Source organism: Magnolia sinica, chromosome 16 (genome assembly GCF_029962835.1).
Source record: "Magnolia sinica isolate HGM2019 chromosome 16, MsV1, whole genome shotgun sequence".
In the NCBI taxonomy this organism is placed as follows: Eukaryota; Viridiplantae; Streptophyta; class Magnoliopsida; order Magnoliales; family Magnoliaceae; genus Magnolia; species Magnolia sinica.
This window is the reverse complement of record NC_080588.1, coordinates 52,290,406-52,362,494: the sequence shown is the minus strand read 5'-3', so window position 1 is coordinate 52,362,494 and position 72,089 is coordinate 52,290,406. Positions and strand designations below refer to the sequence as shown.

The 72,089-nt window shown below is 41.1% G+C and overlaps 1 protein-coding gene and 1 non-coding gene across 6 annotated transcripts; one reads left to right on the top strand and one right to left on the bottom strand.

The window, feature by feature from the left end:
* Positions 1 to 25,063: 25,063 nt before the first annotated feature.
* On the bottom strand, positions 25,064 to 25,170 carry LOC131229939 (small nucleolar RNA R71). Its single transcript, XR_009163674.1, has one exon. It is a non-coding gene; the product is annotated as a small nucleolar RNA R71 (small nucleolar RNA).
* A 19,323-nt stretch (positions 25,171 to 44,493) lies between these two features.
* On the top strand, positions 44,494 to 69,824 carry LOC131229687 (triacylglycerol lipase 1). Of its 5 annotated transcripts, none has more exons than XR_009163542.1 (10): positions 44,494 to 44,749; positions 51,628 to 51,738; positions 58,845 to 58,985; positions 59,102 to 59,212; positions 59,372 to 59,515; positions 59,604 to 59,644; positions 59,814 to 59,890; positions 61,440 to 61,535; positions 67,847 to 68,160; positions 69,503 to 69,824. XR_009163542.1 is itself a non-coding variant. In XM_058225675.1 (9 exons), the coding sequence occupies exons 1-9, from the start codon at positions 44,582 to 44,584 to the stop codon at positions 67,987 to 67,989; spliced, it is 1,032 nt and encodes a 343-aa protein (XP_058081658.1). In that variant the 5' UTR covers positions 44,494 to 44,581; the 3' UTR covers positions 67,990 to 68,354. The 5 variants fall into 5 exon arrangements, 3 of the variants coding, with proteins under 3 accessions (XP_058081658.1, XP_058081657.1, XP_058081656.1); XR_009163541.1 differs by lacking the exon at positions 69,503 to 69,824 and adding an exon at positions 68,361 to 68,882; XM_058225675.1 differs by lacking the exon at positions 69,503 to 69,824 and having other exon boundaries at positions 67,847 to 68,354.
* The last annotated feature ends 2,265 nt before the right edge of the window (positions 69,825 to 72,089 follow it).

The following is a 72,089-nucleotide window of genomic DNA, read 5'->3' as shown; positions in this document are numbered from 1 at the left end:
CTATATAGTCGATTAAATAATGATCGTGTAAAAACGGTTAGAAAATTGATGACAAGAGTAGAAACAATGAAGGCCACGTAGTCTTAAACGGTTACAGCAACAGTCAGAATGTGGAAAGTATCTAGATGGTCGAATTGAGACTATAAATAGTAGAAGAATTTAGCAACAATTTTTTGTTTCAAACCAATCCAATTAAACCCAGACAAACATGTCTTCCAATTATCCATTCACTCATCTGTCATTTATATTCCTTAGTGTGATTACTTTAACTTTTTTGCTAGTCAATTGCATTTCTTAGTGTAATCATTTACTTTTCGAATGTTGTTTAAATTGTATAATGTAATCCATAGTGTTAAAGTTAACAATATTAGCTATAATTTGAATCTATGCTCAAATGTTGGATTCAGTTCTCCATATAAGAAGGTGTTTTGCAGTTGCTCTCTACGACTGACTGTAAGAATTCATTTTTTGATCTTTTATTTCTATTAAAAAAGTTCTTTCATACGAAAGGCAAATGTGTAATACATCATCAAAGAACAATTCCTATTATCTGAATATTACCTGATCGTCTTTACATACTGAGCGAGTAACTGAATAGATAGCCGATCTCATTCGATCTCGATCATATATTATGTGTATGTTTATCTCGACGCTTAGGGTCATAGTTGTTTGATTTGAATTGTGCAGCAAATTCAATTTTGGTATCTCCGTACTTATCACATGACCAAATTGAAAAATCGAACCACAACATATACCCCAATTCAATTCTTAAGGCAAAGGGCCAAGCATGGTAGGGTAGGAGTATGCACCTTAGACGTAATAATCATTTTCTATTAATTATTTTTGTTGATGCAGAAATCTGGTCAATCCTGCCTCACCTCCGGTTAATCAGAGTACCCGTGATTTATTAGAAAACAAGGTACCCTCTGATGCCTAAGTCAAGTAGTTTCACAAGAGGAGTAAAAGAATCGAGATATTTGTTGTGTGTACCTTTACTCATGGCAGCGGGTATATTTATAAGCTTTTGGAATGGTGACATATATAATAATTCTTCTTAAATGATGATTGCATATCACAATCCATGCAAAAATCTACTACCCTGAATTAATTTAGTCTTCGAGTTTGTACATGTGGTCAATTCATTTTTACTCAAAACAGTTTAACGGATTTCATGGGCCTTAAATGAGGCCTATTAATTACAGTTGCTGGACACCAAAAGGATGGTTAAAATCGTTTAACAAGTCTAATTTTCCAATGTTCATTGATGATAGACCCCGTGTTATGCCCCAAACTCGGAAACCGAGCTCACAAAATTTTCGATCGCCGAATCCGACATCGACAGCCTTCATAGTACCCCATTCTCAGAGGCGCCCATTCACCAGGTCCCGATTCTGAGATCCCACAAGGAGGATTTCTATAACATAAGTGTGTTCCTTAAGCAATATAACCAAGATTATAACCACAGAAAATAACTACTGGAATACTATTACAAAATCCACTAAGAATTAAAACTTTTTACAATACAAGGTTCGAAAGAGAAAGATACAAAGGCTAAAAAGAAAAACTCCAAAAGATTCAGGCAACTCCTGCTCCTGCTCCTACTCACTACCTAGAATCACCTGCACGCATCAATTGTACATAAGCTTATAGAAAGCTTAGAGGGCGGTGTAAGTGTGTGTAAGACAGGTGCCATGAATGCAATATCAGAGTATGCGGAATGTGTGGCAAGATCATGAATACCAACAACCATAACAAGGCTATGCAAATGCAAGGCAGGAATACCATCTGCCAACTAAAGGTTATGCAACTCAATGCAAAATACCATCAGCCATCCCAAGACTAAGCAATACGGGCCTATATAGTCAAATGTCATATGCAATATGCAATGAAATCATGACAATCCTCAAATCAAGTCCACATATCAATACAGTTCCTCTCGGTGAAATCACTGGGGTCAAGTACACTCCACATAAACTGCCTCCTCCCTATTCGCACAGCCCAGCGAGTATAAGAGACCTCACTACCCGCCTGTGGACAGCCAATCACCAACAAGGCTTGACGGTAGCTGTAACGTCTCGAAAATATCCATACAAAGACCCAAGTACCACCTTAGGCAGAAATCACTAAGGACTGAATCCTTTAGAAATCAGACGAAAATTAATTAAGTACTAAACCGAATTAGCCGGTAGATTAGTTAAACCGCTTTCTATACGATTTGTAAGACCCAAAACAAGTAGGATCGCTAACTCTACATTACTTAAAAACCTAGGATCAATCTCAAAATCCAGTTGCTCTTGGGAGAATCATGAAACTCCATATCGAACTTGGATCGTGCGTCAAAAGTCCGATTAACGCAAAGCTATACGATTATGACCACCTTACTGGGCTTGACAAGCATCTCGTAAATCAAGTCCTAATAGTATCCAAAAATGCACAACTTGAGCCTGGAGCGAAGTGTGTGAGAAACGCGAATATCTTTGGAAAATGAACTCAAACTTAAGTTAATTGGGCCGTTCGCTTGTAAGCCAAATCTAAGGGTTCAGACCATCAAATTCTGACCCGACTACACCCTTAGATCAGGGAAAATTTTCAACACATGTCAGTGTACTTGTGGCCCTAATCGAGTGTCGATGGCCGTTGAACTGAAACAAGTCCTCCGTGGTCGATCCATAAATTCGATTGGACTGAAAACTTAACTTGACCTAGATCCAATGTCAAGAAATTTTCTCTGGATCGTATGCAGAAAATGGGCCTCCAGATGAGCTCCGTTGGACCGAAACGGCCGCTCTTTGGCTATAACCTAAGTATACCATGGCCCTGGGGCCATTGAGTCCAATTTTAGGCCTATATAAGGACCTTTACCCACCCCTCTCTCATTCCATCCAAATTTCAAATCCTAGGAGAGAGAAGAGAGAAGAAAGAGAAGGAAAAAGAGAGAAAGTGAGAGAGAGAGTGAGGGATCGTTGCTGGGATTCAATCCCACCGCTCCACGTGCCGAATCATCCTTCCCATATCGCTATTCCGGCGATTTCGATTCCGTTCTTTGGTAAGAAATCCTAATCCTAATCTATTTTAGGGATCCAAATAGATAAAGTGATGAAATAGCTAACCTATTTCATGACTATAGGTTGTCGTTGTGCCTTAGATGAAGGCGTAGTGTTCGAACTGAGTTCGATACGAGTCTACCGGCAAAAGGTGCAGACTATAAATGTTTAGGTTACAAGTTGGTATCAGAGCATGATTTGGATTAAAATGGACCTAGATTATGGACACATGATGCACACTAACATACTTTGACTTAGGAGGGGCCGATGAAATGTAGAAATGATCATAGGATTCCAAGTTTCACCCGTCTGTGGTCATATGACCGTTAAAGCAAAACTAACCATTGAATTTCACCCCGGAGGCATATAAGATCATGTAAAATGATCCCAACCCCTTCCTAGACCGTCAACTGATGGGTTTGGGCGATGACTCAGTGAACCTCACACTCAAAACATGTCAAAAAGCGTGAATATGTTCGAGTTTGAGTCCGAAAGCACCTCAAACCATTGTGGGGGCTACACCGTAAGTTACGGAGGGACCTAAGGGAGGTCCCACGTGTTTTCGGCACCCCGGGGAGGGGTGGACACAACCCCCAAGCGGAGCCACCACGGTCGGACTAGAGTCCAGGTGGCATACAGCTTGGCTCCACTGCGCCCAGGCGACGGCACAACCCGGTCGGCGGCGCGCCACCCACCGCCCGGTCAGGTAGGCCATGTCACATGTGTGGGGCCTCTATTTGACCCCCCTCACCTACCCTTTTGTCATTTCACACATTCTTAGCCCTCTAAACCCTCCAAAAACTTCCATTTCCTCTCAAACCCCCTCCCATACATTCAAGACACCACCTTCTTTTACTTTTCACATCAATCTTCCATCTTCTTCCATACTTTACATCATCTCTACCATTTCCCTCAAAAACCCATCTATTTCCACCTTCCATCTCCCTTGTTTCACTTTCAATGGCTTTCTTTGAGGTTGTCGCTGCCATCTTCTCAATCTCTACGGTCTTTTCCCTCATGGGAAAGAAGAGAACGGCCCCGGATGAGGTTGGGCTCAGCCAACCACGCTGTACAACAAGGAGGGCAGATGCAGAAGCTAGTACGAGTACCGAGCGTGAACGGAGGTCCAAGCGGGACCTCGATCCTCAGATTCCGTTGGACAAATCGTTACTGCCGAACGTCAAACTTGGTAAGTTCCGCAACCGCAAGGTCGTATTTAAGGCACATGTCGATGAGAAGATGTTTGGGATGTATCCAGCCATCAATTTTCTCCTGGATAATGGGTGGGGTCCCATATTTGAAGGGAACACTCATGCGAGTGAACACACCGTGCACACCTTCTATGCCCTCATTCAGAATCCACTATTGAAGCCTCTTCAGTTTACTATCCCTCTGGGAAGGTAGGAGATCATAGTTGGTGTGGACGAGATTGCTCGCATTATGGGAGTCAGAAGAGGTGTACAAAAAACTTATTCACTCCCCAAGTATAGGGTTGTGATGTAATAATAAACTCGATGAGACTGAGGTCGAATCTCAAGGAACTGAAACCTGTACGTAATCTGAAAGTAACCAGAACTAGAAGTAGAATAAGAAGAAATCTAAATCAAGTGAGTATGAGGGAAAAATGGTGAGAATATTAATCTAAAACTTAAAGAATTCAGAGGTAGGAAACTAAGGTGCCAAGGATCCACTTGTAGCAATTGGGAAGTTATCTTGCACTGATTCAGGGACACAACTGGAATCAGAGTCCTATCTTATCCAGTTGGTAAGAAGAGATTTGTCAGATCTCTAAACTTCTCATGAATCTAATCATCAACAGATAAGATTGGTGAAGAATTGGAAGTGATTCCTTCATCTAACCATGCCCAGGCGACTATGGCAAACAACAACAATTTACCAATCCCACAGACAATCATGAGAGAATTGTGAAAGTTAGGAAGGGTTCCATCACCTAATCATGCCCATGAGACGATGACAAACAACAGGGTCTCCTAAGTTCACAATCTCATAATGAAAAGAACATACTCAAAGCTATTGCAGATCTACTGTAATTTGAGTCACAATAAACCATTAAAAACTAAAAGTATTCCTTAATAATCAAACTAGAATCCATAAGAGTTCAATAACCATGAATCAAAGCAAAACTAACACCCCAATCATACTACAAGCTTCACCTCTTAGCCCTAGCTAAGAGGTTTAGCCTAGCAACATGATTAGGCTAAATCCCTTAAATAAAAATAAAATAAACAAAAGAAAAATAAAAAGAAAAGGAAAAAAACAACTCTACTCTCTGTTCCTCTTTTGTGCTTCACCTCCAGCCCACGCCGAGAGATTGAATGCCCCTTCTCTCCTCTCTTTATAGCAGCTGTGAAAGGGCAGTGGAGAGGAGTGTGTAGAGACGTCAGTGCGGAGAGATCCAGAAGATGGAGACAACTGGAGGTATTTACGCACCCTCAGTTTGGTGCGGCAGCAACATAAAAATCACTTGCATCCGATTGAATTTACAGCCATGAATAAAAAATCTAAGACGTTCAATCGTCTTCGCCTTGGTCGGTCCTTCTTTGGAGAGATTTTTAACGGCCAAGATCGTCGGACCGATCCTGGCCATGAGTGAAAACGGACCCGGATCATTGGGTCTCGGACGCGCTATAACAGGGTCTGTGCATTTCGTGCGCTGATGATATGTGAAGCCCATAATTGGAATTTTCAGCGAAATCCACACCATCCATCAATTTCTCCTCGAAAATCCTGTCAGATATGGTCAGTTTTGGATTTCCGTTGATGCGGCCCACCTGCTTGATCTTGCAGTGAAGATTCTGCCATCTAGCACATTTTTAACCTCTTTTTGGCATTCTTCAGACCAAGAACTACCATATCTTGATTAGGACCTTCGTATGATTCGAATGGACGGCTCGGATTGAGCTGATGGGTCCATATGGTGGCCCACTGAGATCACCTGCAACTCCCTGTTGTGAACAGAGAAAACAGAGATTTCCTTTTTAAGAAATAAGGTCGGTCAAACCGACTTTGACCCATTTGGTTGGTCCGGTGCACAACGGGTGTACACCCGCTGTGTACACCCGCCACATGAAGTGGGGTCTACCTTGATGTTTGCGGGAAATCTGATCCATTTCCCTTTTCTCATCTCATTTAATGGATAGAGCCCAAGTTTGAAGCATATCTGAATATCAGGTGGGCCTCAGATCAGTAATTCATGGGCTGATCTGACTGTTGGACCACTTCCACAGGGATCCAATTATTGAAATTTTACGTGTATGGTTTATTTAGGGTCTTCAGGCCATATATGAAGTTTTGAGCCGATCAGATGGTGGGAACCCTATGATCTTGCATTCTGGACATCTTTTAGGCCTGTTTAAGATGAGTGGCTGGAATTTCTCTGATCTCCGATGTGTAAATCCTCGATCTTGGTCCCATGGAGCCCCGTCCAATGCCTTGGTGATGCATGAGCGTTAAATCCATGCTTTTAGCATCCTTTCCAGTCCATGCTCCTCGATTCACCTTGCATCACAAACACGATTAAAATAAACTGTTAAGCAGTGTCATGTTCGTAAATCTAGGTAGTAATTGGGGTCTAATATGCAATATTCGACCCTCAACACACGCTAGTGAGAAGAACCTCACTAATGAGCGAGAGAAGAGACTCCCCACATGTTTCCTATGCGGCTGACTCGAGCGTTGGAGGCGGGAAAATAGTCTCGCTTCATCCAAGATGACGGCCGACTTCCGCCTACTCCACCACATATGCACGTATAATGTGTATCCTAGGTGGAGTAACCATACCGAATGCACAAGATTCATGGTGAATTTCTTATTCAGAGTTGGGCAAGGAGAGAAAGTGTGCCTGCCTACGCTTGTCATATCCCAGATAATCCGCACTGCGTGGTCTGAGAGAGAAAGCTCCTCGCTACCTTTTGGTCGATTGATTTACAAAATTGCTCGCCACTATTGTTTTCGACTCCAAATAGAGGACATCACCCCGATCCACATTATTAGCGAAAACACGCTTGACAACATGGGCATTGGATAAAGGCGACGTCAAGTCCGCCTTAAGGAGTAGAGTGATGATACAGAAGAAGAAAGTGATGATGTCGAGGAAAGTGAAGGTGGGGAAGGAAGTGGCGATGAAGAAGAAGAAAGTGGTGAGGAAGTGTAAGACCCGTATCCTAACCGTACCATCCGTAAGCCTTCGCGGTCCTCTCAGTCAAATTCTGGCTACCCACGATCTGTTATCGGCGTTTACGCACGATCATGAGTCGTATCTCATATATCAGAGTCGGATTGACTCGAAACTTATACCCTTGCAACCGCGCCGTCACCGCGGTTCTGACGCCGCATATTACGTGCCAAGGTGAAACCCGGTCCAGGAGATGTGGGCTCGCGTTCTGTTCGAGAAAAATGTCGTGCGTTGCAATATTGAGAGAATCTCTACAATATGTCAAATCAATCAAGTACATGTCACATTACCCAAAAAGTAACCCAAAGTCAACTCTCCCTCTCTCCACCCATCCCTTTTTAAGTACACCCATCACTCACCCATCACTCACCCATCCCTCTCTTTCTTACATCCTCTCTCTCTCATCTCTCTCTCATTTCTCTCGCAAGCACCGTGAGAGCACCTAACGTCCATGACTTCCATGGAGATGCATGTGTGGCCCACCTTCTTACCTCCCATCCTCACCCTTCAAAGATAATCTCGACCGTTGAATCGCATCCCTTGGAGCTCGGGGAGACCAAAGAGGCTAGAAGATTTGTAACGGTGGGTGATTTTATTGTCTAATTTCATGATTTAAGGGCCCACATATGGTGGGACCTATCTTGGTGTATCCGCTATAAAGGGAGGGCCCATAGTGGCGGGGTCCCTCCCATTCATCTCTCTCTCTCTATGTGTGGCCCACCCGATGTTGAATGTGTTTATCCATGCCGTACACTACATGGGGTGGTGGGACCCATCAGATGTATCCAGCCGTCCATTAGGTTGGCGCATGTGGCAGCCCACCGTGATGCTTGCATTTCATCCATGCTGCCCACCGTCCAGACCTTGGACAATGGGGCTAGACGTGATGTAAGTGTTTTGTCCACCGTCCACGTGGACGTGTGGACCCTTGCAGCTACTGGCTGTTGTATTGCTGTTAGCAAGTGGGCCACCATGACAAATGTGTTCCTCCATTCATTTGTTGTTGGGCCAGCAACCCACGATCCATTCAGCTTTTGGATGGACACTTGCAAGTTCCCTGGGTCTGATCACGAGGTTTGTATCAATCTGGACCGTCCAGATCATGTGGACCCACCTTGATGTATTTATTCTAAACCCTCTCCATCCATCTGATTGTATGGGCAGCATAACCGCTGTAAGCGACGTCAGCCAGTTCTGATGGCTACCATGAAGCATGTATAATACATATACACCATCCATTTGTGCTGGATATGGATGGAGGGTGCTGAGTACCACCTAATGCATGTATCTTGTCCAGTCATCCATTGACTGGTATGGTGGACCCCACCATGAGGTATGTTTAAATCCAGGCCGTCCATCAGTAACATCTATGGCTGGAAGTTAATGTTTATAATATAAATAATAATATAATATATATGGATGTATATGTTTTATATCTCCACCGTTCATCTATGGACAGGTGGAAGTCCTCCTGTGGAGTGCTGTCCATGTGGACACCACAGGATGTATCTTAAATGCACATTGTCCAGCTCTGAGAGGACAGTGGAATCCACCGTAAATATATTTGTGTTATCCGTGATGTCCACATGTGGACCCAGCAGTGACATATTTGTTTTCAATCCACGCCATCCATCCGTGAGATGCACGTGGGACCCACTTCCATGATGCATGGGTTTGATCCTCACCGTCCAGCACTTTGGACGGTGGGACACCTTCTTGATGTATGTGTTTCAAATCCTCACCGTTTAGAAGCTGAACGTGTGGGGCCTACCATGATCGATGTATTGTATCCTCACCATCCAATCTCTGGACGGTGGGAAGTTGATTGGCTGGAGTGACTCGTACCAGCTATATGTAGCTATCATGGGTCCCACACAGATATTATATCCAGACCATCCATCAATGGACATTTAGAGGCTGGAGGTTTGAGAAATATTATAATTATATTAAAGCAATACAATATAATATATATACATATTGATATATATCTGGTGGGCCACACGTGGGACCCACCAGATGTATGTGTTTCATCCACCATCCATCATCTAGACGGTGGAGCTTCCTGTGATGCATGGGGTTCACCTACACCGTCCATCTGGTGGGAATCCACCTGGGTCTCACCTGCACCGTCCAGTAGGTCTGGATGGTGGGTACCCACCATGAGATATGTGTTTTATCCTTCCACTGACTAGACAGTGGTGTTCAACATGATGTATGTGTTTTCATCCATGCCGTCCATCTGATTTCTGGATGGGTGGGGGCCCACCTAGATATATGTATTTTGTATTCGCACCATCCATTCACGTGGCCCCACATGATGTGTGTTTTATCCAAGTTGTCCATTGATGGGCCCATTTGGAATGAGTAGGGCCCAACCCATTGAGATGTATTCGAGGCCCACTATGTATGTGTGAGGCCCATTGGTGCAGCCCATTGACGCGACCCACTTGTTGTATCTGAGGCCCATGGGTCATGGCCCATTGATATGTATTAATGGCCCATGTGCAAGGCCCACCTATGATGTTTATTTGCAGCCCATAGTGACGTGTATTAGACCCGTGACGCGTGGCCCATTTGGTGTGTATGAGACCCATGTGTAGGGCTCACCTTATGTGTATTCGAGGCCCATGGGTTGTGGCCCATTGCGATGTATTTGAGGCACATGGGCGAGGCTCGATGTGATGTATGTGTGGCCGTTACGTTGTGTATAAATTCCTTATATGGGCTACTCCTTGGGAGCAATGTTGGTTAGATGTCCACATTGATGGCAATGATGGTTAAATGTCCTCATTGTGACATTCCCTTAGGCTTTGTTAAGCCCATTCTTACCGATTCAGATCGACATGACCGATTTTGATTATCGATCGATTCTAATCATCGTGAGCGATTGTCGATTCCAATTAATGTGACAGATTTACCGATTCTGATTATCGATCGATCCCGATCGTCATGACCGATTGTCGATTCCGATTGACATGACCGATTTGTCGATTCTGATTGTCGATCGATCCCGATTGTCGTGACCAATTTGTCGATTCTGATTATCGATTGATCCCGATTGTCGTGGCTCCGATTGTCATGACCGATTTGTCGATTCTAATTATCAATCGATCCCGATTGTCATAGTCGATTGCTGATTCCGATTGACATGACCGATTTATCGATTCTGATTATCGATCGATCCCGATTGTCGTGGCTCTGATTGTCGTGACCGATTTGTCGATACTGATTATCGATCGATCCCGATTGTTGTAGCTGATTGCCAATCCCGATTGTCATGACCGATTTACCAACTCTAATTATCGATAGATCTCGATTATCATGACCGATTTATCGATTCTGATTATCTATTGATCTCGATTGTCGTGACCGATTGTCGATTCCGATTGACATGACCGATTTGCCGATTCTGATTATCGATCGATCCCGATTGTCGTAGCCGATTGCCAATTCTGATTAACGTGACTGATTTGCAGATTCTGATTATCTATCGATTCCAATCGTCGTGACTGATTGCCGATTTCGATTGACGTGACCGATTTGCCGAATCTGATTGACGTGACCGATTTGCTGATTCCGATTATCGATCGATTCCGATTGTCGAGGCCAAGTATCAAGGTCGATTTCGATTGTCGAGGCCAAGTATCAGGTCAATTCCGATTGTCGAGGCCGATTGTATAGGCCGATTCCAATTGTCGAGGCTGATTGTATAGGTCGATTCCGATTATTGAGGCCGATTTTGATTGCTGGTGCCGATTGTCGAGACCTATATGAGGCCCATTGTGATGTGTATTAGGCCCTTGTGTGAGGTCATGGGTCCACTATATGATAGGCTCTATGTGGGCCACTCCTTGGGGGCAATGTTGGTTAAATGTCCACATTGTCAAGGCCAATTGTCACTGCCGATTGTTGGTGCCGGTTATTGATGCCGCTTATGAATATGTGACAGCATAGCATCACGATACATGCCCATACGCATCATCTATATGTTTGTTATGAGATGTGGTTGATCATTGCATATGTCATTGGGCATGTTGTTATGAGACTCCCTGATAGGCGTAGATTGTCTCACATGAGTACACGGTATGCACAGGATTAATGCATGACTGATTTGTATGACTCATGCATCTTGCATTGTGTGTTGTGATTATTGTACGCCCTAGCGATATCAGGGTCGTACCCTCCACAGGTATTTCGTGGATGGTTAGATGGGACATCGAAAATCTGTTCTACATGGGGTGCTATAAATATCCCTAGGTGAAAGTCCCTAAACCCTCTTGGTTCCAGAGGTTGCTCTAACGTCTAGACCGAGTGGATGCATGAGCGCATGAGGGCCGTATACCGTTAGGCCGCGTCTCCCATTGTGTCGTGGTCGGTTGGAAGAGGGTACGGCCTTACCTACCTGAGAGGAGGGGGCAATGCTATGCTAAGTCTGACCAGCTCGAGGAATGGGTCCGCTATCAATGAGTCGGGCCCAATATTGGCAGGCGGATAGTGAGGTCTTTTCCACTCACCTTGTTGCGCGCAATGGGGTGGCAATCTGGTTTGGAGTGTAATAGACCCCGATGATTTCCCAAAAAGGAACCGTACTGATATGTGGACTTATTGAGTAGGAGTTGTATACTCATACATTCATTTCATTCACTATCTACTTGGGCTGGTGGTACACAACTAATTGTTGTGTACTTTCGCATGGCCTTGATTTCGGTTGGACGCATGACTAACCTGAGATCAGGAGTCTACCACATTGGGTCTGACTATCTAAATTTAGGTATGAGACTGGTTTGGATAGAAGCCCTTTGTGATAAACCCTGTAGCTTGCGATACTACGTACTACCATCCCGACTTCACAGTTCAGCTTGGTCATTTCATTCGTATTGTATATTGCATTGCATCCTCAACACATAGTATTTAGCTTACTGCCTCCGCATTGCATAGCTGATTTACATTTCTTCATCAATATATGATATTGGTTTATTATATTTTTACATCACATAGCCTGGATAAGGCAGATGGTATTTATGGGCCTATTAGCATGTCTTCGCATTACTCTGATATCGCATGATTTATGAACTTGCTAGTATTTCGGATATTGTATGATTTATGGGCTTGTTAGTATTTCCGCTTACTCTAATTACTCTGATGTTGGTTACTGGGCACTTACCTTGTGCACACACTTTCACCACCCACTAAGCTTTTTATAAGCTTATGCACAATAGATGCGTGCAGGTGGCGTTAGGTTACCGTAGCGTTGAGCTCGGAGCGTGCAGTAGACTTCTGGAGCTTTGATTTTTGACATATGTATTTCCCTTTCAGCATTGTGTTCAAATGTTTATATTAGTGGATATGTGATGATGATATTGTTCTTGTGATTTGGGTATACTTGTGGTTATGCTTCTTATGAGACAAATGCACATTGAAAAATCCTCCTTGTAGGATCCCATGATCGGAATCTGGCGCATGCGCGCTGGGAGCTGAGAATGGGGTACTACGGAGGCTGTCGGCACCGGATTCGGCGATCGAGAATTTTGTGAGCCCGGTTTCCGAGTTTGGGGCGTGACAGGAAACCTTCGTGAGGTCCACCATGATGTTTATTTGAGATCCAACCTCTTCATAATTTAACGCAGACATGAAAGAAGGGAAAACACAAATATTAGCTTGATCGAAAACTTTTGTGGCCCTTAGAACCCGCTTGGTGCAGCTTGAAGAGGGCCTGGTCGCCCTGCGACAAGAGGTCAGTGAGACCCGGGGCTTCATGAAACAGAAATTCAAGAAGGTGTCTCGCACCTTGAAGGCTATCCTATGTTGTGTACAGGACAAGGGTGCCCCTCCTCCATCTCTAGATTTGGATGACTAGTCTCATGTGTAGTCGTCTCTTAGTTTGCTTTGCTGTTAGTCTTCCTTTATACTAGCCTTAGAAGACTTGTTTGGTTGTTAGTACGTTTAGTGTTTAAAGCTTTGGTAAATTAGCTCACATGCATCTTCTGTTATGACTCATGTGAAACTATATCTCATGTATTGTGACGATTTTGGTAAATGAAATGTATGAAATTTCTTCTGATTTGGAATGTGAATGAGTGTATGTTCTTATGTTGAATCTGACACGGGTCGCACCCTATGTTGTATATAGGGGATGCCACTTAAGGCCACACGGAGTACGGCACGTCTTACACTTGGCGACTCGATTGACGGGGCCCCTCCCCTAAGCGATAGCCAAACGAACCCCAGTTTGGGCCTGGATCATGAGACTATGCCGGATTCTCAGCCTGCCACTGGCCCCACTAATGGGCCAACACCTGTTGCACCACCGGTTCCTGACCAGAACCATGCGTCTACTTCGACGCCTCATGTGCCTCAGTTGGCTCCTCCTCCTGATAGGTTAGAGTAGATGATGCTCTTGATGCAGCAGCAGCAGCAGTTTTTGGCCACCATTGCGGGGGCCATTGCCTAGAACATACACGCGGTCCCATTTACACCACCAGTGTAGCCTGCTGAAAATATGAGCGTTAGCGGCTTATTCAAGCGATTCTAGCGCTTCCGACCTCCTACTTTTGTGGGTACTCACAGACCCGAGGAGGACGAGTATTGGTTTGACCGCATCTCTAAGATGCTAAAGCCGCTGCACTACACTGAGGCAGAATAGGTGGAGTTAGTCACCTACTTTTGTGGGTACTCACAGACCCGAGGAGGCCGATTATTGGCTTGACCGCATTTCTAAGATGCTAAAGCCGCTGCACTGTACTGAGGAAGAACAGGCGGAGTTGGTCACCTACATGTTTGAGAAGGAGGCCAGCCTCTGATGGGACAGCGTCCTTCAGACCGTGGCTACTGGCTATGTATGGACGTGGGAAACTTTTGAGACACGCTTCCATGAGAAGTACTTTTCCCTCACGTATCGTAATGAGAAGGAGAGTGAGTTTCTTCACCTCCACAAGGGAGGGATAACAGTGACAGAGTACAAGAACAGGTTCACGGAGCTGGCCAGATATGCTCCCCTGATATTAGCAGACCAGTCGATGCGAATGCAGCGATTTTTCGAGGGTCTGCGACCCGAGATATGCTCGAAGAAGTGTTGCGCTAGCATGCTGAGCTAGTGGGCATATCTTTGCGAGCTGAGTAGGATAGGAACAGGCTGTCCCATACACGTGTGCCTATGATTACTAGGCCTCGACCGGATTTGCCAAGCAGACCGTTTCTCGGTAAGAGGCCCCATGTAGACTCGCCTCCCAGACTTACGGCTCCACCAACCCCGATGAGGCGAGCAGACTTGTGGTGCACTTACTGCAAGAGGTCGAGCCACATTGACACTTACTGCTTCACCAAGATGAGGGACAACGGTTTTGCGCCTCCTTAGAGGATCAACCGTTAGTTACCTCAGGTCATCACAGCTCCACCTCTACGTTCTGTTCTACCTATACAACCCTCTTTCAAGCCACCTGTACCTCGATTTAGGCAACCTCAACGGCCTACAGCATCGTAACCGAACTGTTCTTAGCAGGCACAAGTACATGCGCTTGCAGCTGAAACGTCTAATTCAGCAGCTACAGTGCCTTTAGCCTTCGAGGTCACTGCCCACGTCCAAGGTACACCCGTATTTCTGTTGATGGACATCGGTCCACTATTTCGGTGATATCATGTTCTACGGTCAAGCGCTTAGGGCTGAATACGACCCCTATGGTTAGGGTGAGAGTTATCGCAGTAGTAGGAACTTTTACAGATGCCACTAAGTTGTGTCAGGGTTGCTTGATTGATTTAGGGAGCAGGACAATATGCATTGACCTGATTGTCACCTCGAAATACCATTTTGACATCATCCTCGGTATGGATTGACTTACTGAAATGAGGGTCGAGATCGACTGCGAGACCTGACTGATGACAGTACATGAACCCGAAAACGTGACCTTCACTTTCCCCGTTTTGGTCAGTTGCCCCTTCCGGGTTCTTTGTTATGCCGCCTTATTGAAAGTTCATAATGGTCCGACGCTTAAAAACACGCCCGTAGTCCAGGACTTCTGAGAAGTGTTTGAGACGATACCTGGATTGCCTCCCCGACGCAAGATCGACTTTACTATCAACCTTGTGCCTGGTGCGACACCCATTTCATTACCCACCTATTACATGCCTCCATGTGAAATGGAAGAATTGAGGAGACAGATTGATGACCTTTTGGAGTCAGGTTTCATATGGCCTAGCGTGTCTCCTTGGGGAGCACCAGTGCTGTTTGTGAAGAAGAAAGATGGTTCGCTGCGATTATGTATTGATTATCGTAGGTTGAACTAGGTGACAGTGAAGAACAAGTATCCTTTGCCCAAGATAGATGAACTGTTTGACCAGTTGAAGGGGACACAATATTTCTCAAAGATTGACTTACAGTCAGGGTATCACCAGTTGTGCGTCAGGGATGAGGACGTGCAGAAGACAACATTCAGAACCAGTTTTGGGCACTACAAGTTCCTGGTGATGTCATTTGGACTCACGAATGTACCGGCTATATTCATGGACCTGATAAACTGGGTGTTTTGGACATATCTATACCGATTCGTCATCGTATTCATAGATGACATCCTCATATACTCTAAGAGTCGGGAGGATCACGAGGAACACCTGCGAACAGTCTTTGATACTCTAAAGAAGAACCAGTTGTTTACGTAGTACAAGAAGTGCAACTTCTGGAAAGAAGAAGTCAAGTTCTTAGGACATGTGGTGTCCAAGGAAGGGATAGCAGTGGACCTCGCCAAGGTGGCACCGGTTCAGGACTGGGAGCAGCCCGGTTCGGTTACAGAGGTGAGGAGTTTCCTGGGACTCGTTGGCTACTATCGCCGATTCATTAGGAATTTTTCCAAGATAGTCAGACCGTTGTCTCAGCTAACTCGGAAGGATCTTAAGTTTGCCTGGAATGAGAAGGCGGAAGTAGTTTTTTAGGAATTGAAGGACAAGTTGACGTCCGCCCCTGTGCTAGTATTACCAAAACAAGGGGTCAAGTATAGATATACACCGACGCATCTTGTGTTGGTTTGGGTTGTGTTCTGATGCAGAAGGACAGGGTTATTGCCTACGCATAGCGGCAGTTGAGGAAACACGAGGAAAACTACCCTACGCACAACCTGGAGTTGGCAGCTGTCGTCTTTACATTGAAGCTCTGGAGACATTACCTCTATGGAAAGGAGTTCAAGCTCTTTTGCGACCACAAGAGCCTCAAATACATATTCACATAGAGGGACTTGAATATGAGGCAGCGACGATAGATGAAAACCTTGAAGGACTTCAGATTCGAGGTTTCCTACCATCCTGGCAAGGCTAACCTTGTGGCAGATGTGTTGAGCTGCAAGAAGACTGTAGCATTTGCAGCTCCGCTGATGATCAATGACTGGAACATAGTAGAATTTGTGCGAGACTTTGAGCAGAAGCTTACGGTAGAGGAACCATTCGAGAGTGTCGCACATATTCGCATACAACCCCTTATCGATGACCGCATCATAGTGGCTCAGGGGGAAGATGAATGGTTAGTTGAGTTGAGGAAGCGAGCTAGTGATAATGAGGACTCTGAATGGAGAGTTAGTACGGATGGGGTTTACATTATCATGGCCGCTTATGTGTCCCAAACCTGCATGACTTGAGAAAGAAAGTTCTTGAAGTTGCTCACAATTCGAGGATGGTGATGCATCCTGGTAGTATGAAGATGTATCGAGACATGAAGAGATCATACTTGTAGGACAACATAAAGGCCCACATAGCAGATTATGTGTCTCATTGTCTCTCGTGCCAGCAGGTCAAGGCCGAACATCGCCGACCTCCTGGACTGCTTCAGCCCATGCCCATAGCAGAATGGAAATGGGATTTCATCTATTCGGATTTCATTTCAGGGTTACCAAAGACGAGGAAGGAGCATGACTCCATTTGGGTGATTATGGACCGATTGACGAAATCGACTCATTTTCTCCCGATTAGAGATTCGAACTCTGTAGATGATTTGGCCAGGTTGTACAGCAAGGAGATAGTACATCTATGTCACGCCCCGAACTCGGAAACCAGGCTCACAAAATTCCCGATCGCCGAATCCGGCACCGACAGCCTCCGTAGAATCCCATTCTCGGATCCCGGCACCCATTTACCAGGTTCCGATCCTGGGATACTACAAGGAGGATTTATAATCACCAGTCTGATTCATAATGAGCATAACAAAAGCATAACCTACGAACAATAAACACAAGAACACCACCACAAAATCCACTATGATCAAAAACTTTGAGTACAATGCGACTGAAAGGGAAAATACAATGTAATAAAAGAAACAAAACTCCAGAAGCTCGGCTGCACGCTCCAACTACAGCGAGACTATGGCTGCGACTGCGTCCTGGCGTCACCTGCATGCATCAATCGTGCATAAGCTTATAGAAAGCTTAGAGGGTGGTGTAAGTGTGTGCGCAATATAAACGTGCTTAGAATGCAAAGGTCAGAGTAATGCAGAATCATGGTGATGAGCACATGAATGCAATCAGCTGTACCAAGGCTATGCGGTGCAAGATATGAATGTTATCGGCCATAACACAGCCATGCGATGCGAGATGCAACTCAAGCATGCCAAACCTCATCATATATCAATACAGTTCTCATTCTGGATAATCACCGGGGTTCAATACACTCCAAATGGCACTGTCGCTCTCCTAGCCGCACAGTCCAAGTGAGCGTAAGAAACCTCACTATCCGCCTGGCCAATAGTCTGCCAATACCTATCCGGCACGTCGATAGCGGACCCATTCGCGAGCTGGTCAAACTCAGCCTAGTATTGCCCCCTACCCTCGGGCGAGTAAGGCCACACTCCTTTCCAACCGACCACGACACAGTGGGAGACGCGGCCTCCTGGTATTCAGCCCTCATGCGCTCATATATCCACTCGGTCTCGACGTTGGAGTCATCCTCTGGTACCATCGGGTTTAGGAATTTTCACCCAGGGACATCTATGGCTCCCGTATGCTAGAACCAAATATTTTCGGTATCCAATCCTGTCATCCACGATGTGTCTGTGGAGGCTATGACCCTGATGTCGCTAGGGCATACAGTAACTACAATCACACAAATGCAAGTGCATGAGCCACACTATCAGTCATGCAACAATCCTGCGTGTACCATGCACTTATATGAGGCAACTCCGCCTATCAGGGAGCCCATAGGCAGTCCGCCGGAAGGCATATGATATGATCGGTCACTCCTCTCATCAGGCATACATATGATGCGGATGATCATGAATCATGGATCTATACTAAACATGTATAAAGAGATGAGCTTTGTGTATAACGGAGATGGGCCTAGACGGCCTACTTACCACAAGTATGGACCTATCAGTGGGCCTTGGGGAGAGTTATAATGCAGACATTTAACCATCATTATCAATGTGGACGTCAAACCAGCATTGCTCCCAAGGCGTGGCCCATTATAAGTGTCAATACATATGCTATGGTGGAGTCACACTACAAGGGACATTATGTTCATCCTATTGGGCCTCGACCCATGGGCCTCTAATACATCAAATGGCCTCATACATGGGTCTCACAGATACATATCAAGGTGGGCCTCAATGACGGGCTACACATGCATCAACATGGGCCTAGTCACATGGGCCTTGCGTACATTACAATGGGCTTATACAATTTAAGGTGGGCCTCAATAATGGGCCTAAAAATAATTTTCAAGATGATTGGATGATTTGGATGAAACACACGTATCATGGTGGGGCTCACACTAAAGGAGGGTGTGGATTACAATACATATATAAGTGGGTCCCGTGTGGGGCCTACCATAATGTTTATTTTCCATCCAACCCATTGATAAGGTCACTCAGACTTGGGGCCACAGTAATGTTTATTTTCCACCCAACCCATTGATAAGGTCACTCAGACTTGGGGCCACAGTAATGTTTATTTTCCACCCCAACCTGGCCCATTGTAATGTTTATTCGCCATCCAACTGTTCATAGGTCACTTGGGCCAGGTAAGGCCCACTGTAATATTTATTTTCTACCCAACCTTTTGATAAGGTCACACGTGACCTGGGCCCACATTGATGTATATTTGCCACACAACCCTCTCAAAGGGTCACGTGCACCTGGGGTAGGGCCCACTGGACTGGGGCCCACTGTAATATTTATTTTCCACCCCAACCTGTTCATAACGTCACGCGGCCAGGGGGGTGCCCACGGTAATGTTTATTTGCATCCAACCTATTAAAGGTCATGTGGACTTAGGAAAACTGGGGCCCACCGAATGTGGTTCCCAAATCCAGCCCACCCATTATGTGTGTCCCACTTGAATGAGGGTTCAGACCAAGTTTCAGCCGTATCTAAATTTCAGGTAGGCCCCACCAAGGGTTTTTATATGTTTAGACATGTCTTCACATGATTTTAGATGGTATGGCCCGCCTGAGTTCTGTTTACGGCTGATTTTTGAGATGGATGGGTGGTACGTGGGAACCCATCCAATGCATGGGGCAGATGTTCGAACGCATCACTGTGGGGCCCACAGCTGGGGCCGTGACCCCCAGCCGGTCCGTCAGTCGTCGGGCGCAGGCAGCGCCTGTGGCGCTCTGACAGCAGCAGCAGCGCTGCTGCATGCTGTTTCATTATTATTATTATTATTATTTTAATCTGGAGTTTTTCAGACGTATGGCCCACATCTGAAAAATCCAATCCGTTCATTGCATTCTACGGCCTCTGATTGGCTAAATGAGACCAAAAAGTAATGTAGTCCCGGCGGATAGAAGATTCAAAGTGTTTTCTTAACGGTATACCGCTGTTTCTTATGGTATGGCCCACCAAGAAAAGGGATCGGTTTCATTTTTCGGCTCAACGCCTAAAATGATCTGGGGAATGAAATGGACGGCTTGGATTATGTATGTACGTCAAGGTGGGGCCTGCATAAGTAGCCCACCTCTTCTTTCTCTTTTTTTTTTTAAAAGCTCACACCCATGCCAGTTACCACTTCACTGACTGTCTGCCAACGTTACATAGACATATTATTGTGGTGGGTCCCACGTGGACGTGGCCCACCAATATATGTACATATACACATAATATATATCTTATATTATATATATATATATAAATACATATTATATTATATATATTATATATATATTATATAAAATATAACATATATATATACATATATATATAAAAAATGCATTGGGCCCATCCAAACAGTGGATGGTGTGGATCATCACCTGTAATAGAGTGGGCCACACCGTCTGATGTAGATGGACGGGTAGATATAACACATATTGGTGGGATCTACACCATCACAAAGAAAGAAAGAGAGAGAGATATACGGTGAGATAGAGGAACCCCGCCATTATGGGCCCTCTTGATTAAATCACATACATCTAATTGGGTCCCACCCACAAGTGGGCCCTAAACTTTAAAATAATGACAAATCACCCACCTTATCTTCCTTCTTCTTGGTCCCTTAGACTCCAATGCTCCTTAGCTTCAACTTTGATGGAGGTTGATGGAAGATTGATGGTGTGGATGAAAGATGAGAGGGTGGGCCATACTTGTTATTTGGGAGAGAGCTTGGATATTGGAGCTCTCATGAGATTTGGAAAATTGTTAGGGAATGAGAGGGAGAGATAGAAATAATGGATGAAGGAATGGGTGGAGTGGTGGTTGTAAGAAAGGGAGTGATGAGAGGTATGGCTTAGTTTGAAATTGGTGGAGAAGAGAGATGGTTGTGGTTGAAAATGAGAAAAAGAGGAATGGTGAGGTGGAAAGAGAGTAGACTTTTGAAAAAGGAGGGAATGGGTTGTAGTACTTGATGTATGGGATGCATTTATGGTTGATTGATGGGACTACTTGTAGAGATTCCCTCGAAATTCGCAACGCGCGGTGTTTCTTCAGAATAAACGCAGATCGGCATCTTCTTGCCTGGGTATCGGTTCGATGCGCAAGTCACGGCGTTGGAACCGCGGCGACGACGCGGTCGCTATGATACAACTTTCGGATCAAGCCAATGTCGGTGCGCGGGACCTGGCTTAGGATCATGCGTAAACACCGGATACGGTGCGAAGGTTGCCGAAATTTGATCAGAAGAACCGCGGAAGCCAACGGAATAGTACGGACTAGGACACGGGTCTTACAATCTACATGGAGTTCCTATGGAGATCGTGTCGGATAGAGACATGTGATTCACAACTATCTTCTGGACACATATCCAGGAAGCAATGGGTGTGAAACTGAAATTCAACACCGCGTTCCACCCACAGACTGATGGACAGACGGAATGAGTGAATCAGGTGTTGGAAGACATGTTGCGAGCTTGCATGCTTGATTTCAAAGACAGTTGGGATGACTGTCTTACTTATGCTGAGTTCGCCTATAACAACAGCTTCCAGGTGAGTATTGACATGGCCCCCTATGAGGTACTATTGATAAGGGTCGAATATTACATATCAGACCCTAATTATTGCATGATTTTACGTACATGATAATGCTTAATGGAATATTTTAATTATATTTTTGTTGCAGGATGAAATCAGGAGCGTTGATGGAAAAAGAGTACTACAAGCATGAATTTGACACTCCGAAGTCACCAGAGCAAGGGACGCACTCCAGAGAACTAAGACTGAAGAATTCACATGCCAGGGATCCAAGGAAATCAAGCCGTTCACGTTAAAAAGGCCCGAAAATGGTCCAGAATGCAAGATCACATGGTTTCAGCTATCCAATTGACTCGAAACTTCATACATGGGATGGGGGGCATAAATAAACCGTACACATAAAATTTTAACTATTTCATATCTCGGGAAGTGGCCCAATGGCCAGATCAGCCCTTTAATTCCTTACGTGGGGCCCACCTGGTCTCTGGATATGCCTCATCTTTGGTATCAACACTTTAAATTATATGGAGAACCATATGGATGGAGGAGATTTGGTACATACATCATGATGGACCTCACATGTGCACTGCATGCACACAGTGCGGACGCACACCAGCAGTGTACCCATGAACTAAAGGTCGGTCAGCAGGCGCTGACCGACAAAATATCAAAAAAAAGGAAACTACCGTTTCCGGCTTCGCAAAAACGGAAACATGGACGTGCAGTCTCCTGTTGTGGGCCACCATCACGATTCGTGGGTCCAATCTGGACCGTCTATTAGACCATAATGGCCCATATTACCAACGCCTAGGTGGCGGTATTTCAGATGACAGCAGAGATCGGTTTTCAACCGTTCAAAAGCAAAATGGACGGTAGGTTTAAAACTCCGTGGGCCACATCAACAGACAGTGAAAACCATCCATGCTCGACCGAAATTTCGTCGGCATCCAATGGACGGCTTGGATTTATCAAGATAGCAATGAAGGGGGCCCCACCAACGTCACAGCGCGATCAGTGCAATCCCTGTTTTCGCGTCCGCACGCAGACCGACTTGCGGGCTGTTCTGTGATCTCAATGACGATCAGATGCATGATCCAGCCAGTTCAAAAGATTCATCAGGAGGCTAATACCGTATCCTAGGTGTCCAAATCAAGTTCGGAACGTGCACCATCTCGAAAACTCATTTCAAACGGAAACGGAAACCTTTCGCACGCAGCTGCTGTGTCAATAGCTGTCCCTAATCTCCACTAGTTGCTATTTTCGTGCATAGCTCTCCACCGCACCTAAGAGCTATAAAGGAGAAAGAAAAGGGCTCGTTTTAAAGAAGAAAAACGGATCGAGAGTTTGGGAAAGGCTGGTTTTTTAGGGAGAGAAGAAAGCAAGAGAGAAGACAGGAAAATCGGTGGCTGGACGTGGATCTGAGAACAGAGAGAGAGAGAGAGAGAGAGAGAGAGAGAGAGAGAGAGAGAGTGGCTGAGAGATCCAGACGAGAGATCCAGAGAAGAGAAAGAGAAAAAAAGAGAAGAAAGAGGGAGAGCTTGGTTAGACGTAGAGCAAAGCAGAATATGTGGATGTGCTCTTCATCACTTACATTTTCCTTCTCTGAATCTATACTACATTCCATGGATTTTTAATTTCTTAGCTAGGGCTGAGATGAAGCCCCTAATTTGAATAACCCTTGTTATGTGTTGATTTCATTTTGATTTAATTGATTTGTTTCTTTCTCTAGTGTGCTTAATTGAAAGTTTTGTACTTCTCCATTCTAAGAGCTCAACCAAAGTTTAATTATGGATGTTGTTTGGAATATTATCTAGGTGCTTGTGTCTGACCATGAACAGGTTTCCTATAGGGGAAGAAACAGGAATCTACATCTCTCCATGCCTGACCATGGATGGAAAGATATGATCCATATGCTTTAAGGAATTATACATTCTGTGTGCCCGACCAAGGACATAGAGTGCGCTTTATTTATTTTGATATCAATCTGAATTAGGGTAAATCAACAGGTAGAACAAGGTTTATGATAATTAGGGGTGGATTCGAAAGTCCTAGTCTTCTCCTTGATTGAATTTTCCTTATTGCTCTTGGTTATTTTTCCATTGATTTTTGTTTAGTTTACTTAATTACTAGCTCAAATATTTGTTGAATTAGTTAAGAAGAATCTTTAATTTTGAATTGTGACAACCAGTCCTCGTGGGAACGATCTCGTAATACGTACCATATTTACATCTGATTCGTATACTTGCGAGTTTAAAATCATTTAAATCAGGTTGGTTTAAATAAAACATCAAGTTTTTGGCGCCGTTGCCGGGGACTGTTGCGGTCCAATTGGATTTAGGATTCTCTTTTATCATAATTCATAGTCTTAGGTTTTTTACTAACTTTAGGTTAAATTTTTTTTTTAGAAACTAACCTATTTCCTGTTTTGTAGGGTCCTGACATAAAATACTAATTTGGTAATCTCTTTCCAAATTTTCTATTTTTTTCTAATTTCTATTTTTAGAATTAGGGTTTTATTTTTATTTTTAGAAATTTCCTATTTCTAGGATTTTTTTTTTTTAGAAATTTCCTATTTTTTAATTTTAAATTTTGATTCTTCTTTCAAGTAACTTTCTATTTTCTAGTTTTAGAAATTTTTTCCCTTTTTAGAAACTAACTTAGATTTTTATTTCTAAGATTGGAAACTTTCTTTTTTAGAAATTAATCGTTGCTTAGGATTTTTCTAGTATTATTTTAGGAAATTCAATTTATTTTTGTTATGTCTACAGGAATTGAGGAAGGAAGCTGCTAAATAAGATTATCTTCAGGAGGAGCTCTCAAATCTTCAGACATTCATCATCTCCTTTTCTGGGGTTCTTCCTTCCAATTCTCGTTTACATAGCTTTCTCTCATTTTTAGGAATTCATAACTTTTATTTTTAGTTTTATTCATCTTAGGTTGCATCTTGGTTTAGTTTTCTTTCTTATATTGATAACATAGTTTATGCTAGGACGTAGATCTTTGAACATAGAACTAGCACCTTTCAATCCTGAAATAGAAAGAACCTTTCGTAGAAGATTTAGAAACATCCTATTTGAAATGGCGGAAGAGAATGGAACTAAAGCTCTTAGAGATTATTCAGCTCCTGCCCAATTCAATGCGCATTCATGTATAGTGTTGCCTGCCACCACGGCAGCACACTTTGAACTTAAACCTGGGGTCATACAATTGTTGCCCTCCTTTTATGGTTCAGATAAGGAGGATCCATATCATCATGTGAAAGAATTCTTAGACATTTGCTCCACCTTTAAGTTCCAAAACTTTTCAGATGATTCGATCCGTTTGCACCTTTTTTCCTTTTTCTTTGAAGGATAAGGCGAAAACATGGTTGAATTCTCTAGGAGTTGGGTCTATCACTATATGGGACCAACTGTCTAAGAAGTTCTTAAGCAAGTTCTTCCCGATTCACAAAACTAATGCTCTCCATAGAGAAATTACGAATTTCACACAAAAAGAGGGTGAGCACTTTCATGAATGTTGGGAAAGATGGAAGGATTTACTTCTTAAATGTCCACACCATGGTTTTGAAAAGTGGTAACAGGTTCAATACTTCTATGACGGTCTGACACCCCAAAACTGTCGCATGGTTGACACCACCAGTGGAGGGTCATTCATGACCAAAAGTGATGTCGAAGCTTGGAATTTCTTTAAAACCTTGTGTGAAAACTCCCAGCAATGGGACTATTCAAATAGAGGTGAAAGAAGCCCTCAACCACTGAAGAAGGGGGGTATATATGAGGTAGGAGTCACGCCAGATCTTTATGCCAAAATTGATAACCTGACAAAGAAAGTGGATGCTTTAATGTTAAATAATGGACCTCCACAAACAACTCAGGTCGAGTCATGTGCCATATGTTCTAGTCTCGCCCATCCTACGCAGTCTTGTCCATCTAGTTCAGCATTTCCAGAATTTCTCTCTAAACAAGTGAACGCTATGAACACCTTTAGGAGAACTGAGAATAATCCTTATTCAAACACCTACAACCCAAGGTGGGCTAAACATCCAAATTTCTCTTGGGCAAAAAGATCACAACAAGAAGGACCATCTGGAAATCCCCCTATGCAACCTTACTCCCAAGTTGGCAGTCAACAACCTCAGCAGTTCTCACAGTATCAACAAGTGCCTCCACAATCTAGGAAACCATCTCTTGAGGATACACTCAATCTTTTTATGCAGAGTTCACTTCAATTTCAAAAAGACACCCAACATACTTTACTAGCTAACCAGTAAAGTTTACATGCAAATGCGCAATCTATTGCTAAGCTGGAAGTACAGTTGGGTCAACTTGCTGCCACATTGAGTGAGAGAGAGAAGGGCAAGTTCCCTAGTCAACCTGTGGTAAATCCAAAAGGACAGTATGAGATTGGCTCTAATTCAAACCAAGAACAATATCATGAGCAAGCCAAATCAATCAATATCCTTAGGTCCGGTAAACAGATCGATAACAAAGTAAAGATGCCTAGGGAAGAATCAAAGTCCAATACGGAAGATCAAAATGAAATGGAAAGACATACTAGTGCATCCAAAGTCCAACAACACTCTGACTCTCCAGGAACCACTCATGTGCCGTCTTGTGTGCCTAAAGCACCTTTTCCTCAACGTCTGGCACCGGTTAAGAAAGGAAACAACTTTAATGAGATATTAGACATGTTTAAGCAAGTGCAAATCAACATTCCGTTGCTTAATGCTATCAAGCAAGTTCCTGCTTACGCTAAGTTTCTTAAAGATTTATGCACTCAAAAGCATAAGATGAATGTTCATAAGAAGGTCTTCCTTGCGAAGCAACTCAGCTCCATGATTCAACACAACACCCCTCCCAAATTTAGGAATCCAGGAGCTCCTACCATTTCTTGTGTCATAGGAGAGCATAAGGTTCAGAAACGTTGCTTGATTTAGGGGCCAGTGTTAATTTGTTACCATATTCGGTCTATGAGCAGCTAGGACTTGGTGAGCTAAAACCAACTAAAATAACATTACAACTAGCTGATAGATCTATCAAGGTGCCCCGTGGTATTATTGAAGATGTGCTAATCCAGGTTGATAAGTTTTATTTTCCAGTGGATTTCATCGTTCTAGATACTCAGCCTGTCTAGAATCCTACAAGTCAAATCCCGGTTATCTTAGGACGTCCATTCTTGGCCACATCCAATGCAATCATAAATTGCAGGAACGGAGTTATGAAGCTATCCTTTGATAACATGAAGATTAAACTCAATGCTTTTAATGCTGGACAACAAATGTCAGACTCGGATGATATATTTGAAGTGAACATGATTGAGAGTCTAGTGCATAACTCTTTCCTTGAATCTTCCAAAGACGCTCTTGAGACTTGTTTAGCACATTTTGGCATAGATTTTGACATAGAAAGTTCCATCCAAGAAGTCAATGCATTGCTTGACCCTAATCCAGAAATGAATACAACAAAATGGAAAGCTAGAGTGGAACCTCTTCCACCTTCTGAGTCTAAACTGGTCCCGTCTATTGAGAAACCACCCAAAGTCGACCTTAAACAATTACCTGAAACTCTCAAGTATGTATTTTTAGAACCTTCTGAAACCCTACCTGTCATCATAGCTGCTAACCTTGATAAAGAACAGGAGGGTAAGTTGCTTAATGTTCTTAGAGAACATAAGGCGGCTATTGGGTGGACAATAGCGGACATAAGGGGAATAAGCCCCACGGTGTATATGCATCGTATTCATCTTGAAGAAAATGCAAAAACATCGCGTGAAATACAAAGGAGGCTTAACCCTAACATGAAAGAGGTCGTTCGGGCTGAGGTGCTAAAATTGTTAGATGTTGGTATCATTTACCCCATTTCAGATAGCACATGGGTCAGTCCAGTTCAAGTTGTTCCTAAAACGTCTGGGATTACGATGAAAAAGAATGAGGATAATAAGTTAGTACTAACGCGCATGACTACGGGTTGGCGAGTTTGTATTGATTACCGTAAACTGAACCTGGTCACAAGGAAGGATCACTTTCCTCTTCCTTTCATAGATCAGATGCTGGAGAGATTGGCAGGGCATAGCTATTATTGTTTCCTGGATGGTTATTCTGGGTATAATCAGATTCCCATTGCTCCCGAGGATCAAGAGAAAACCACGTTTACATGTCCCTTTGGCACATATGCCTATCGGCGTATGCCATTTGGGTTGTGTAATGCGCCTGCAACCTTCCAACGATGCATAATGAGTATTTTTTCAGACATGGTTGAGCGTTTCCTTGAGATTTTCATGGATGATTTTTCAATTTTTGGATCTTCATTTGATGAATGTTTATACCATCTATCTCTTGTCTTGGAAAGATGTGAAAAAACGAACCTGGTATTGAATTGGGAAAAGTGTCATTTTATGGTTCAAAAAGGGATTGTACTCAGGCATGTTATTTCAAGTAAAGGCATTGAAGTTGATAAAGCCAAGATTGATTTAATTTCTAGTCTTCCTCCACCCAGAACGATTAAGGAGATTAGATCATTCTTAGGGCATGCGGGATTCTACAGGAGTTCATTAAGGATTTTAGCAAAATTTCTCGACCCTTATGCAATTTACTAGCTAAAGATGTTGCTTTTGTCCTTAATGATGAGTGTCGGAAAGCTTTTGATAAGTTGAAGTATTTACTAACTTCTGCTCCAATCATCCAACTACCTGATTGGAGTTTATATTTTGAGCTTATGTGTGATGCTTCGAATTATGCTGTTGAAGCCGTCCTAGGACAAAGATTGAACAAAATGCCTCATGTCATTTATTATGCTAGTAGGACTTTAAATGATGCACAGCTCAACTACTCTACCAATGAAAAAGAATTGTTGGCGGTAGTATTTGCTCTAGACAAATTCAGGTCGTATCTCATAGGGTCCAAGGTTATAGTATTCTCAGATCATGTAACATTGAAATATCTTCTTTCTAAAAAAGACGCTAAACCTCAATTGATTCAGTGGATTCTCTTGCTACAAGAATTCGATATTGAAATTCGGGATAAAAAGGGTTCCGAAAATGTAGTAGCCGACCATTTGTCTAGACTTGTCTTAGAGTCCACAGTGGATCCTTTGCCAATGAACGAGTCTTTCCCTGATGAACAACTTCTAACTATTTCTCAATTACCTTGGTATGCGGACATTGTAAACTATCTTGTTACAGGTCAACTTCCTTCTCATTGGACTAAATAAGATAAATCCAAATTTCTTACTAAGGTTAAACATTTCTTTTGGGATGACCCATACTTATTCAAAATTTATCCTGATCAGATTATTAGGAGATGTGTGCCTGAGAGTGAGTTTCATAGTATAATCTCCTTTTGTCATGACCATGCATGTGGTGGTCATTTTGGTTCAAAGAAAATAGCTGCGAAAGTCTTACAAAGTGGATTTTATTAGCCTACACTGTTTCGAGACACCCATGCCTTTTGCTCAACATGTGATAGATGCCAACGTATGAGTAATATTTCCCACAAGAACATGATGCCACTTACCAATATTCTCATTATTGAAATATTTGATGTTTGGGGTATTGACTTCATGGGCCCATTTCTCCCATCATTCGGTTATATGTATATCCTTTTAGCCGTCGACTATGTCTCTAAGTGGATTGAAGCAGTGCCATGTAAAACGAATGATCACAAAGTTGTGGTCCGTTTCTTAAAAGAGAATATCTTTTCTCGTTTTGGCACTCCTCGAGCAATTATAAGTGATGGGGGTACTCATTTTTGCAATAAACTGTTTGAATCTTTAATGAAGAAATATTCCATCACTTATAAAGTTGCAACGCCATATCATCCACAAACAAGTGGTCAGGTTGAGGTGTCAAACCGGGAGATTAAACATATTTTAGAGAAAACGGTTCGCCCCAATCGTAAGGATTGGTCGCAACGTTTGAATGATGCTCTTTGGGCATATCGTACGGCTTTCAAAACCCCGATTGGAATGTCTCCGTACAGGCTTGTCTTTGGGAAAGCCTGTCACTTACCTGTGGAATTAGAACATCATGCTTATTGGGCCATCAAAACTTTTAATTTTGATTTAAGCAAGGCTGGATCACACCGTAAACTTTAACTCAATGAGTTAGAGGAAATTCGAAATGAGGCATATGAGAATGCAAAAATTTATAAAGAGCAGACAAAAATCTTCCATGACAAAGCAATTCTTCGCAAGACATTTGAACCGAACCAGAAGGTATTATTGTACGATTCCAGGCTACGCCTCTTTCCTGAAAAACTACGTTCGCGATGGTATGGTCCTTATCTAGTAGTAAAAGTATTTCCTCATGGAGCAGTTGAGATTCAAAATCTAACAGACGGGAATATCTTCAAAGTAAATGGTCAACGGTTGAAATCATATTTAGATGATTTGGTGAACAAAGATGTGGAGGAAATTTATTTGGCGGACCCAGGTTATCAAGATTGATTAGTTCATGGTCCATTCTTATCTGGCTGAAGACGTTAAACTTAGCGCTCCTGGGAGGCAACCCATTTTTTTTTCATTCCATTTCACTCTTCTCATTCATGAGTTCAATGTTTGTGGGTAGCATTTCTGCAAACCCTCACGAGACTACAACTCGTCCACTAGGGGTAACCTAGGGGTTTAAAGACTTGTTGCATATGCTAAATGCATTCGAGAGCACCTGCGAAAGTGGTATAGGTAGGATTTTCTTTGTGCATTTTTATCATTTTGCTTTTGTTGATTTCTCTCTTATGCTGACTCGCTCTTACATGGATATTTTTTTTGGAAAGCCTCTAGATTCTTTCATCCAGGTACTATCTTTCCATCACTCTTTTATTTTCGTTGTCCCATGTGCATTGCATGCTTATTTCTTTTACATTGAGGACAATGTAGATTTTAGGTTGGGGGTGGGAGATTAGGTTACCTCATCAGTATTTTCTTGGTCTTGAGTACAAATTGTGAAAGCACAAATTGTGAAAAATTTTCTGAAATTTCTTGTGCATTTGAAGTGATTTTGAAGGATAAGTGTGATTTTAACATTGCAAGGTACAGAATGTCGGTAATTTATAACTCTTGGATTCAGCCATCCGTTAGATTTCACAATTATGTTTGAATTGTTAACCCATGATTAGAACTTTTAAACATTGATTGAGTCATGATCTCACATCTCACATCTCGGTTGCACATTAAGGTTCCGTTTCAACATTGAATGATTAACTTGGTAATCACTAAGCATGAAAGGAACCAGCCTGAAATTTTTAGCTTCAGTCTATAACTAAGAATTGAGAGAAAGCATAATTCATATAATCTTCACCATAGGTTTGCTCCCTATAGATGAAGATTCGATTCCCCATGGTTGACATGAGAAAAGGGTTAGGTGTACAATCTTTACCATAGGTTTGCTCCCTATAGGTGAGGATTTGATCCCCTTCCTTGGCATTACTGTTCACGAAAAAATCAAAGGCTGATAGAATGAAAAGTTAATCTGTAAGGCAAGTGTTGGTTTCAGTTGTCATGCATTCTGTTGTTAATTACTAATGATATCATGAAATTGACGATTGGATCTCTTAATGATAGTAAGCCGAGATTACACTATACACTCATGGAACTCAATGTTTAGAATATTCTAATTAATGGATTAATATTTTGAAACTGATTATGAAGTTTACCGTGAGCTTGATTCTATAAAGAAAAATTCTGTGCACCATTCATGAATCTTAGAATTCTCGCGCCTCGACGATTTGTTCACAAGTCACTCAGGTTTACAGAAATTGTTGTGTATTTTTAAAATTATTTTTCGCATGTTTTGCTCGGGACTAGCAAAATGTTGGTTGGGGGTTGTGATAAGGGTCGAATATTGCATATCAGACCCTAATTATTGCATGATTTTACGTACATGATAATGCTTAATGGAATATTTTAATTATATTTTTGTTGCAGGATGAAATCAGGAGCGTTGATGGAAAAAGAGTACTACAAGCATGAATTTGACACTCCGAAGTCACCAGAGCAAGGGACGCACTCCAGAGAACTAAGACTGAAGAATTCACATACCAGGGATCCGAGGAAATCAAGCTGTTCACGTTAAAAAGGCCCGAAAATGGTCCAGAATGCAAGATCACATGGTTTCCGCCATCCGATTGACTCGAAACTTCATACATGGGATGGGGGGCATAAATAAACCGTACACATAAAATTTCAACCATTTCATATCTCGAAAAGTGGCCCAATGACCAGATCAGCCCTTTAATTCCTTACGTGGGGCCCACCTGGTCTCTGGATATGCCTCATCTTTGGTATCAACACTTTAAATTATATGGAGAACCATATGGATGGAGGAGATTTGGTACATACATCATGATGGACCTCACATGTGCACTACATGCACACAGTGCGGACGCACACCAGTAGTGTACCCATGAACTAAAGGTCGGTCAGCAAGCGCTGACCGACAAAATATCAAAAGAAAGGAAACTACCGTTTTCGGCTTCGCAAAAACAGAAACAGGGACGTGCGGTCTCCTGTTATGGGCCACCATCACGATTCGTGGGTCCAATCTGGACCGTCTATTAGACCATAATGGCCCATATTACCAACGCCTAGGTGGCGGTATTTCAGATGGCAGCAGAGATCAGTTTTCAACCGTTCAAAAGAAAAATGGACGGTATGTTTAAAACTCCGTGGGCCACATCAACAGACAGTGAAAACCATCCATGCTCGATCGAAATTTCGTTGTGCATCCAATGGACGGCTTGGATTTATCAAGATAGCAATGAAGGGGGCCCCACCAACGTCATAGCGCGATCAGTGCAATCCCTGTTTTCGCGTCCGCACGTAGACCGGCTTGCGGGTTGTTCTGTGATCTCAATGACGATCAGATGCATGATCTAGCCCGTTCAGAAGATTCATCAGGAGGCCAATACCGTATCCTAGGTGTCCAAATCAAGTTCGGAACGTGCACCATCTCGAAAACTCATTTTAAACGGAAACGGAAACCTTTCGCACGCAGCTGCTGCGTCAATAGCTGTCCCTAATCTCCACCGGTTGCTATTTTCGTGCATAGCTCTCCACCACACCTAAGAGCTATAAAGGAGAAAGAAAAGGGCTCGTTTTAAAGAAGAAAAACGGATCGAGAGTTTGGGGAAGGCTGGTTTTTTAGGGAGAGAAGAAAGCAAGAGAGAAGACAGGAAAATCGGTGGCTGGACGTGGATCTGAGAACAGAGAGAGAGAGAGAGAGAGAGAGAGAGAGAGAGAGAGAGAGAGAGTGGCTGAGAGATCCAGAGGAGAGATCCAGAGAAGAGAAAGAGAAGAAAAGAGAAGAAAGAGGGAGAGCTTGGTTGGACGTAGAGTAAAGCAGAATATGTGGATGTGCTCTTCATCACTTACATCTTCCTTCTCTGAATCTATGCTACATTCCATGAATTTTTAATTTCTTAGCTAGGGCTGAGATGAAGCCCCTAATTTGAATAACCCTTGTTATGTGTTGATTTTATTTTGATTTAATTGATTTGTTTCTTTCTCTAGTGTGCTTAATTGAAAGTTTTGTACTTCTCCATTCTAAGAGCTCAACCAAAGTTTAATTATGGATGTTGTTTGGAATATCATCTAAGTCCTTGTGTCTGACCATGAACAGGTTTCCTATAGGGGAAGAAACAGGAATCTACATCTCTCCATGCCTGACCATGGATGGAAAGATATGATCCATATGCTTTAAGGAATTATACATTCTGTGTGCCCAACCAAGGACATAGAGTGCACTTTATTTATTTTGATATCAATCTGAATTAGGGTGAATCAACAGGTAGAACAAGGTTTATGATAATTAGGGGTGGATTCGAAAGTCCTAGTCTTCTCCTTGATTGAATTTTTCTTATTGCTCTTGGTTATTTTTCCATTGATTTTTGTTTAGTTTACTTAATTACTAGCTCAAATATTTGTTGAATTAGTTAAGAAGAATCTTTAATTTTGAATTGTGACAACCAGTCCTCGTGGGAACGATCTCGTAATACGTACCATATTTACATCTGATTCGTATACTTGCGAGTTTAAAATCATTTAAATCAGGTTGGTTTAAATAAAACATCAACTATATGAGCGCCCCTGTCGAGCACCGCATTGCTAGGCAGAGGTTGGTGAGAAGAGTTTGATTGGCCTAGAGTTAGTTCAAGCAACCTCAGAGAAGATCGACATTATTAGGCGTCGACTTCTTGCAGCACAGAGCAGACAGAAGAGCTACGCTGATACGAGGCGGCAACTGCTAGAGTTCGTGGTTGGAGACCATGTGTTCCTGAAAGTTTCCCCCATGAAGGGAGTCTTTCGATTTGGCAAGAAGGGGAAGCTCACGCTGAGATTCATTAGCCCATTCCAGATACTAGACCAAGTGGGTGTGGTAACTTATCGCCTTGCTTTGGTCACACCACTCATAGGCATGCACAACGTATTTCATGTATCAATGCTAAAGAAATACGTTCTTGATCCTTCCCACATAATCAAATGGGAGTAGGTACAGTTGAGTGAGGATGCTACTTATGTCCTGCGACCGACACGTATTCTATACAGGAAGGAGCATGTGCTGTGCAGTAAGGTTATCCCTCTTGTGAAGGTACTATGGACACATCATACTAAGGAAAAGGCTACTTGGGAAACAGAAGCTGAGGTTCGCAAGAACTATCCTCAGATTCTTGAGGAGTACGAAAATGTACTAATTTCGAGGATGAAATTTTTCTTTAAGGGGGGTAGATAGTAATGTCTCAGAAAAATCCATACAAAGACCCGAGTACCACCTCAAGCAGAAATCACTAAGGACCGAATCCTTTAGAAATCAGATGAAAATTAATTAAGTACTAAACCGAATTAGTTGGTAGATTTGTTGAACCACTCTCTATACGATTTGCGAGACCCAAAACAAGTAGGATCACTAACTCTACATTACTTGAAAACCTATAATCAATCTTAAAACCTAGTTGCTCTCGGGAGCATCATGAAACTCCGTATCGGACCTGGACCGTGCGTCAAAAGTCTGATTAACGCGAACCTATACGATTATGACCGCCTTACTAGGCTTGACAACCATCTCAGAACTCAAGTCCTAATAGTATCCATAAACACACAACTTGAGCCCGGAGCGAAGTGTGTGAGAAACGCGAATATCTTTGGTAAATGAACTCAAACTTAAGTGAATTGGGTCGTTCGCTTGCTGGCAAAATCTAAGGGTTCAGACCGTCAGATTCTGACCCAACTATACCTTTGAATCAGGGAAAATTTCCAACACATGTAAGTGTATTTGTGGCCCTGATCGAGTATCGATGGCCGTTGAACTGAAACAGGTCCTCCGCGGTCGATCCGTAAATCCAATCGGACTGAAAACTTAACTTGACCTAGATCCAATGTCAGGGAATTTTCTCTGGATCATATGTAGAAAATGGGCCTCCAGATGAGTTTCGTTGGACTGAAACGGCCGCTCTTTGGCTATAACCTAAGTATACCATAGCCCTGGGGCCATTGAGACCAGTTCTGGGCCTATATAAGGACCTTTACCCACCCCTCTCTCATTCCATACGAATTCCAAACCCTAGGAGAGAGAAGAGAGAAGAAAGAGAAGGAAAGAGAGAGAAAGTGAGAAAGAGAGAGAGTGAGGGATCGTTGCTGGGATTCAATCCCACCGCTCTACGTGCCGAATCATCCTTCCTGTATCGCTATTCCGGCAATTCTGATTCCATTCTTGGGTAAGAAATCCTAACCCTAATCTGTTTTAAGGATCCAAATAGAGAAAGTGATGAAATAGCTAACCTATTTCATGATTATAGGTTGCCGTTGTGCCGTAGACGAAGGCGTACTGTTCGAATTGAGTTCGATACGAGTCTACCGGTGAAAGGTGCGGACTATAAGTATTTAGGTTATGGTTTTTAAGGCTTTCAATGTTAGTAAAGATTTATGACAGACTTGATTGTTGTCACATATGTCTAATTGTGATGTTTTCTGTATATTACATATATATGTAAACTACGTTGATTTTTAATGCATTCCATGTGTTTGTTGAAATGTTTGAATGAGTATGGAGTTATGATTTATGCTTGTCATGTCTAATGACTGAGAATACATGATTGTTGTACTATGGTAAATCCTTTATGAAGGAATTTGCTATAATACCTATTATAACTACTTTATTACATGTATATGATAAGTGTAGCATAAGTGTTTAATAAAGTGCCTAAATGAGAAAATGCTCATTGAAATATATTTAATTAGGGTATTGAGATATGATTTTCAATCACCCTATCTATAGTTATAGTTTCCTTCATGTAACTTATCTTGCTATTACGTGATTTATGGATGAATGCCTATGTATGACAATATGTATGCTATGTGCTTGTTAAATGCTCAAACAAGATTTATACTTGAATTATTTGTCACATGTTGTTTTAACTATCACACATAAATGCTTATTGCATTTGAGTATCATTGGGACTACTGCATAGTCCAGGCAATCGGTAATGCTCTTCGAGTTAGTGGCCGAGGTCATTTCGCCACACAAGACATGTTCAAGGAATCCGAGTTGTACACTGGTTGTCGATAGTGGTTAGGCCACGTGGAATGCTTACGCACTCCATGTCGGTCAATTCAACGTACGCTCATACCTGTTGAACTTGTCAAACAACCCGATTGGCCTAATGTATGTTCACCATGTATGGACTCTGCTGCTTAAATCTAAGGTACTAACTAACCAGTGAAAAGCCCGTTTAACCTTATTACCATGATCCGCCAAGACTCATGAGTCGGGCGTGGTGGTATGGGATACTGTGGTCGAGCCGTCGGCCTATGCTGGGGTGATGAGCCTTACCGTAGTGACCAGTGAGCAAAGCAAACTTGTGAGCCGAATACGGTGGTATGGGATACTATATTCGAGTTGTCAGCCTATGATCAGGTGACGAGTCTCTCGTAGTGACCTCAAGTATACACTAGGACTACGCTAAGGCGATGAGCCTTTCTGTAGTGACTTCGAGTATAAACTAGGCATGCTTTGAGGTGACAAGCCTCTCCGCAGCGACTTGGAACTGCTATCGTATGAGATTAACTAGGATTGACGACCCTAAATGGATCATTGTTTGGGTAAATAATATAAAGGGAGGTGCCTTAGCTTCCCAACTTGCTGTATGAATAAGACTAAGTAAGAACTTAGCTAATCACGTACATGCACCGCATTGCATGTGCCTTTATCGTTGGAGTTGAGCACAGAGGATGGGGTGCATGCCGCGATCGTGAGATGATGTCCCAGAGGGAGTGTAGGCGAAGGCATGCATCATTAAAACATTTCATCCTTGCATTAACCAGAGTACCTTGGAATGCTTGTTGTGTTGCTTTATCATTACTGCTTGACTAAATTGATAACATGTTAACCTTTGCCTTATAGCTCCACTGAGTTGATCACTCACTCCCACTCTAGGACGGTGTTTTAAAACACCAACCAGATTCTATTGTAGTTTCAGGTAATGGCGAGGCCTATGAGATAGAGCCTGTCTTTTATGATGATGAAGAGGAGTTCTCCTACATGCAACTCTCGGGCGGGTCTATGTAGACCTGGAGTCGTGCCATCGGGGCTACTAGGATATGGACTAGAGGACATTACACTTGATCATTTTGTAAATTTTAGTACAGTACATGTAACAATTTGACCTGGTCACGTTCATACTCTGGGGGACTTACAATCACTTATATGCTTATATGTACTTATCACAGTCTTCCGCTTGCGTAATTTAACTGTCTCTAGAGTATGATATGCTGATTTGGTATAATCCCACTCATATTTAATGCACTAATACGGACAACATTTAATCATCATTATCTATGTTGCATAAGTGATTGTTGGAACTCGGGAGTTGGGCTCCTACTCGACCTCCTAATTTTCAGGGCATTACAGTAGTGGGCCCATTTACGAGCTAGTCAAACTCAGCCTAGCTTACGCCCCCTCACTCGTGCGGGTAAGGCTACACCTCCTTCCAACCGACCATGATACAGTGGGAGATGCAGCCTATTGGTAAATGCATCGGTGCTCATGTTTTCCACTCGGTCTCAATGTTAGAGCATCTCCTGGTACCATGAAGGTTTTGAGACTTTCATCCAAGGACATCCTACGTGACCACAATGCTTAAACTAATATTTTCGGTGTCCAAATCTGGTCATCTAAGATATGCCTGTGGAGGCTACGGCCCTGATGAAGCTAGAGCGAATATCAACCGTGCTATGTAATGTCAGATGCATGAATCACACAAATCAACCATGCATCAGTCCTGCGCATACAGCGCACTCAAGAGGGGCAACTCCATCACCTAGGGAGTCCCTTAATAGCCTACCTAATGGCATAAACCATGACCAATCACATCTCAACCAAGCACACATATGATGTACATGGGAATGAGTCATGAAGATAACTAAGTATGCCATGCGATGATGTTGTACTCTCCTCATAATAAGATCGAGTCTAAGTACACATGGGGATGACTCATGAAAAACAACTAAGTACATCATGTGGTGAAGTTATACTCTTCTCTTAACAAGGTAAGATCTAAGTACTTAGACAATTTTATATGGAATAGAAAGAGCACAACTACTAGTGGGGGCCCAACAATTTGGGGTAGCCCACAAACACTAAGAGAGCAATACTATGGGTCTAAAATGATAAGAATAGGTCTAACAAAGGGTCTAAAGTAGACATTCAACTACCAGTAGATGAGAATGAGCCTAACAAATGGGCTTAAAGAGGTCCACAATAAGGACATTTAACCACCATTGTCCCCTAAAAGGCGGCTCAACAAAGATTCTACCTAAACTAAGACCCAAAGCTCAAGTACTACCTTAAAAATAAAATGGGCAGCAATACATATATATCATATCACATAATGGGCCCCAAGAAAATGTCTCAAAGCCCTCATACAACATCATGGGCCCAAAAAGGCAAACTATGGCTCAAGAACAATGGCCAACGAATTCATGCATTATGTTGGACTTAGTGGGCAGCCCATAAGCCCAAGTATATAGGCAAAAACATATCCAAGTTGGGTCAAATGGTCCCTTCAATATCAGCCCAAATCTGGGTAAAAATAGGTGGGCAATCAAGGACCCAATCACACATACAATTCAACCCACAAAGTCTAGCATAATTTGAAAACAGCCCATGCAAAAGGACTGGGCTAAGGCTGGACGTCCCAGCCCACTTGGGCCTGCTGGACATCCCAAAAATCTGGACTATGTTGGGTCCTCGTTAATCAACTAAAGGTGGGCCTCATAAGGCACTAATTAAGCCCAAAAATCTCAAGAATAAAGGCATGATGTATGTACACAACTCTTTCCATTTGGTGGGCCTCACAGCCTCACAACTTTCAGCTATATACAAAATATTCTAAGGCCCCTTACTGGACTTTCAGCCCACCCAACTTCCTAGGCCTACTAAGGTCCAGCTAATAGTAAAACTGAATGCACATTAATCTTATGATGGCCAATAATAATCACAGAGGGCCCCACCTGATGGAGGGTGAATATACAACACATAAATCAAGTGGGCCTGCTGCTAGACTGCAAGTCCAGCAGCAGCCCAAAATACTGGGCGTCATACATGGGTTGGGCAGTCCAATGGCTTGGACAGCCTGCCCCAAAATAGCACCAAGGTGGGCCCCACTTGTAGACGTCCCACCAAGGGATGGTCCCTATCCAAGTGAGCCACACACAAGGGAGGATGGCTTCAATAAAACATACATTAAGGTGGGCCACAAGGAGGAGGACGGCTAGCCCATTGTTGGACGTCAGCCCAGCTGGACGTCTAGCAGTTGGGTTGCTGGCCCAACTCCAAAATGGCCCGAAAATGGGTGGTTCTGATGGCCCCCAAGCACATGAGGAGGGTCCCAACATGATGGACCACAAAATGGGTAAGAGGGGAGGCCTCAATCTCATATATATGTGAAATAAATTTATGCACAGCAAGGTCCAGAAATAAAATTATGTAGGAAAAATATTGTTGTCCCTGCATGGAACATCCAATGGAGTGGGCCTAGGCCCCCCAAAAGAGGAAAAAAGGAGTGGTGATCATGTGGGGTCCACAAAATTGACCCACCATCCCCAAAAATCAGCTAATACATGTGTTTTCCCTCCATAAAGCATGGTTGGACGGTCTAGAATTTTGGACCATCCCACCCTTGGGGCATACTTCATTGGTTGTCCATCCATGGACAATTGGAGGTGGGATTTAACATACATCAAGGTGGGGTCCACACCTCCAAGAATCATCTCTTAATAGGGGCAAAACATGCTTACAATAAGTCCAATCTTCCATGCCAAGCTCAATGAAAAACAACTCAGAAAACAGTATAGAAATTTTTCTGGACAGCAAGATATAACTAGGCACATCAGTGGGGTCCACACCTCCAAGAATCATCTCTTAATAGGGGCAAAACATGCCTACAATAAGTCCAATCTTCCATGCCAAGATCAATGAAAAACAACTCAGAAAATAATATAGAAATTTTTCTGGACAGCAAGATATAACTAGGCACATCAGTCTATAACTACTGAATAAAGGGGAAATACTCCACAAAAATGATGATATGGTCCACCTTAGTGGGCCTCACAAACATCCAGACCAAAACCCCTTCTCAAAACCCCTTACATGCATCAAATAGGCAACAAGTAGGACGCCAATGTCCAGGAAATGGACAGCAAGAGGCGTCCCACCTTGCTAGATGGTCTGGACGTCCTAGGGTCCCTAAGTGGGCCACACACATTAGAAGGCAATAATAGAAAAAGGGGAAAGGAAATCCAGCCATAGGAGGGGGGCTCTGCCACTGTTGAGGCCCTCTCAATCATCACAACCATACAACATTTACTATATCAAGATACAAGCTATATCTTACACATGCATGGATCTAGAAATCGAATCTAAGGTGGGGATGCCACCCCCACCAAGGATCTAGAGTCTAGATGACCCCAATGAGTCATAAATCAAAGGAAAATTACCATGATGGAGTCTATGGAGAATGACCCCATCCATGGAATATGCATGCACAAGGTGGGCCATTGGCTACACCCATGGAGACATGAGGGACCTCCACCATCTTTTGATGGGCCCCACAAGCTCCCTTGAATAAGAAAAAGAAGATCTAAGAAAGAAAACCTGGAAACTATTCTAAATGGGTACCCAGCTCACAAGATCTCCTACTTTCTCCTATCTCCAAGCTCCTTATGCTCCAAGGGAGGTGGATTAATGGAGAAGATCTGATCTTAAGGGTTAGATGGTAAGGAAATTAGGTTGCAAGTTGCTGGAAAATAGGGAGAATGGTGGAATGTCTAAGGGCTCTTGTAAGGGGAGAGGGGATGTAGAGAAAATGAGGGAAAATGGGAAGGGAAAGGGAGAAGTAAGAGTGGTATGATGAGTGGCTAGAAACAAGAGAAGGAATCATGAGTTTCTCCTAGAGAAGGGAAGAAAATCTGAAATTTGCTAGAAAAGAAGGGCTTTGGATAGAGAAATGCATCATAGCTTTTCTAAGAAAGAGAGCAATCGTTGCCTAGGTTAGGCATATCTATCATAACTAGCTATAAAAAGGTCTAGGGTAGTAGGGTGGTAGCTTGTAAGTTAGGCTAGGTAATGATGGGATTCTAGGGTGGGTCATGCTGCCTTGGGATTCGTGCATACCTCAATAAAGTAGGTCCCACATCAATCAAAGGCCAAATATTGCAAATGGTACATCTTTTGATCTACCTGTCAGATTGCCGCACGAGACGCGGTGTTGGAATTGTGGCGACGATGCGGTCGCTATGGCGCAAGTTTTAGGTCGGATCGGGGTCGGGTTTATAAGACGTAACTTAAGGATGATTGCAAATACAATCTACAGGTCGCAGGTTGCTAGAATTCGACCAATAGGACCATGGGACTTAATGAAATAAAACGGATATGCGGTTAAGGGTACACCACGGCACGTTGGCAGTTTGGTTGGAAGAACATACATGCCAATGGGAACGGTGGATGAGCCTCCACCATTTAATACTGGAGAAGAACTTCCACTGTACTCTCCCCTGGACTCAGAGCTCGAGGAGAGACTCAAAAAGTGAATTGCTCGAGGAGAGACTCAAAAAGCGAATTGCGGCAGAGGAGTCCACATGTCTCACGATAATCGGTCCACTATTTAAAGTTACAAACATCATGTGGGCCAAATTATAGAAGGAAGATGAACCGTTGGAAAAAATCTCCATGCAAATAATTAATTAAACATACAAGTTAGGACCCATTTGATGAGCGGAACAACATGTTTTCCAGGAAAGGGGATGTTTACGTCAACCCCAACGAATTACAAGGCCCAGATGTTGCACGCTTAATCCTTATTAGCATCTACCTTGCGATTCACCTTTTCAGTCTCCTCGCGCGAATCGCTTCAGCATTTCTTACCCGGGTAAAGAACCGGACTCCGTCGTGACCCCTCCAGTACGGAGCTCTGTATTCGTCGAAGCTCTGTGGGCCCCAAAATGTTGTATGTATTTTATCCATGCTGTCCGTTAATTGCTCCAACTCATTATATACTTTCGTTCCAAAAAAGAGGCAGATCCAAAGCTCAAGTGGACTACACCGCTGGAAACAAATGGAATTGGATTCCTACCGTTACGAATTTCTTATAAGCCACGAAAGTTTTAAATCAATCAATTTTTTTGGTTTTTCCTTTTTCCAGGTTTACGTGACTTTGGGAACAGATGAATGGCAAATAAACATCTCGGTGGGTCCTAGGAAGGTTTCAACAGTGGGAGTTACCATTCCCACTTCTTACCGTGGTGTGGTCTATTTTAGACTTGGATCTGCCTCGTTTTTTGACTCACATACTGAAATGAGCTACCAGCATGAATGAACGGCGTGGATAAAAGAAATACATCATGGTGGACTCCACATAGATTTTCCAGTACCGACTATACCGAGCACGGTACTGGAGAGGTCACTATCGAATCCGAGTCCAGTTTCAGAACTGGAGTGGTACGGTAAACAGGAATTACTCAAGCATGGTAGACATCCCTAACAACACACGTGGCAGGGTTCATTACGTATCTATCGGGTCCATCCATTTAGTTGACCCGAGCATATAATTAATTATATTCTACCAATAAGACCTATTAGACAATTTTATATCTCATTTTTCTGCAATTTATGCGAATGACTGTCTGATCGTTAAGTGCTTTCTTCTATTGTTGTTTGAGGGACATTCACCAAAATAATAATATTGTTTAATAGCTTATTTTATTTTCAAAATATCCATCTATGCATGTTTTGCAGTAGATGGACGGACCCGATTGATAATTCACAGTACCATGTTTACTGTGAATAGATGGATGTACCATGTTCTGGTTCTTCCAACTCCACCGTATCATCTCCCGAGATCTATCAACAACTGTCCTCCATCCTGTAAAAAAGTCCACGCCATACGAAGTCGTTGGACTTGCAGGAAGCAAGGATGCTGTGTGGGGCCCCCCACCATGTTTTTGGGAAAGGTACTCCGTTCATCCGTTTGGGGAGCTCATTTTAGGAAAAGCGACAGAAAACGAAGTGGATCCAAAGCTAAAGTGGACCACACGAGAGGGAAAATTGGGGAAAGAAATACGTACCGTTGAAACCTTCCTGGGCTCTGCCTTGATGTTTATATGCCATCCAAACTGTTTATAAGGTTATTAACACAGGGATGAATGAAAATAAAAAAAAATTTAGCCTGAAAAAAAGCTTTTATGGTTATAAAAATGTTTCAACGGTTCTAACTGAATTCCTACTGTTTCCTCTCGTGTGGCCCACTTGAGTCTTGGATCCACCTCTTTTTTACTAGATTATCGTAAAATTATCTTGCAAAACGGATGAACGGAGTATATTTCCCAGAAACTATGGTGGTGGCCCCACCCGGCATCCTTGCGCAGGAACTGCCTGCGAAGGGCTTTCGCAGGAAATCCGCGTCCGAAGTCGTTCGGGAGTTATCCGGTAATCAGATTATGTGCGTCCCCGGTCTCACCCAACACAGAGCGTCCCTGACCGTGGGCCGACATTGATGTATATGTAGTATATCCGCGCCATCCATCCATTTTTCCAAATCATTTTAAGCTTGAGACAAAAAAATGAAGCAGATCCAAATGTCAGATTTACCATACTTTAGGAGCAGTGGTGATTGACCATTAAAAAATTATTGTGGGCACAAAAGTTTTGGATCAGGCTGATATTCATCCAGGTTAGTTTCACCTCATCAACAGGTTGGATGGAAAATAAAAATTATGGTGGGCCTTAGGAAGTTTTAATGGTGAGCGATTCAATCACCACTCTTTACAGTAATGTGGTCACATGAAATTTTCATTATTCTTCATTTTTTAAGTTCATGACCTACATGAGATGAAAAAATTGAATGGACGGCGTGGATATATAAAACACACGTCAAGGTGGGCTCCACTATCAGGGCCGTACCGAGTTGGGTGAGGCGGGGGCGCACCGAATCTGCTCCCAGTTATTTGATACTCCGGCTGCATGCGAAGCTTGATGCGCCCGCATTCAAAATTGTCCACGTGGCATACATCACCTCAAATTAAAGCTATTAAACTGTGGAAATCGGTGTTGCTAATTCAAAATCTCACATCTCATCCTAACCTTTGATTCATGGACACTTTTCTAGAAATAGGAACGACCGTCGGATATTTTTCATCCTTACCGTACAACTAAATGTCTACTAATCTGACAGTCGTATACCGAAACAAGCGCAACTTTTGGTTCATGTTACATCCTAACATGGACCCATAGCTTTTATTTACAATTTAATTTCAATTTTTTACTTGCATTCCACGTATGCAGTTTCTAGTAATCTGGATATGCTGGCGTTTCATCCATCGCACGCTGCCAGAGTAACAAATTCGCTGGAAAGTCGTCTCAAAATTTTAGAACGGCCTCATTCCAATCCTTTCAAAAAAAGAAGAAAAAGAAGAAGAAAATATCATTCGCTCCGTTTATGGAAATGGAGAGGGCGGCGGTTGCATTCGTCTTCCTCTTTCTTTTCCTTGGGGAGGGCTGCTGCTGCTCGACCGAGTGGAGAAATCTCAGCCGTCGATCACATCAGAGCGAGGGCTTGTGCGCCCAGCTGATTCGACCCTTGGGCTATCCCTGCTTCGAACACGTGGTAAACGCCCTACCCCACCTATTTTGCCACTTCCATTTTTGCCCTTTCTTATTTCTTGTATTTATAGATAAGGTATCTGATTTTTATTTTATTTATTTATTTTACATCTATCGAGCTCTGAAGCTGCCATGCTCTTTCGATTAATCTCTTGATTAGTTGGTAGCTATTGTTGGTATATTCTTATTCAATTGTAGAGAGAAAAAGAGAATATTTGCAGTTAGATGCGTGATTTATTGGATGTGTGGTCGATTAATCCGGACTGTCTAACTGGTGGGGCGTCCTGAGGATGAATCGAAAGCAATGAGTTTTGTTTTGGTTTTTTTTGTTTTTTTTGTTTTTTTGTTTTTTTGTTTTTTAGTTTTTTTGTTTTGTTTTTAAAGGAGAAAATAGAATTTCATGTGAAAGCGAATAACATCAGTGCTCTGTATCTTGTAAACGAGATAACGTGCTCGAGTCACAGAATAGTTCGAATTCATTATAAACAAAGTAGAAAATGGAATAAAGATCATAATATGGAGTGTTAAAGCTTGCATATGCTTATGTTGGGAACTGAAGAAATGGATTCTTAGCAGGTATAGGGATGCACTCACATGGTTCTGTACTGCGCTGTTGTGGGGTTTGCGTGGTGTGTGTATGACATCCGACCCATCCAACAAGTGCACTCCACCATGATGGTCGAACACCCCAAAAATCAGGCTGATCCAACCACCAGTTGTGCCAGACTGTAGGAAACAAGGCAAATGTGCTAAAAAACCAACAGATTCAAGTGGGTGGGGCCCACATGATTGCCGGATTGGGCTTATTTTTGGTTGTCTCATCATCATGGCTAGGACACCGTTGGACACGGGGTTGGATGGCATAGACATAGCATGTGGGCCTCACCACTTAATTTGGAGGCATTTGGGCGGTTGTACATTGTTTACTATGCTTTGGCCTACCTGATGATGATTGGATCAACCTGATTTTTGCACTGGGTGTGCACGTGATGGTGGGGAGAACCTGTTGGATGGAATGGATGTCATGCACACACCACGTGGATCCACAATAGCTCAGAACCACCACTAATAGTGATGGTACCAGTTCCATGCGTGTACTTTTCAATATGTATGTATGTATTTGTGATGGTGATTGACTGAATTCATCTGTAGTTCAATTGGTGCTATGAAGAATCTGGAGTACATGGTAGCACGGATCAAACCGATGACTAGAAGCAAGAATAACTTGGATGTAACATAGTTAATTGAATGGGTTGAGATAAGTTGATGTAACATTTTCTTAAGGGTGCATTTGGTTGCATCAAATATACAAAATTGCATGGTCATTCATAATTAGTCAGTCTAATTTGGTGCAAAATATAATGAAATTTCATGATATTTGATGCAACCAAAGGTGTCCTAAAGCAAGTCAGCAAAATTAGATACCAAATAAGTAATTTAAAGAAAACAATTTGTCATCTTTTAATCAAGTTTTTTTTGTAAATTAGTCCAAGGAGGTGATTAAACACATGTTAGAAATCAACATTTCAAATGATTAAATCATCTAGAATGAAGGGAATCAGATCTTCCTTGGGATTTGTTCAACGGTGTTCCTTGTGACCTAGTCTGTTGAAGGGGACTAGAACAGGCACACACAATGAAAGATGGGTTGCAAGGAGCCTGTTTGATTATGAAAGGATGTCTGCGCTGCGTTGCTGTTGCTGGAGAGAGGCATAGATAAAAATCCTCGTAGGGAGAGAAATAGGACAACGATTATGCATGGTCTGCTGAACATGGATGCTTTTGGCCTTTTATTTCTGTTGGAACTTCAGTTCCTCTTCTTTGATGTTTGTGTTGATTCTCCACTGAATGTAATTTTCACAAAAAAAAAAACTTGGGCATTTAGGACCCTTTTTGATAATAACCAATCATTCTTACACTTCTCATGGCAGTTACTATCTCTATTCCAATGCTTATTATGACAGTACCTATCCATCTTTCTATGCTTATCACTCCAGTACCCACTACCCACCGAACTTCTATGATTAGTTAGACAATGCCTATCCTCCTTGCTCTAACAGCTCTTCCAACCCCCAATATTAGTCACTAACAGATAGTGACTCATCCCACTCAGAGACAAATTCCCCTCAATCTTCTCTCTCGCTGCAAATCCAGATTCCATGGTTGTTGATTGCTATGCTGTTGTTGCTGGAAAGTTCGTTTGGTCGGTGGATTGTAGGAGGAACTTACAAGATTGGGAGGTTTAAGAGTTTGTGGACCTCCTTGAATGCATTTATAGGGTTCAGCCCAACCCCTGCCTCGACGACTCGCTGCTCTGGACAAGATCTAAGACTAACAGATTCTCTGTTCGTTCTCTTTATCTTCAGTTGGACCAACCTTCCCTCCCCGTCGACCATCTGTCTACGCAAATCTGGAAATCCCCGGCCCCTCCCAAATTCATCGTGTTCGGATGGTTGGTCACATTGAAAAAAATTCTGACAGTTGATAATCTTAAGAAGAGAGGGATGTGTTTAGTGAACATCTGTTTGTGTTGCATGAAAGCGGAGGAATCAGTGGATCATCTGTTGCTCCACTGCTCATTTCCTCCATTTGGGCTGATTTTCGGGCTCGCTTCGATCTCAGTTGTTGCCCCCCTCATTCAGTCTCCTCCCTTCTTATGGATTGGCAGGGGGGTGAAGTTTGGAAAGAAGCGGTCAATGTTGTGGAGAATGGCCCTTCTTGCCATCTGGTGGTACGTCTGGGAGGAAAGAAACGGCAGATGCTTTCGGGATTCGGCTAACTCTGCGGCTCGGGTGTTATCTAGAGCTAAATTGCTTATTATTGATTGGGCTACCCATGTTGAATCCTTGAAGGATTCTGACTTTTTGTTTCTTGGCATGTAGCTTTTCTCTGCTATCTCAGCAGTTTCGGCTGCTGCTTTTGTTTTTGTTCCTCTTTTTTAATGCAATTCTCGTTATCTCTAAAAAAAGAAAAAAAAAAAAAAAAAAAACGGATAGTGACTCACAGTAAAACTTTGTGGGGAATCAAAGAAGAATGAGAAGATGGGAGGATGATGGCAGGAGATGAGCAAAATTTGTGTGAAGAGCAATAAAAAGCTTGTTTGAAGCCTAGTCTGACTAAGATAAAGGCATATATCGGTACTCCCCCTAACAACTCAAGTTTTTTTTTTACTTTTTTCTTTCGGTTAGCTTGTCAGTACCCACCCATGTCAGACAACACACTCTATGTTAGCCGCCCCCACTAGGGATTGATACCAAGACCTCAAGTGTTGAAACGAGGTATCTCCACTCAGTCTGCCAGTTGAGCTATGGATCTGGGTGTTCTACTAGCACATTTGAGTTGCCTTTAATGTGCTTGACGATGAAGGTCCATTGTGAGAACCATTCTGCCCATCAGAGGAGTTGAGGACGGTAATGTTTTCTATTTGAATTGCAACATCTTTGGGAAAGGGGATAAGGTGGAATTGAAAGTTGGCAATGGCTTTTTTGACAGCATCTCTTTAAAACTGGAATGATAATGCTATTCTACTTGGGAGAAGGCTCCACTTTTGTATCCACAAAGCTTCCGATGTCCATTTATGTCTTCAAAAAGGGTTGAACCCCAATAGAAATCACTAGCATATGTTTGTAGGATTTGTGTACCAGAAGGACTTGGGGTCTGCAGTGAGCTTTGAGGGATTTTTCTACTTCTGTATGCTTGTCTGTCCACGGGGGAGGATGTTTCTTTAGCTTCCCAGAAAGAAGACTACGATGATGAGCAATATCGGGAATGAAGTCTAATACATAATTGAGAAGGCCCATAAATTGCTCAATCTATTTGTGATTTGTTAGTTTGTCTGGAAATTGATGCTGGTGTTTTGCAATGAGAGAGTTTCATGCCAAAAAACTTGCTGGTATTAGTGTAGAGAATCATCTTCTTGGGGGAAAGCATGATTTCATGGCATTATACAAGTTGATAGAATTTGTGGAGCAACTAGATGTGAGCGTCAATAGAGTTGGAGAAGAGAGGGATGTCATCAATATAGATGAGAGCATTTTGCAATATTGGCTGAATGATGTGAATCATGGCTTTCTGGAAGACATAGGGAGAAGTTTTTAAGTCGAAAGGGAGGACCGTCCACTGGTAATGTGCATCAGGAATTATGAAGGCGGTCTTGTAATGATCTTCTGGATGAATGCCAAGTGGCCAAAATCCTGCGTTAAGTTCAAATTTTGAAAAAAAATATGAGCATTAGAAAGCTACTGAAACAAAGATGGTCCATGAAGGATTGGAAACTTGTCATAAGCAAGGAAAGCATTGGGAGGCTTCTAGTTAATGACCAGTCTCAATTTTCCCCAGACTTGCTTTGCTCATTTATTGACATAAAATGCTTGATAAGCCCACTGGGAAGTGGTTGGTTCAATCAGTCCTTGGGTCAACAATTTAACAATTTTTGAATGAGCAAGTTGGAGATGCTCTGGTGACGTTCCTGGATGAGATGCTTTGGGGGGATTTGCATCTTCATTCTTCTTGAAAGGCAGTCGTATGAAGAACTCCAGAGAGGATGAGGATGTTTGAATGCAACTTGAGAATGTGAACGATAATCTGCTATGCATAGTCGATCAATCAATTGATCGTAACAAAATATGTCCAACAAGCTGTTGTCAAAATTTCGAATTTCCATCGGTCTCTGGACTCTTCCATCGATCGATCGAATTCTTTCATTTATTGATCGATCGTTCCAACAATTGTCTAGAGAGTTCAACCTTAAATTTGATTTTCCACCGATCACTTGAGCAGATTGCTCAACGTGGCTCGATGCATCCTTGATCAATCGATCAGACTTTGAGTTCGATCGATGGAACCTTTACTGGTTAATTTAGATCCTCGCTACTTGATTTTAGTTGCTTTCACCACCTTGATACTTGATTTCTTCAGGTCTTAGGCACTTCAAATCCTCATTCCCTTAATCCGAATCTTCAGTTCTTCTTCATAACTTCCTTTTGAGCTTTAACTCCTCCTTTATAAGCACGTACTCATTCTTGGTTCCCGAATTACCTCACATGGAGAAAACACTCATTAGTATCTCAATTTAACATTTGAATGCATGGAAACTAGTGCAATTGAAAGGATAAATATGCAGTATTTAGGCTTGATCATGTAATTGTCTCTATAGAAAGGAGCAGGATATGCATCAAGAAGCTTGTTTTAAGCCAAAAGAGATTGGGTCATCTCATAGTAGGAATATAGGATTGACATTCTATCTTCATAGTAGCCTTGTGGAAAATGGATGGTTTCTTGCTTTTTTGGGGGATTAGCACCTGCCTTTTCCTTAAATTGTCCACTATAAGAATCTTATTTTTCCCTGGTAGCCATTCAAACTCAATGACCCGTCTACGTCCTGGGTGCCTCCATATTTTGACTGATTGGATCCTTATCCTGTTGCAACTGAGGTTCTTGAAGCACCAAGTAGGACTTGAGTGAAGGTTCCAAGTTTGCTCGATTCCAAATCCAACTATCCCTTGCGAGAGAGGGATATCTGTGGTTGTAGTAACTCCATCTTGACATCCTCGTTAATTTCCTTGTCATGAAGATCCCTTCTAAATGTAGGATTCCATACTGAATGCTCCACTGCCCTTGTGATACATTATAGGAACATGTCTCTCACTCACCACTCGGTATGGATGAGGAAAAACTGCACTGAAGGCGCTCTCAGCACACCATCTATCTTCCCAATACCTGATCATCATCATATCTCTCTCCTAGCTATTTGTGGTAGGCTGTAGTATACAAATTTTTGGTCGTTCTCAAATTTATGGCAATAGTTTTTTTTTTTTTCCTGCAAATTATTTTATATAATGAATCGGTATATACTACATAAAATGGCATACATGCATTTTAGTTCTTAGTTTTTAGTAATTCACTTTTATCATTAGATATATGCTATCTAATTATATTCAGCATAATTAGTCAGTACAAATTACATGCATGTTTTTATGCAATCTTTAGTTGTTTTTAATATTTTCTCTACCATTAGTTTTATGCTCTGAAAATTACAATTTTCAGAATAATCAGTCGTTGGTTGCCACATTACATGTGGTGTGTATTGTGTTATGTAATTTTTAGTTATTTAATTATTTCTCTTATATAGCCTTGAAAATTTTGATATCCCGTCAGCAAAGCTTGAAAAACTCAATTGACTTGGTGGAACGTGTCCAAGATTCTAGTTTACCAGGACAAGGCTCTCATCTGATAAGAGTTCGGCCTTTACTTTATACATCCTCTCTTTCTGTCATTTGCTACTCAATTATCATACATATGTTGAACATTGAAAATTTTGTCAGACTTCTTATGATATTGGTATTTACCGGGACATGTTGCCGGTAATGACCTACTTTTAATAGGATGATCTTGGTGAATAAATTAGACTGATCCATATGAACATCCTTATTCTATGATCCATGCAAAATTATATTCTATACTGTTTTCTTCTCAGATATTGACTCATAGACCACAGGTCCACACGTCAAATACTTTCTTTATATTCCTTGTTTATATTCCTCAACAACAAGCATGATCTTATATCTTGTACTATTTGAGTCAATGTGAGGAGCAAGGTAAGTCAACTGGGAGAAAAAGAAGTGTTGATAATTGCATTTGAATTGAATCAGACATTTTATGGTTCATGCCCCTGTTACTTAATGTTTCGATTCCTTCTATTTCACTCGTTGTCTTGTTGTTCTATGTCTCACATCGTGGTGCCTGATTTGTATATTTGAAATTGCAAAAGAGGTTACAATTCCCGTTTACTTCATACAACCAACAAATATCATGAGATGTTTCCAAAAATAGGAGACATGATTTACTTTGATAATTTTCTCTTTCTAATGGATTTTGGCTTAGGTTGAAACAAGGGATGGTTACCTTTTAGCTGTTCAACGTATTCCTTACGGTAAAGGTGAAATACGGACCAAATCACGTTCTCCAGTTTTCCTTCAGCACGGACTCTTTCAGGTGATGCTGATGAATTGAACTAGTTGAATAGAATCATGAAATGTTTTTATACACCTTGTTTGTGGAAGTGTTTGAATGAACCTATGACAAATTATTTACTGAAATGTAGTTTTGACATATTAGAAGTTGGGGGTTGAAAATTGTACTCAAACACCTATGTTCTCTTGGACTGATCAGGACTCTGGTTGAATTAAATGGGTAATTTGGTTTTCTTAAACCCCAAAATAATTTGGTTGAGTACTGGCTGACCTACTCATGTTGGTACTAAAAAAACTTTAACTCAGTTGGATGCTTTAAAAAAAAAAAAAACAAACTTGGAATAGCTGTTGGGAACTCCAATGAGTTTTTACTTGTCCTTGTGTCTGCGTTGGAATTGAAAGTGTAGAAAGGGTAATGTTGTCATTTAGAAAAATTATTAACCCAAAATCACTTGCAGCATTCTGTGTTAACTGTTAAGTGTTAAATTGGAAGAGGAAAGGTTAAACTAAACTCTATTTTTTCAGTGAAATTTTAGCTTAAGCGCTTAATGTTTTGGATTTGCCAAACAATCTAAATCGGAAAAATCACTGAAAATTGCCCATTTCAATGATAAGTGCTAAAAATAAGTTTTACCAAACAGGCCCTTAGTTCAAAAAGATTTTATCTAAGTTGGACATGCATGATATCTATGCTCCAGCTTGAGAGAGAGTGTTAAATGGTCATACAATTGGATGTGTGCAGCCGTCCCCTTCTCCTTCTCTCTCTTCTTCCCTATTTGTAGCAATCTCTCTCTCTCTCTCTCTCTCTCTCTCTCTCTCTCCACACATTTTTTGCATAGGACTTAAAGAAATATACTGCATATTGAAAACTTTTCTTTTCTTTTTTCCTTGGTTCTTATTTATTTATTATTTATTTATTTTTATTTACATTTAACCTATGATTTGATTGGACGGGTTGGTATATTTCAAGTTTTTCGATATGAGAATATATTTTTGCATAGGACTTGAAGAAATATACTGCATATTGAAAACTTTTATTTTTATTTTTATTTATTATTATTATTATTATTATTATTATTATTTTTACATTTACTTGTGTGACCAGGGACACGCACTTGTGATTTGATTGGACGGGTTGGTATATTTCACGTTTCTCGATATGAGAGTATATTTTTGCATAGGACTTGAAGAAATATATTGCAGATTGAAAACTTTTTTTTTTTTTTTTGTTTTTGTTTTTGTTGACATTTACTCGTGTGACCAGGACCATGCACTTATGATTTGATTGGACGACTTGATATATTTCAAGTTTTTCGATATGAGACTATACTTTCGGACATGTACATGATCCTAATACTTGTACTTGTAAGAGAGCATCATGTGTGTGTGTGTGTGTGTGTGTCAAGGTGTCCCGTATCCATTACAATACGGCCGTATCGGCCGATACATAACGGTAACGGCCGACAACGTTACGCGATACGGGGTTGAAACGGCCGTTACGGGCCATAACGGCTGTTACGGATCCATAACGGCTGTTACGGGCCTTTAAAAAAAAAGAAGAAGAAAAAACTTACCTTTTTTCCTTTCTTTTCTTCTTCTTCTTCTTCTTCTTCTCGGGCAGTTGCGGCCGTGGCCTTCTTCCTGTTCTTCTTCTTCTTCTTCTATCTCTCTCTCTCTCTTCTTTCCAAGGTATCCCAAATTGGTTACGTATTGGCCGTAACGGCCGATATGTAACGGTAACGGTGGGGCCCGTTACGCGATATGGGGGCATAACAGGTGATGGGCCGATATTATAATTGTAACGGCCATTACGGGGCTGTTACGGGGCATAACGGCCGTTACGGACCCGTAACGGCTGTTACGGGCCTTGAAAAAAAGAAAAGAAAAAAACTTACCTTTCTTCTTCTCTTTCTTCTTCTTCTTCTTCTTCTTCTTCCTCCTCTTCTCAGATAGCTGCAGCCCTGCTACGGTTGTGGCTGCGGCTGCGGCTGCAGCCTTCGTTTTCTTCTTCTTCTTCTTCTTCTTCTCTCTCTCTCTCTCTCTCTCTCTCTCTCTCTCTCTCTGTTCTTTCCCTCTTTCTTCTTTTCTCTCTTCTTCTTTCCCTCTTTTTTCTTTTCAGTTTCCCTCTCTCCTTTTTTTTTTTTTTTTAGGTGTACCACACACCAGCTTAGCTGTTGTAGGTACGTGTCACGCTAAGACGAGCGCTGACACTCCTCGAGCTCCGAGTTGTACGAACGGTTCAAAGGAGATCAAAGTTATATGGGCTCCACAGTGATGTATTTATTATATCTACACTGTTCATCTATTTTTAAATATCATTTTAGAGCATTACCCAAAAAATGAATCGTATCCAAAGATCGTCTGGACCACACCAAAAATAGCAGCGGAGATGATGATTTTCACTGTTAAACAATTCGTAGGCCCACCATAACATTTATTTTCCATCCAATCCGTTCATAAGGTCAAAAAGACCTGAATGAAGAGGAAAAACAAATTTCATATTGATCCAAAAGTTCTGTGATCCCAAAAAAGGTTTCAATGGTAGATGTTCAATCCCCCACTGCTTTTTGCAGTGTGGTCCACTTGATAATTAGATTTGTATTATTTTTCGTGTCAAGACTTAAGACGATCTTGTCAAATGAATGGACGGTTTAGATATAACACATTCATCACGGGTGGGGCCCAAAAAACTGACACGTGTGCTACACTTCACAATTCAAGTCCCGCCTAATTCGGGCCGTTAAAAAATTGTACATGAGACATATATTAACTTAAAATTTACCAATTAAATTATGAACTGCAATTGCTAACTCACAATGCCAAAATCAAATTATTTGAATAGTTTTAATTGTTATTTTGTGGACTTTTATTTTTTAAAATGGGGCCTTTTGATTTTTTTGATGATTCACTATCTAATAAATGTCCACCAATACATAAGTGGGATAATGACAATAAATTGCATGAATTTGAGGCTAATTTGGGGCATAGATTGGTCCTCCAAGTCAGCCCGAAATTGGCAACGCCATCTACTTAAATTTAATTTCATTTTTTTAAAGAACTATTGGGAGAAAGATATTAAATTGTTAAGTATATAAATTAGATATTTAGAAAATTAAATATATGAATATTGTAGTTAAATTCAAGATACCTGGTTCAAAAATTAATCAGACAGTCCGATACAACTTCTCACAAAAGAGTGGACCGTTACACCACCATAAACATGTTCCAATTTATAAATGAATGCATATTTGGAATGCTTAGAATATTTTGGATTTAATCCATATTTTTTCATATTTTTTTAGCAAAAAATAAAATAAAATTGCGCCGTTACGGGCTGTTACGCCTCCGTATCGCCGTTACGCCCCCGTATCCGTATTGGTTTTGGAGGGCACCGTTATGCCAACAGATACTGATATGAGATACCTTGCTTCTTTCCCTCTTTCCCTCTTTTTTCTTTTCGATTTCCCCCTCCCTTTTTTTTTTTAAAAAAAAATAAAATAAAATAAAATTTGTAGGTGTACCATGCGCCAGCTAGCTGCTTTAGGTACGTGTCACGCTAAGACGAGCGCTGACACTCCTCGAGCTCCGAGTTGTACGAACAGTTCAAAGGAGATCAAAGTTATATGGGCTCCACAGTGATGTATTTATTACATCTACACCGTTCATCTATTTTCAGAGATCATTTTAGAGCACCACCCAAAAAATGAATTATATCCAAAGATCATCTGGATTCTAGACCGCACCAAAAATAGCAGCGGAGATAATGATTTTCACTGTTAAACAATTTGTAGGGCCCACGGTAACGTTTATTTTCCATCCAATCTGATCAGACCTGAGTAGGCCCCACCATGATGTATATATTTTATCCATGTCGTCCATCCATTTTGCCACGTCATTTTAGGTCAGGATCCAAAAAATTAGTAATATCCAAATCTCAGGTGGACCACACCATAGGAAACAGTGGTTATAAAATGCTCACCATTAAAAATTTCTTAAGGTCCACTGTAATGTTTATTTTCAATCTAACCTATTAATTGGGTCACACTGACCTGGATGAAGGGAAAACACACATGTCAGCTTGATCTAAAACTTTTGTAGCCCCCAATAAATTTTTAATGGTGAACGTTTAATTATTGTTGTTTCTTATGGTGCAGTCCACCTGAGCTTTGGATGTGCCTCATTTTTGGGCTCATGCCCTAAAAGTTTTTGACAAAATGGATGGACGGTGTGGATATAACACATTCATCACGAGTGGGGCCCAAAAAACTTTGACACGTGTGCTACACTTCACAATCCGAGTCCCTCCTAATTCGAGCCTTAAAAAATTGTACACGAGACATATATTAACTTAAAATTTAGCAATTAAATTATGGACTCCAATTGCTAACTCACAATGCCAAAATCAAATTGTTTGAATAGTTTTAATTGTTAATTTGTGGACTTTTATTTTTTAAAATAGGGCCTTTTGATTTTTTTCATGATTCACTATCCAATAAATGTCCACCAATTCATAAGTGGGATAATGACAATAAATTGCATGAATTTGAGGCTGATTTGGAGCATAGATTGGTCCTCCAAGTCAGCCCAAATTGGCAACGCCATCTACCTTAATTTAATTTCAATTTTTTAAAGAACTATTGGGAGAAATGATATCAAGTTGTCAAGTATATAAATTAGATATTTAGAAAATTAAATATATGAATTTTGTAGTCAAATTCAAGTTACCTGGTTCAAAAATTAATCAGACAGTCTGATACAACTTCTCACCAAAGAGTGGACTGTTACACCACCATAAACATGTTCCAATTTATAAATGAATTCATATTTGGAATGTTTAGAATATTCCGGATTTAATCCATATTTTTTATATTTTTTTGGCAAAAAAAATAAAATTGCACCGTTACAGGCTGTTACGGCTCCGTATCGCCGTTACGCCCCGTATCCGTATCAGTATCGAAGGGCACCGTTACGCCAACCGATACCGATACGGGATACCTTGGTGTGTGTGTGTGTGTAATAGTGTTGTCATGTGCGACCACATGCGCATATGCAACACTCATATGCGATCGCATACAACATATGCGGTTGCATATTGGCCAACATTTTATTTTTTTTTTTTGCAAAAAAAAAAAAAAAACACACTTTTTTTTTCCGTATAAAAAGGCTTCCAAAGCTTCTCCATTTGCAATATTCTCACCCCAAACTCTCTTATTCTCTTCTTCTCTTACATTTCTGAATTCCAAGTGGTTGTAATCTCTCTGTTTGTCTCACATTTCCTGCTTCCAAGTGGTCTTTAATCTCACACACTCTCTCTTACATTCCCTCTCTCTTGGAAGTTGGAAGATCAAGATTTAAGATTCAAGCACTTTGAAGGAAGATTCAAGTTCAACATTCAAGCACTCTCTCTTACATGCATTCTTCATTTTGTTGTTACTTGTTACTTCTTACTTGTTAAGTGTCATTTGTTAACTATATTGTTGAATGTTGATGATTTGATGTTTAATTCATTTTATTTCATTCACATGTATTTTAAATATGTAAAATTGGTTATCTATTAACTTAGGAAAGTTCCCCCCTTTTTCTTCTTCTTCTTCTTCTTTTTATTTTTTATTTTTATTTTATTTTATTTTATATATATATATATATATATATATATATATATATATATATATATATATATATATATTATACATTATATATATATATGAGAGGTATTTTTGTTTTTTTTTTTTCGAAAGAAAGAAAAAAATTATGCGGTCACATATGCGTGCAGGCATATGTGATTGCATATGCAATTTGACAACAATATGTATATATGTCACAAAGCAATGGCTTCTATTTTAGTTTGGGTCATATTGTACAGGTAACGAAGATACAGCCTTGGGAATGATTAGTGAAAGAAGATAAAGCTGACCCTAAATAGCTGGAACAAGGTTACGATGATAAGGCTGATGATGCGGGGTTCATCTGTTTATGATATCATAGAAATGATCTTTCTCAGCTTCACACAATTATAAATTAAGTAGGAATTTATGAATTGTCTTGGTATGAGCCAAACGTCCATGAATAACTTTACATCGAAATAGTAGTTTTCAGCATGCAACACATGTTATACATAGTAAGATACTTTGTAATATCAGCCAACACATATCATTTATAGGTGAAGCTGGTATAATGCACTTTTTTTTTCTTTTGTTTTTGTTTCTCTCTCCAAGTGGAGGGAAGAGAGGGTTTCTGACTATTCTCTATTAGATTTTAAAAACAAAATTGCAATTGAAGGCCCTTTTGGGAAAGTTTTTGTGAAAGGTAAAAACACAATTCCCCATTTTTATTTTTATTTTTTGAGAGATGCAAGGGTGGGGGTTGGAGGGAGCTATAATAATAATAATAATAACAACAACAACAACAACAACAACAACAGTAATAATAATGATTTTTTTAAATAATAATAATTATTATTATTATAAAACTGATTATAAAACTGATATTTAAAACATGGCTTCTGATTTTTGTTACCTTTCCTTTTCTTTAGAAGCTAAGCGTTGTTCATGAGCTCAATAACTCATATTGTATATTTATCAGAATTATGGTTTCTAGTTGAACGTAGTTCATGCAGCCAACCCCAACTAAATGATGATAATGATCAGAATTATGGTTTCTCTTTCATGATTTTCTTTTAGTTGGGGGATTGTTTTGCATGTTGGGATCCTTCACTACTCATAATGTGGATGGCCTTGTAATGCAAGGGCATTTTCACACTGGGCTCGAGTGGGGTTGCCTGTGGGATGCAGGGGCACACTCAGGGTGGGCAGCCCGTGTAAGGTGGGTGGCTCGTCTAAGGCGGGCCTCACCCGTGTGAGGTGGATGGCTCGTGTGAGGTGGTACCCATGTGATTTGGGGCCCATGAGGGGGGTTCGGCCGAGGTCCTAACCCATGAGATGTGGGGCCTGGGCTATGAGATAAAGGGATTGATTTGCTATGCTCTAACAGTTTGAGCTTTTAGAGCAAGTTGTTAATTGTCCTGCATCACCTTGAGCTATTTCAACTGTGGGAATTTGGCTAATTATGGGCTGTTTGGTCACCATTTTCTGTTAGTTGAATTTGTTCATAATCTGTAAACATGGACAGGGAGGAGATACTTGGTTTGCAAATTCAGAAGAGGAATCATTAGGGTTCATCCTTGCAAATCATGGTTTCGATGTATGGGTTGGGAATGTACGCGGCACACACTGGAGCCATGGACATGTCTCTTTATCTGAGAAAGAGAAGGTACATATTTTTCTTCCTGGGACAGATATATAGAAAATGCATGTATGTTTATTTATGCATGTCTGCTTGTGTGCATCCATTGTGTTAGAGTTACTAGGCTCTGTTTTATATTGCAGGAATTTTGGGATTGGAGTTGGCAGGAACTAGCACAGTATGACCTTGTGGATATGATCAACTATGTATATTCGGCAACAAGTTCCAAGGTTTTCTTTGTAGGGCACTCACAGGTCCCAATTCTACCCTGCACAAATCAGATGTTAGATCTCCTTTTATTTCCACTTATTTTCCTACAAGTTCTGCTGGCTGTCTTGAAAGGAGTTCTCCCATTGTCGGTTCTTCTAAGAAATTGATCTTATACAATCTTATATGGTTACTTCTCTTCATAGGGAACTATAATGGCTCTAGCTGCTTTCACCCAACCAGAGATAGTGGAAATGGTTGAAGCTGCTGCTCTTCTCTGCCCCATATCATATTTGGGTCACATCAGTTCCCGTCTTGTACTCAGAGCAGTTAGCATGCATCTTGATCAGGTATCATCCTCTTCAAATATTCTTAAAGTGATTATTGATATGGTTTTCAGTGATAACAAAGGTTATTTTCTATACTTCTATGGGGCAGATTCTTCTGACTCTGGGCATTCATCAGCTTAATTTTCGAAGGTCTGGTTGTGTTTTTCCCTTTGTGGAGTCATATTTTATGTTCTCTACTAATCCAAAGCAGAGTTTTTTTTTTTTTTTTTTTTACATAAAAAAGAAAAGAAAAGGAAAAGAAAAACTCTTACCAGCTTGTCTTTTAAAAAGTGGGATGCTAAAATTTGTATCTATCCAGTGATACAGGTGTCCAGATAATCGATTCTTTATGTGATGACCATTTAGAGTGCAGCAACTTGTTATCTTCCATAACAGGTTTCTCTCCTCTCTTGCACACCCATTTTTATCTGGTTCTTCATGTTAATGCCTTATTTAGTTTTTGTTTTCTGTTTTTCTTTTTAAATTATGGTTTCATGAGTGTTATGAAGGTGGTTCCACTTCCACATGTTATTGTGTTTTTGATAGACTACATATTCGGAATGTTGTAGTTATCATTACCAGGTCGTGTCGTAAAGTTTGAGTCTTACATGTCCTGCTTTGATTAGAGGATTGTTATTCTAAGTCGTATGTCCTTCAATAGATAATTTCATAGGTGTTGCTTAGCTGTCAATTTGTGTTTAGGACTCTTAGGAAAGTTGTCTAAAAGAATCTTTAGTAGGATATTATTTGGAGGATATGCATAGGGCTGGAAATCCCAATTCTTAAGCAAATTTAAGAGGATCAACTAGTTGAAACTTGAAATGCCCTCAAAGCATTCCCACTGGTTGCATGGGCCCCATGTTGAGTTGTAAGTAAAAAGTAGGATGCAAGTCTCTTTTCACACAGTGTTTTTATTGTATAGTAGTGATAGACTTAATATGATTCCAAGTATGAGCCAATAGATGGTAGGTTATCGAAAAGAAAGAGTCGAAATGAGAAATTCAATGCGATTCCTACATACTTTAGATCCTAGTTTCCTTTATTTAATAATCTTGTGCTACGATGTTGGTAACCTAGGCTAGGATTATGCATGATATTCTTATGGTTTACTTAGTATCAGTGATGATAATGGCAGGTTTTATGTTCTTTTGTTGATTACCTTCATTTTGCTACTTGATCTCACATAATATTTGATTCATGCATTGGTCCTACATCAAATTTGGTATCAGAGCCTATAATAGGGATGTTTTGGTTGAGGATTGTATTCGTAAAATCAATCATTGCATGGGCTCCATAATTAAAGTCGATAAACACTGACCATCTCCATTCAGTGTTTCAGTTTGCTTTTGTTTTGTATTCTTTGCTCGCTTCTTGCAAGTATTTTTTAAAAATAAAATTGTTGTTATATTTTTAAAAAAATCAGAAGGAAAATAAAAAGGCATTAGTTGAATTTCTCGACCACCGCTCAATAGAATCCATATCGTTTTAGTCCTTCATATAAATTTATTCTTGTTGAGCTTAAACTTTCCATAGGTTAAGGGCCCCAAGTTGAAGGTATCATTGAAACATTTATTACCTATTATTATTATGTTAATTGTGGTTGTAGTCGAGATAGCTTTCTCACTTCTTTAAGCTTACTCTTTTTAAAATTATGGAAGTCCTGGGCTTCTTCTTTCTTTCTTTCTTTTTTTTTTTTTTTTTTTTTTTTTTGCTTATTTATGTGTTTTTTTTTTTTTTTGATAATTTGAAGATTGCGAAACATGCTTGTTTCAAATTGCACTGTCTTTAATTGTTTAACAACTAACATGTAGTTCTTTCTTCCAATGTTACCCTTTGTGTCTCATCTACATCTGTCTTGTGATTGAAATGCATTGTCTATGTCTGGAGGTATATTGTTTATTTCAGTTGCATAGTTGGTGATGATATCCTATTCATATCTTTGCAGGGAAAAATTGTTGCTTCAACAACTCGAGAGTAGATTTTTATCTAGAGTATGAACCTCATCCGTCATCAACAAAAAACTTGAACCATCTTTTTCAAAGTATGTTTTTTCCTCGTATTTTGTAATTTCCTGCAGCATATTATGGAATAGTAAATCGGTACACCCTGATCCATAGCTCAAGTGGTAGACTGAGTGAAGATACCTCATTTCAACATTGAGGTCTTGGTATTAATTCCCTAGTGGGGTGGCTAACAGTGGAGTGTGTACTGACAATGGATGTGTACTAACAAGCTAACTGAAAAAAAAATGGAATAGTCAATCGGCTATTTGCAATTGAAGAAATATGGTTTTGCTTCACAAGAAATAGAATCATAAAAGATGCCTTCTGCATTACTGTGTACTTGGTTAAATCTAGGGAATTGGTCTCTATACCCACCATAATTATACAATGAATGATAAGATGCACTTCAAGTGGCGTGTATACATTTGGCAGAGCGTTGACTATAAATGCACTAAACCTGTAAAGAAGACTACCAAGGGGCTGGTTAGCATTTAAGGAAAAGCTAGGGTATGAAATTACCAACTTATAAAGATATGACTACAAATACCACTGTACAACATGTATTCTCAATGAGCCCCCTGTACGAAACTCTATTTATTGTCAATGGAGATAGTTATGTTCTAACTGTAATAATCACTTGGCTTTTGCTTGATGGAAATATGCGGAAGGGTGACCTGTTAGACAAAATGACAATTAACTCACTATACCAACAACCACACAATCTTATTAAACATGCATGATTTTAAGACTCAAATAGGTCCCATATTACTCGGACGAGTCCTGTTCGGATTTGGTAGTACCCAATCTAGTTCGGTGCCATGAGTCATCCCCTGAGTCACCCCTGACTTAGGAGAGACGGGCCCATTCAGCCCCAACACGGGTGAGTTGATTTGAGTCGCCGAGTCCTTTAACCATAGGTACATGACATAGCTTGATATTTTGTTTTGTGCTGGACTTGTAGACTATACCTTTGTTTCTTGCTTTTCTAGGAGAGTATTGAGGCAAGAAGTGTGTAATAAAATGTTGACCTTTTAGTGTTGACAGGGCCATCCCAATTAGAGTCAACATAAGCTCGGCTGATAAAATGTCATGGATTTATTGCTAAATCATGCCCTAATTGCCCTAATGTGGGCTGTTAACCTCAAGTGATCTTGCAACCAACATGCACATGTGTCTTCCAAGAAGTAGATGTGACCTAGCCGATTACATGAGTGGCATATTTGATAATATGTTGTCGTCTGATAGATCATAGATGAGGCTAAACACAAGCTGCAAGGAGTTCGATCTAGCAGTTATTGTTCCTAGATCAGGACTAAACTACACATTGACTCAAGTGGAGTGTCCATTCTTTTGTTGGTTTCTGAGAAAAGCAGTGTAAATTACATAATTCATGACTGGTGTAAGGACATGCTACAAATGCACTCTTAGCACGACTAAACCAAAAGAAGCCCAAATGAAAGTGGAAGTAGTCCGTTAGAACTGGACCCAGTCCTACGTAACTGGATCATAAGCATGTCCAGTTCGAAGAGATTCATTCTAGATATGGAGAAATTATCGTTCAAAGTGTTAACCATAAAACAATCGTAACTTTTGATCTGAACATCATCATGATCACACAACCTATCGATTTTTATGTAACGGTGGTTTCGCGGTCAATCGACTTGCATAGCAAGTTGCGGACATCCATTTTGCAAGAAATGCTCATCTTGAGAGTTAAAATTGAGATTTTAGAAATATTTTATTACGTTCGGTAATTTCTATTTTCGTTGTATTTTCCTATTCTTGCAGTTATATAATTTTCATTTTTTTTAGAAGTTTCTTATAATAATGTTGGGAATGCTCTGGTAAGATTTATTTGTCGTTTCTATTTTTAGCCAATTTAGTCTTTTGGGAGATTTTTTGCTATTTTGGGTAATTTCGAATTAGAGTTTTAGGTCTTCCATATAAGTGATGTAATTGAGCAATCTTAGGTTATTATTCAATAAAAATATTCAAGTTTTTTTTTTTTTTTCTTTCTTATAGACTAAAGAACCTACCTTGTGGAGGGGCGATCTCTCCTAATTGTATAAGATTTTGTTCAAGAATATGAGGAGACGGGAGATAATGCATTGGTTGTAAAGGGGAAATAAGTAAAACCCATAAACATTTCAAAGAATTTACAGGAATCTAATGCCAAGTATAAGGACACGGCTGATAAACATCGGCACCATATGGTATTTGAAGTGGGTGATAGCGTGTTAGTTCACTTGTGCAAGGAAAAGGTTTCCAATTAGGACGTATAATAAGCTGAGAAATAAGAAGATAGGCCCTATTCCAATGCTTAGGAAAATCAATGATAATGCATATGTTGTTAATCTTATCAAGGGCCGAGAGATCTCATGGACCAATATAGCAGACCTATATGAGTATCATGAGCTGAGTTCGTTGAATAACTCGAGGAAGAGTTCTTTCAAATTAGAGGGGATTGATTTAGGATGTGTCACAGCTGCACTCTTAGCATGGCTAGACTAAAAGAAGCCCAAACAAAAACTAAAGTAGTCCGCTAGAACTAGACCCAGTCCTACATAAGGCATTACATAATTGGTTCCAGCCGTGTCAGGTTCAAAGAGATTCATTCCGGATATGAAGAAATTGCCGTTCGAAGTATTGATCATAAAACAACTGTAACTTTTGATCTGCATGTCATCACAAAATGTATGACCTATCAATCTTTATGTAATGGTGGTTCCGGGGTCAGGTCGCAGACGTCCATTTCACGAGAAATGCTTGTCTTGAGGATCAAAATTGAGATTTTAGAAAACTTTTACTACTTTTTGGTAATTTCCATTTTCGGATTATCTCCTTATTCTTGCAGTTTTAGGATTTTCATCATTTTAAGAAGTTGCTTGTAATAATGTCGGGAATGCTCCGGTAGGGTTTATTTGACGTTTTTTTTTTAAAATTTATTTGTTTATTTATTTATTTTTTTAAATTAGGGTGTTGGATCTTTCATATAAATGATGTAATCGAGCAATCTTAGATTATTATTCAATAAAAATATTTGAGTGTTTGCTCTTTTTTTTTTTTTTTTTTTTTTAAAACCTTCCTTGTGGATTCAAGGCCTTTACTACTTGAGGAAGACAGTGATATTCTTCTTTATCATTTCACACTCTTTTCTGCATTACTAATGGTATGTATAATCCTTGGGAGATTCTGTAATTGCATGACAAAGACGATAGACCAAATGACTAATATCATAAACAAGCAGAAAATACGTATAAAAAGTGAAGCCATTCCATATCCCTCATTTGAAATCGATTCTTAGTAACTTCTAAAGGGAGTTGTTGTCTGATGATTATCTCAATCAATAATGATTTGTATACATGATTAGAATGATATTCATTTGTTGGAAGAGTATCATACAGTGGTTGGGTCATAAATTTGTACAACACCATCAAGTTTTTGTATTGTACGAGTGTGGACCATGGGCCACACTCATACGGTATGAAAACTCGATGGTGTCGTTTCCACAACGGCTACGGTTTCCATAACAACCACTGCCGTTACCATTTTGTCACAGGCCGTAATGGCCATTATGGTTTTTTTTTTCAAAAATAGAAAGGGCCATTTCTTCTGTAATGGCCGTTACAACCATTTCAGCCCTGTAACGTGTAACGGTTACAACAATTACCATTATGTAATGGCCATTACAGCTGTTAGGTAACTGTTTTGGCATACTATGCCCATGGTGCAGTGATCCAAAATGTTGATAAGATGGCCCTCACTTTGGATGGCCCATGCACCAAAATTCCCCGGATTGGAAGATCCGAGTATCATGTCTTCAGTCTTATCTTATCTTATCTTTTTTGTTTTTAAAGATATTGGCCTTCTCCTTTGGTTGAATACTATTGCTGTAATTTCCTTCTCAACTACCTGTTTGTTGGCCACCTTTATCATGGTTAGGATGCTTCCAATCTGGGGGCATTTGGTGCAGGTGACATACATCCACAGTGGGGCCATAATATCCGCAGTTTTGATAACCAAACCATGGCCCTGCTTATACAACTGAAAATGCAAAAGCCACTGTAAAAGCATTCAGCTCAAGCATTCTTCAATACCTCTTGTGGGAATGGGAGGCCAACATGGGATAGCCTCCTGTACATAGCTGAATTTGTTAACATCACACCCTTGAATTTATCAGACCAGGTTCCTACATCCTACCTAAGACTGATAAAAACCTTGTGAAGACGAGCCCACAAATCAAGAAGAAACATGTAAACCTGGTAGTGTCATGTGGACCTCATGGACTTCTCTGTGTAGAACTGCATTCTTTCTTGATAAGTACATATGCCCACTTTTATCTTGCATCTCTATAGGTGTTTTATCTTTCAACATTTTCTTGCATGATTGCGTAATTTGGTGCCTTTAATATATACTGCTAATTAGGAGTCTCATCCCTTGTTAGCAATGCTCTTCCTGGAGAATCCAGGAATGCTAATTGATGCGAGGAAGTGCAATTTTTTGTCGCTCACCCCGTGGACGTGTGGCAATGGGAGATCCGAGCCACTTGTCAGCTGGACCACGTGGGCTACATGTCTTATCTCAAACAATCAGGCTGATATGATCATCAAATGGGCCGCATCTGCACATTTAATTGGACCACTATTCAATTTCTTCTAAGCATACATCTACAAGTGGGGCCTGTCTGATGAGTGGCTTGGACCTTCTCCCATACTTTCTTTTGAAAAGTGACAAAATTTATTAAAGAGAGAGCTACATACGAGGAATGGGAAAGCCATTGAAAAGTGATCATCTCATCACTCCACAAGCAGTCAGTCTTTGCATACGAATTTTTTTTTTTTTTTTTTCCTTCTAAATTCACTTACAGTTCCTCAGTGTGAGCACATCACAGATGAATTCAGCTTGTAGTGCATCTGATGCTTATGATTTTGGTTGAAGCAGTATTTATTATTTATCTAACACATGGAGGTGTAACTTTGGCAGTGATCCGGAAGGGTAATTTTGCAAAGTATGATTATGGTTGGTGGGGAAACCTGAGACATTATGGCCATTTCAAGCCCCCAACATTTGATCTCGCAGACATACCCAAATCACTGCCCTTATGGATGGGTTATGGTGGCAGCGATGCATTAGCAGATCTCACAGATGTGAAGCAGACTATCAAGGAGTTGCAATCTGATCCGAAGTTGCTTTACCTCGAGTCATATGGTCATATCGACTTCATCTTGAGCGTAATTGCAAAGGATGATGTTTATGATAGCGTGATAGAGTTCTTTAGATCACAGGGAATGTCTAGTAGTTATTGAATGATTGCTTCATGTAAAGCTTGACATATATGCAGCCTATGCATGTGATATGTAATTGTGCATGTATCATTGTTTCATATAAAGCTTTACATATATAGCCTGTGCATGTAATATGTAATTCTGTATGTATTTTACATATCATAATGTCATCTGATTTTTATACATGCGGGTGTAGTGTAGAGAAGGCTGGGTTAATTTCATTTTGCCATTTACACTTCTAAAAGCATGGACATAAGGTGCCAAGTGTGTTTCTTTTAGCTGGGTGAGTTATAGGATCCTGATGTATTGGAATGTTAGTGTTTTGATTTGCCAAGTCTGTACAAAGGGCTCACTCTACAAGGACTAGAATGCTTATCTGATGGGCCCCACCAATTGATGTGGCTTTCTGGGAAGATCTCCTAGGTTGGAAGATTGTGACCTCATGATCAATTGCCTACAGCTAAATGATTAAGAAAACATAGAGCAGGTTAAGGACCCAAGATTGGATTACTAGGTTCTTCCAATCTGGGTGATTTTCAATCATGCCCCATCCATCATTCGGTCCATCTTATCAATGGTCTAGATCACCAAATCATGTGCCCCAATTGTGCAGACTGCAGACAAGGCACATCATGACACTAATACATGAGTAATGCATCAGGACCCCAAATCCTTCTTTTTACTGTTATTAGTGAACGCGAGAGAGATTATTAGAAGGCACAAACCCCCTACTAGTAACGGTGCATGGGTAGGCTTCTGCCTATCAGGTTGTGGTCCAATGGTGCTGCATGCATTAAGAATGGCATTACTGAGATTCAAATATGGCAAGCTGGGCGTGCAACACTCTCTGAACACAATCTGAAGGCATGGTCCCACTGTATACTGTAACTTCAGCTGCTTCATAGGGCCCTGTGTCCTATTGAAACCCTAAGAAGAAACAAGAAGGGAATTATCTTCTAGTGAGAGCATGAGATCCCCTTCCATGTGAAAGAGCACGTGAATCTTCCACTTGCGTCTTCATTGTGGGACTTGCTCAATACCTATTCTCTTTGCTTTGTTTGCAGGTGAGATCAAGCAGGTTTCCGTCAGCAATCAGCCAGTGAATAATGCAAACTTCATGTTTTGGCCATCACCTTCACCTCTCAAGGCCTCATATGATGTTGAAGGGTCCCCTTGTTGCCTTTTCTGTAATGTTTATTGCTGGTGAAATGATGTAACAAGCTACATATGCTACCGCCATTGACGGTTCTCTATCCACATGGGTGGAAGGTGGATGCTGATTGCAATGACATAGACATCTACATCTCCCAGCTAAATGCCATTGGACTGAAGTCCTTGACCAACTCCAAATCCCTGCATCTCCAACTAGTCCCATCTGGTACGTCATCTGCAATCTTCTTCTTTCTTGGGTGCTGAGAACTGGGAATTCCCTGTGCCATGCTTTGGATGCTGCCATATGTGGGTTTAAATCAGTTTCCTCCCATGGCGCTATGCCCGCTGATTTCATTTGTGGATTTTCTGCTTGCCAAATCTGTCTTGAACATCTGCCTGGTTACATTCTCTGTTCAAATCCTATAGCTTTATCGGAGTCATTCAAATGCTGACGAGATCCAAAATGAATCCACCAATGCAACCCAATAAAATGTGGCTCTAGAATAATGGATCATCCAGTTGATTATAGTACATTTTCCATTTCATTAGACTGTCCATTTTCATGGCAATTGACTAAGTGCTTAGGGTGTTTGATGAAGTCAATATTGATTGTAGGTCAATGAAATGTGGACCTACATGATGGATGGTCCATAACAATGTTCATACTTTTTTCCATGTAATCAATGTTGAATATCTATTGTCCTGGCACTGATCATATTGTTAAAAATGGTTGATCAAAGTGATTATTGGGAGGCTTGGCCTGCCAAAGGTCGGTGCCACACAATTGAACCTTTCCTAGTATAATCATAATGGATGACCCATTTGTTGGACTTGCATTGAATTCTTAATCACCTGTAATTATCCAAGCATCGTTCAAAAAGTATTTGAAATGTTATATTGTTTGGATTGAAATAATTTCTACTTGAAATGCTATGTAGAGACCATAAACCTTATTGCCATTTTTATTTCAAATTGAAATTAAGGGGCTGTTTATCCAAGCTTGAAGTGGTTGGGGAAGAAGTCGGGTGTGTGTTTAGAGATATCATGGCTAGGATACCAAGAAAATTGGAGACACCTTGTGGCTCTTTTTTACAGTTAGCTGGGTCCCTTTCTCTATGAGGAGGTTCTTAGGAAACCCAGGCAAAATTCTTTCATCTCTCTCTGTTCTTAGCAAAAACCCGGACAACACTCTTTGATCTCTTTCCATCCCTTCACTTGCTTAAGTAACGGCCTTTCTCTTACTTTCTTTCTTTATTGTGGGAACTGTTTTGTGTGGTGACATCCAACTCATCAATCAGATTCCAATTGTGATTTAGGTTTTGGATCAAATATCACACCAATTCATAGCTTGGGTGGGTCACACAACCAGAAATAGCGGGGATGGAGCTGCCAAACATTGTTTTGGGGGCACAGTTTTATAAATATTGAATCCAAACTGTTAATCAAGTTCTTCTCATCAAGAGGAAGGGGCGGCCCTAATATTTTGATGATTGAAAACTCAAGTGGGCAACAACACTTGGTTTCCTTTTTTCTTTTTGGAAAGTGAGGAATACTCTCTTATTACTTAGGGCAAAGCCTGAAAAAGATACAACAAACTTGGAGGACCCCAAGAAGGAAGAAAGAAAAATAAAGAAAGTCACACCCGGGCTCAGGGAAGAAAGAGAAAAAAATAAAATAATAGAACGAAAAGAGGAAGGAGCACCACAAGGGGAAGGATGACCCACAACCTGAGTCAGGCATCAAAGAAACTTGGCCATCTCGAATCTAATTGATGAAGTGGGAAGGAGACTGCATGGAGGCTACCTACGTACGGAAGTGCCCGGAAGTAATCTCGGCATGGCTACTGAAAGCAACAATGAAAGAATGTAATCTCCTGGCGGAACGGGGCCCTAGGAGGACAGGGAAACCATAATAGCTGCCAGACTGATGATTGTACACTAGAATGTAAGCATCAATTTTTTTTTTTCTTCTCTTTTAGAGTTTTACTAGTGTCTTTTTCATCAAGCTAAATCTTTAGTTTGTAGTGTAGATGAGGGGAGAGGTCTCCCCTGATGAACGGATCATGTTGGATTAATTAATTTCAAATGCAAACAGAATCCTGAGCATTTGGTAATATGACCAGTTGGAACCATCTCTTTCTTTTCGCCATTGATTGAATGATCAAATGATTATTTACAGTCAATAGGAAAAAGATGGGGCTCACATGACAAATGATCCAGATCAATAATCAATCTTCTCTTATAGTTTTTGGCCAGTGATAAAAATAGTGTGTTCTTCGAGGCTTGTTTTTGGCCGAATTCCATAAAATCGTAAAAGATACTCTTGTTAATTGGAAAAAAGGGCTCTTTCTTTTTAATGGGAACATTGCAGAGCCCGTCTGGCCTTTTCTAGAAACCTCAATGGTAATTAAAGTTTCCAGAATCACATTATTTTTGGCAACTTTACAAATAACTGATCTACTCAGTTTCCAGAACCTTTTTCAAAAAGATTTTCAGTAAGTTTCTCTATTAAATTAGTAATAATTACTAGAGTACCTTCGGGTTACCATGTGAGTAAAGTTGTGCAGCTTGGATGGGCCCCTCCGTGATATGAAATCCACCCCGACAACCAGGTGTATCACCCCGTATTTGGCCTGGGATCCAAAAATCATCTCCATCCATGATTCAGGTGGACCACATGATCGGAAAGTGTACAAGGTGTGATGGTCATCCTTCAAACCGTTTCCCTTGGTGTGGCCCACTTGAATAAAAAATGGGCCTGATGAATTTTGGTGTGACATCTAATTGTTGAAATGGATTTCATTTAATTACAATGGTGGGTGCTGTAAAAATCGGGGGCTGCTTTGTTGGACCTGGGGCTTATGTGAGATTACACATCAAATGGTTGGAGTGGATTTTAGATAAGCATCATGGTGGACCAGTAAAGATTCAAGAGTTGGCATCTGGTAAATTCCTTTAAAATCTCTGTTTTGCGTCACAACTGGGAGAGAGAAACCACCTTAGATTTTTTATAGACCCACCTTGATATGTATTTGAGATTCACTCTAACAAGTAGATGTGTAATCCCATGCTAGGCTCAAAAATGAAAAAAACCCAGATTAACCTATTTTTCAGGTTGACTATGCCAAAGGAAACAGATGGCAGAGAAATGTCTACTCTTGATTTTTTACATGTGAACAGAACCGCATGGGGACCTAGTTAGAGATGAGCCCTCTTCGCAGGGACTCTGTGGGGTCCACTGTGGTATATGTGTTTTATCCATGCCATCCATCCATCCTGACAGATCATTTTAAGGCATGACCCCAAAAAGGAGTTAGATTAAAGGTTCAAGTGGACCACACAACAGGAAGCAGTGGGGATTGAATGCCTACCATTGAAAACTTCTTGTAGGCCACAGAAGTTTTGCATCACACTATATATTTATGTTTTGCCTTCATCCAATTTTATATGACCTTATGGACAGGTTGGATAGCAAATAAATATCACGGAGTATCCTAGGAAGGCATGCCCTAGGAAGGTTTTTGTCACCACTGCTTGTCGTCCACTTGATCCTTCGACCTACCTCCTTTTTAGGCTCATGCCTTATAATGGTATTTCAAAATGGATGGACAGTATAGATAAAACATATACACCGTGGTGGGCCCTACAGATCCCTGCCAGGACCATTTGTCTCTAGCTAGGTCCCGGTGGGGTAGTGTACCCAATCTAGGACCCACTCCAACCATGACCTACTCCACTTATGGGTACTCGAACCCTCGACCAGGTGTTGAAACTCCTGGGAGTCTACCATGACCTACGCCAACCATTAGATGCCACTCTAGGATAACATGGGTTGATTTTTGGACCATGGGCTAACATGAGTTGATACATCTGGTTGTCAGAGTAGATTTCACACAAACATCACCGTGGGGCCAACCCTAGCGCCCCACTCCTTTGGTAGCCTGGCCGAACCCAACTTCCAATGATATAAAAAGGAATTTTAAAAGAAAACTTCCTAATTAATTTTAAATTTACACTTCAGGAGCCTTTTTCATGAAGTTTTTTAAAAAGTTACCTGGTTAATTAATATAATTATCATTCCCTTGCCTTCAGCACAAGTGTGAGCAAATGGGGTTGGTGGCTTGAGCGTGCCTTGGTGTGATGCTTATGTAACATC

What these genes read in the sequence shown, in the direction of transcription:
- LOC131229687 (XM_058225673.1), top strand. Translation starts at nt 44,582, where the DNA reads ATGGAAATGGAGAGGGCGGCGGTTGCATTCGTCTTCCTCTTTCTTTTC. An exon ending in ATCCCTGCTTCGAACACGTG is followed by an intron (nt 44,750 to 51,627) that starts GTAAACGCCCTA and finishes ATTTTGGCTTAG; the next exon opens with GTTGAAACAAGGGATGGTTA. An exon ending in CTTGTTATCTTCCATAACAG is followed by an intron (nt 59,891 to 61,439) that starts GTTTCTCTCCTC and finishes ATATCTTTGCAG; the next exon opens with GGAAAAATTGTTGCTTCAAC.